Genomic DNA, 72,089 nt, shown 5'->3' with positions numbered 1-72,089 from the left:
AATATTTTTTGTTTACAGCAAATCAAGGACCACTTATTAAATTAAACCAAACATATTTTGAAGTATATAGAAATAAACCTTTTTACCTTAATGCCAGTGGCTTTGATATTGATGGGAACATAACACACTTTATAGTGTTAGCAAATGTAAATTATACTGAAACACAACATGAGCAAAGCACTGCAATACATAATGCAACATCCAGCTTTAGATTTATAGTTACAGATCTTATTCCAGTAACAATAGGGTATGTGAGTTTTCTTAATTCGAACCTATTAACATATTGAAAAAAATATCCACTTGCAATATTTTTGAAAATGAATTTCAATAAAAAAAATTTCATAGGGTGATCTTTTAATAAATTTAAAAAAAAAACAAACACTTTTACGTCATTTTTCTTACGAATTGTTTCCTTGTTATAACATAAATATTAAATATTTTCAATTTAAATTATTGCAGTATGATAACACAACATTTTTAAAAAATTGGTAATAAAATATATTCAATTTTATACCACAGAATAACAGCTGTTGATGATAAAAACCTGCAGTCAGAAGTTTTCCCGTTGTCTCTTACTCTCTGTACTGGTTGCAGTAATCAGGGATCATGTAACTTTTCTGTTACCAGACCTACCTCATCTCCTTATTTCTCATATGCAACCTGCAACTGTAACTCTGGTCATAGAGGCATGTTGATATTTGATACTATTCTTTTTTCAATTCAATTCAAAACAATTTTTACATTTTCTATCTTTAAAAATAACTATTCAATATGTAATAATGTAAAAGCCATTTACTTTTAAAAATTGAAGTTTAAGACTAGAGAGATTTTTCTTAAATAATATTAACTTTCAATAGGAGCTGAATGTGCAGAAGTTAGTGATGGCTGTGCTTTGAATTCTTGCCCATTAGGATGTGTAAATATTACAAATAATTTAGAACAGGAAAATGGAATATTTTATAACTGTGTAAAATGCCCTGTTGGATTTAATCTTAGCATTGCTAAAACCAAGTGTGAGGGTATGTTTTCTTATATATTGTTTTGTTTATCAATTATAGAAGTACATTATTAGTATTAGATGTAATATAATAGAAATCAGGGTGAATAATACTAATTACAAATAGTAACTTTTCATTTTATATTTACAAATGCAATAAAGTGTTTGAATAGGTAACACTTCTAAAAATCTGGACATTTTAATGACTAGACAATAATAAACTGCAAAGATTACTTGAAAGAATGCCTCTTTTCTCTTTTTCAAGCTTGATAACCAATTTTATAAAATAAATAAAATAGCAATAAAATTGAAGTTGAAATTATTTAGAATAAACATGTAATGTAAAATATAAAAGTTCTATTACAATTACAATTACAATTGTATAGCATTTTTAAAATAATTGTTAAATTTAATATTTATTAAGTCTGAAAAAAGTATTATATCAACAGACTTAGATGAATGTCAAACATCACCATGTGATTCTTTTGCTGACTGTGAAAATACATTTGGTAGCTTTGTATGCCACTGTCCTAGAGGTTACCAAAATATAAACAACACTTGTGTAGGTAAGTAGTTTTATATTTTCTAATTCCTTTTCTTTTTTCCTTTATTCTATTTAGGCATGAAATAGCTGTATTGCAAAAAGAACACACTACAAATGTATTATTTACAAAGAGCATCTATCAATTATGTATAAGTACATAATAGGGAAACATAATTATCTATGTCAATATTTAGTGTAAAAATGTTAGTATTAACCTATGAACAATTCACATCTAAAATTAAATAATATTCTCTACATTTTAATTCAGGATTCGATATAATAATTTATTCTTGCTATTATATGCATTGTACAGTGTTGTTTACTTCTAGACATTGATGAGTGTGCTAACAAGTTAGATAACTGTGATCAAATATGTATCAACATGCCAGGGAAATTTAATTGTCCATGTTTTTCTGGTTATAAACGTGCAAATAATACATGTGTTGGCATAAAAACAGGTGAGAATATTTTGATAATTCATTTCATTCTAAAGTTTGGTATTATTCACTGATAAAAATAATAAAAACAAATGTGAATGGTTACATTTTATATCTTCAATTAATTATATTTTAAAGATACAAATCAGTGTAAATCACTAAATAAAACATGTGAGCATGGCTGCAATGGCACTCAAGGCTGTTTTTGCAAACGCGGATATAATCTTACACAAGATGGCATCCACTGTGAAGGTAATTAAAATTAGTTAAACAGTAATATAGTCAGATTTTATGTTTTTTTATTGTTTTTTTTGTTTGTTATTTTACTACCTGTTAAATAAATCAACTTTCAAAGAAAGCGAAATTCAATTTATTAACTGTTATGTCATTTTAAACATTTGTAAAGAGTTAATTTGTTAATGGTCATTTATATTACAAGTAGTTTTAAGTAAGTCGGTTTTAAGGATAGTCAGTTAGTGAATACATATTAGCTTTAATTTATGTACATATAATTGAACTTGCGTGAATGATGGGGAGGGTTGATCTAGTTAGAATACTAGGGGAAATTGAAGCCAAGAGTTGTGGAGGCAAGGAAGACAAAAATAGTCAAAACTAGGTGTAGTTTTGTTATTTATACTTCTTAAAATCTACTAATAACATTTAGTATATTAATTTTTTTGTTTATTAAAAAATAATGCAAAGATTTTTGTTTTTTCAGATATTGATGAATGCAAGGAAAATATTTGTGCACATAACTGTAGTAACAGTGTTGGAAGCTTTACCTGTAGTTGTCAACTTGGTTACAAGATAAACAGCAAAGATGCTCACAAGTGTGATTGTAAGTTTAAAAACATTCACAATTAGTAGGCCTACTACTAGAATCTCTGGAAAAAATATTAGTAAATTTTATTTTTCACTAGTTTTTAAATAAATACAAACAATAACATGAATTTAAATTACATTTCAATAAAGGATTTTAAATATATTGCACAATATAATTTCTGTTTAGAAAAAAAAGCTAAACAAATTGTTTTATGAATATCTTTTTACCAATTCTATTTCTTCAGTATTTTCATAGCTTGAACTTAACTAGGCTCCAGAATCTTAACACTCACAACAGTGCATGTCCTAAAGTTACATTTGTTTTATTTGTTTTTCTAATAGCCTGCCCTGATAATATGTATGGGTTAAACTGTGCCTCACAATGTGAATGTAAGGGCCATGCTGTACGATGTGACAGTATCAAGGGCTGTATCTGCCAAGACAATTGGAAGGGAACAAACTGTGACATTGAAGTTAATGAGTGTGTAGAAACTCCAGACATTTGTCCAGCTGATCACTACTGTACAAACACCCAGGGATCCTACACATGTGACTGTCCTACAGGATTTGAAGATATCAATGGGACTTGCATCAGTAAGATATATTTGCTAAGTTAATTAAATGTACAATTTTAGCCTGATTTTTAGTGCATGTTTTTAAACAAAACACTCGTACTGCAATAAATATTTAATGAATATTTTACTATACATGTCTGTAATAGGATAATTGCCAAATCTAATGGATTTTTATTGGTAAGAATTATTTTCTAAGTTAGATATAAGCGAATTGGCCGTTTTTTTTAGATTATATGTATCATACGAATATGGACTGACAGTAAACATTAGCTGAATATTTTACAATGCAGGTCTATTATGTGTAATTGCAATAACTGAGAATTTGCTTATTTAGACTTTTAAGCTTAGCTTAATGTGCTATTTTCTAAGGTAGGAGGGTGTTTCACAAAACAATTCATTATAATTTTGGTAGTTAATTTTAATATTATCATTGATTTTTAAATTTTTAAAATTATGAAATACAATTTTCGGTTACCATTAAATACCAAAAGCATTGACAAGTTTTACAAATTTAAAAGGTTAATAATTATCTGTTTTTGTCATATTTTCTGTCAATTCAATTTGTGATATAATTATCTCAATTTAACATATTAAAGCAAATACATATATTAATCCAATTGACAAGATGTCATTTCTTATGAGGAATAATTGACAATTATTTACTTTAAAATTTATTAATGCTTATTTCTAATTTTTATCTTATACATTATTTTATGAACATTTTATGATTTATTCTTAAGTTTTTGTATAGACCTATAGCTTAATTGTTTTTTCAGACGTCAATGAATGCAACAACATATTACTAAACAAGTGTTCACAAAACTGCATTGATATGCCAGGCTACTACATTTGTGATTGCTTTAATGGTTTTACCAAGCTATCAAATGGGACATGTAATGGTAATATCTAAAAACAATGCAGAATTTATTGTTAAATATAAGTAAAGTGTTAAGTTCGAATATTATAAATTTAACTTAAACATTGTCCTAAATTTTTGATACATCAAATCGAAAAAATAAATTTCATGAATACATAAATGTTGTATTTATTTTATGCCTGCAGATATCAACGAATGTGATAATGGCCAATCTGGCTGTGAGCAGATCTGTTTGAATGTTCCAGGGAGTAGCTACTGTGGTTGTTATCCTGGTTATAGATTAAAGGATGACAGAAAGACATGTGAAAAAGATGGTAATTTTAAAAATTCAATTTATAAATACAGTGATACTTTGAGATAGGAATTCATTTCTTAACCTTGCTCATATGTCAATTAACTCAAAGATAAGCGCTGTTTTGTCTATTATAATTAATTGAAATTTTATGAATCTATTACCCCCTTCCCCCTTCCCCCCTTATGCAAGTTGTTTTAAAGTGTTTTTTTTATTTTAAAATTGTGTTTATAAATGATCAATTAAAAAAAAATCATAATTAAAGAAAATGCAAAGAAATAAAATTGTTTTAAAAAGTGCATTTACATTGTATATAATCAGTTTTACAGTATATTGAGGTACCACTGTAATTAAAATAACATAAAAAATAGTTTTGATAAAATTAAATTAAATATTCTTAATAATGTATTTTTTAAAAATATAATAATTATTAATTATATAGTATAGTACCAATTATGTCTCACATTATGCATCTATATTAAAGTTACTGAATAGAAAGGTTTACAATTTTAGGATAAAACTAAAGTCAATCTAGTCATTAATTATTATTGTTTAATTTGACAATTTTTATAAATCAAACTAGAGACTAATAGTCAATGAATCTGAAATATTTAGAATTTAGGTCAAAATATTATTCAAATCTTTGATCATTACATTTAAGACTAGAAATTTACTATATGATCTATTTTTTGACAAATATATATTTTATATTTTTTAGCAGTGGATCCATGCATCAATTCTAATTTAAGCTGCAGCCATGGATGTACAGTTATTAATGGAACAGCCCAGTGTTTTTGTAACATTGGCTTTATACTTAGCACTAATAATTTTGAATGCATTGGTGAGCTAGTCTCTTTTTTTATCTGTCATTTTTCAATTATTTCAGTTATATATATATATATATATATATATATATATATATATATATATATATATATATATATATATATATATATATATATATATATATATATATATATATATATATATATATATGTATGAATTTAGCATATTTAAATGAGGGCTTTAAGTATTTTATCAACACCTTTATGTTACTACTAGCAAAACATTTTCTTAACATATCTATTAACAAAATAACATTTAGTTAATGTGCAGACACAAACATGCAGATACAAATGATTGAACAAGTCCAAAATAATCAGTTAGTAACTATTGTGAACAATACTAATCATAAACAAATTTTAACACCTTTTGTTTTATAAATTAAACCATAACAGCAACGACAAATACATCAAGGAATGATTGTATCAATTACATTAAAAACTATCAAGAGTATGTGGAATGCCTAATGTGAGTATTGTCTATTACATTATTTATTGAATTTAAATTATTTTTAAAAAAATGTAAATTTGTTTCATCAAAATGCAGTACTAGATTTCAGGTAGTGAATTAAAATTAGCTTGGACTTAACTGACCTAAAAGACAGCACCAACCGTGACAATATGCCTGTGTTAAATAGTCTCAAAAAACATCACTGATAAAACTTATCAAAATAGCTATCAACAATAAATCTGACACTAAGCCATGTATGCTTAAAACAGCCAAAATGCTGCAGCATATGCCAACGGTAGGTTAATGCATGATATGAAATTGACTAACTAAAATTGACTAAACTAAAACGACCTTTTTTCCGATAATAATCTACTTTACATACATATATACATATATATATATATATATATATATATATATATATATATATATATATATATATATATATATATATTACACTTTAAGTGCTTCTTTGTTGACTAGTTTTTTTACATGCTAATAGTATAAATATTATTATTGCTTTCTCACTAAGTTACTTTTTTTTGTCAACCACAGTATTAAAGGCAAGACAACGGCAACAATGCAGACAACAACTACAGTCAAACCAACTACAACCACAACAAAATCATCTACAACAATACCAACTACAATAGCAACTAAACTAACAACAACTACGACCATACCAACTACAATGAAAGCAACAACAACTACAATGAAACCAACAACAACTGCAGTCAAACCAACTACAACCACAACAAAACCAACTACAACAATACCAACTACAACAGCAACTAAACTAACAACATCTACAATAAAACCAACAACAACTACATTCAAACCAAGTAAAATCACAACTAAAAAACCATCTACAACAGTACCAACTACAACTACAACAACAAGTAAACTAACAACAACTACAACCATACCAACTACATCCAAAACAACATCTATAACTAAACCAACAACAACTACAGTCAAATCAACTATAACCACAACAAAACCATCAACAGCAATACCAACTACAACAGCAACTAAACTAACAACTCCAACCAAACCAACTACAACAAAACCAACAACAACTACAACAAAACCAAGAACAACTACAACAAAACCATCTTCAACAATACCAACTACAACAACAACTACAATGAAACCACCAACAACTACAGTCAAACCAACTACAACCATAACAAAACCAACTACAACAATAACTAAACTAACAACATCTACAACCACACCAACTACAACCAAACCAACAACAACTACAATGAAATCAACTGCAACAACAATAAAACCAACTACAATGACAAATAAATCGACAACAACTTTAGCCAAACCAAACACAACTGCAACTAAACTAACAACAACTACAATCATACCAACTACAACCAAAACAACAACTACAACAAAACAAACAACAACTTCAGTCAAACCAACTACAACCACAAGAAAACCAGCTACTACAATTCCAACTACAACTACAGCTAAACTAACAACAGCTAGAACCATACCAACTACAACCAAACCAACAACAACTACAATGAAGCCAACAACAACTACAGTCAAACCAACTACAACCACAACAAAACCAACTACAGCAATACCAACCACAACTACAGCATCAACTAAACTAACAACAACTACAACCATACTAATTACAACAAAACCAACAACAACTACAATAAAACCAACAACAACTACAGTCAAACCAACTACAACCAAAACAAAACCATCTACAACAATACCAACTACAACAATAACTACAATGAAACCACCAACAACTACAGTCAAACCAACTACAACCACAACAAAACCAACTACAACAATAACTAAACTAACAACAACTACACCACCACCAACTACAACCAAACCAACAACAACTAGAATGAAATCAACTACAACAACAATAAAACCAACTACAATGACAACTAAATCGACAACAACTTTAGCCAAACCAAACACAACAACCACAACTAAACTAACAAAGACTACAACCATACCAACTACAACCAAACCAAAAACAACTACAATGAAGGCAACAACAACTACAGTCAAACCAACTACAACCAAAACAAAACCATCTACAACAATACCAACTACAACAATAACTACAATGAAACCACCAACAACTACAGTCAAACCAACTACAACCACAACAAAACCAACTACAACAATAACTAAACTAACAACAACTACACCACCACCAACTACAACCAAACCAACAACAACTACAATGAAATCAACTACAACAACAATAAAACCAACTACAATGAAAACTAAATCGACAACAACTTTAGCCAAACCAAACACAACAACCACAACTAAACTAACAAAGACTACAACCATACCAAATACAACCAAACCAAAAACAACTACAATGAAGGCAACAACAACTACAGTCAAACCAACTACAACCACAACAAAACCAGTTACAGCAATACCAACTACAACAAAACCAACAACAACTACAACCAAAACAACAACAACTACAATGAAACCACCAACAACTACAGGCAAACCAACTACAACCACACAAAAAACTAAGTACAACAATAACTAAACTAACAACAACTACAACCACACCAACAAAAATTAAACCAACAACAACTACAATGAAATCAACTACAACAACTATAAAACCAACTACAATGACAACTAAATCGACAACAAATTTAGCCAAACCAAACACAACTACAACCAAACCAACAACAACCACAATGAAAGCAACAGCACTTACAACTCAAACTACAGCAACCACAACTAAACAAACCACTACTTCAACTACACCAATAAAAGCTATAGGGACAACAACTTCAGCTAAATCAACTACAGCTACAACCAGACCAACAATTACAACCAAACCAATGACAACTACAACTAAATCCATTTAAATAACCGAACTCTCTAAGAAGCTTACCAAGGTAAATCGAATAGGCTGGTATATTTTAAGCACTATTATTTAGTTTCAGGTGTGTTTAAATGCTAATATTAAAAATTGTTAACCAGTTTCAAATTAATAAACATTATTTAAAATATGTAATAAAAATGTAACCAAAAGCAAATCCCCTTAAAGTTCTAAATAAACTAAGAATGGCTTTTTTTTTCAGAAAAATATGCTGCATCAAATTTTGTTTTAAAATGTTGTCAAAAACTGTCACTGTAACTATGACTCAGGTAGCAATATCTTATAATACTTGGAGTCTAATTGAATAACTTTTAACATTACTTCTATTGGATTATAATGAAAAATTTCTAAAACATCGTTGTGTTTATTTTTATTAATTATATTTCAAATTTAATGCATACCGTATTAAATTAATTATACTTTATCTTCCACTTCTGTTGACCAATAAAGACATTACTTCATTTAATGCTAAGCAATTATCTAGTTAAAATATCATTCACCTTTGTATGTGTCATTTATAATCACGTACGCTGCTATTTTAAATTAAAGCACACGCAAATATTATTCCAACTAAAACCTTTTTTCCCTTTATTTGTTGTGTTGAAGGTTTCCATGTGCCATTGTATTTTGTACTGTAATGTAACGTTTTTATTGGTACTCTCACTTTAAGTAAAACCCCTTATCCCGCATGGACGTCATAAATTAATGTCCTAAAGATATTGGGCGGGAGTTAGGGACAAAGAACAGGGATTTATTTAGGGTTAAAAGACAATAATGGGTGGTTGCAATGGGATATTGGCTCCCGGTTTTAAAAAAAACCTGGATATAAACCCCTTGATATAAACCCCCTACTGAGGTTTATATAAGAAAATAATAAAGATTGTGAGAATAAAAAAAAAATTAAATAATAATAATAATAATGTAATTTTTAACGACTAACAAAAGAGTTTTTACATAAAAGCATGCTATTAGAATATCGAGAAATGACCTTAGTTGTATTTGATAAAAAATCGGGCACCGACAACACCTTAGATATCGGTCATCCATCTGTTGGAGCCGTGCGGATCAAAGCAACGCATTTTTAACAAAACAAAATATTCACCGGCGGAAGCTTGATTCATATCCACCTTGGCACACAGAAGCATGGTAGAAATATAACATCAAATTTATTTCTCCAAAAATCTTATAATTTCTATTATGATTTACCCTATTAAACAGGCAAAATCGCTTCGAGAGGTTTATTGTACACAGATGAATTCAGGACACTGGTTACCAAAACAGAAAAAAAATATTGTTAGCAACGCACGAATTTGAACAGCTGTTAAAATTTTTAATAAGCCCACTATTATTGAGTATTTGCGAGGCATCGCGACAATTTCTCTTTTTAAAGTTATAATAAAACACTGTTTTTTTCTAATGTTTGTTTTGTTTTTAATTATTAATTTTGTTTCTCGTCATATTTTTGGTTTTTCCTTATATAAACCTCGATTGTTTTGTTTTTTTTTATGTCCAGGGAATTTATATCGCCGGGGGTTTAAGTCGATTGATTAGGTCCAGGGGTTTATTGTCCAGCGGGTTTTTGAACGGACACCTGGGATATTGGATTATGGTCCAGTGCAGCAGATAGACCATTTGCGAGCTGGAAACTGGGTCGTCTAGTTTTTATCTTAAGCAGAAACTGCGTTTTATTTTATTTTGAGTGCTTTTAAAGATAGTTAATATAAAGGTTTTTTTAATTACCTTTGAGAGGAAGGAAAATCGTTCTACTTAAACACGCAGATACGGAGAAAAAGCAGCCCAAAGTTCAAGCACATCCGTAAAATAGTTTAAATATGACGGACTGGTTGGCGCAAAGAATAGATATAAATATTTTATCACTTCCTGTAAAGGAAAAAAAAACGTATTTAACTACAGCAAACCGATTTTGTTATATGATGTTGCTGCTAGGGAAATGTATCTTAAGGAATATTATTAGCTTATAGAAAATAAATTCGACTCCCCCCCCCCATTTTTATTAGCATGTTTAAATCAGGTTTCTGTTAGAATAGGATTTAGTAAGAGTTACATCGGGTTATTCTAGATTTAAATGTGACTAATACATTCACAAACGGTGAAGAATTCTAGAGCAAGATTTCGTTACGGTATATTAAATTAATATTACCGAGTTAAATAAAGTCTGGGTTTCTTTTAGATATTTTGTCAAGGGAAAGGGGAAGGGAAGTAATAGAAACTTCTAGGGGGCGGACACTGGTTGAATTATATGTTTTCTTTTGTTTTCCGTGAGACGGTGGACATGCTTGTGAGGAGGGTGGGGGTCAATGTTCCACTTGAGAGATATTTAAAAGAAAAAAAACTGAATAAAACGTCGAAGTCAAAGATTCTCTATTTACGGACCCCCATTCTCTCTCCCCCCCCCCCCCCCCCCAATAACAAACATATCTGAGTGTAAGATAAAATAGTACCGTTTTTCATCAGTGCTTTTAAAAAAACACCCATTAAAAATAAGTTTAGAAATTTCCAACCTCTACGTCGACAATAAGTCTGCTAAATTTAGACTTGATGACCGAGATAAGTTTCCCTGGGCATCGACGCATGACATAACAACCCCAGTCATTAAAATGTAGGGCGGCAGGTTGAACATAAAGTATCATGGGGAAAGGTGTTGGCAAGGCGGACGTGGAATATTTTATTTTAGTTTATGGTTAACACGATAAATACACGTCAGTAGTGTAGCGATGGGCGGGGGGGTGGGGGTGGTCATATGTCCCCGGGCGCCAACCTTAGGGGGTTGGAAAAATAAATTGAAAGGTTGAGGGGGGGGGGTGCAAATCAAAAAATTAAGGGGGGGGGGGTGCAAATCGAAATCTTGAGGGGGGATGCAAATCAAAAGTTTGAGGGGGGGGGGGGTGCCAATTGAAATCTTGAGGGGGTGGAGGTACAAATCGAAAAATTTGTCCCCGGGCGCCGGGAAGGGTCGCTACGCCTCTGATACACGTGTATCGATACATTTAGCTAACTCATTTAAATAATATACAAATTTAAATAAAAAGTGATGGGAATACAGTACTAATTTATTTTCTTGAAAATATCTGAAATATTTATTAATGTGTATAATGAGTTTTTTTTGTAGTTTATAGTAAACTTGTTAAATACATGTGTATCGATAGATTTAGCTAAGGTATTGACATAATATACACATTTAAATTGGAAGAGATAGCAATACAGTACTAATTTAGTTTCTTGAAAATATCTGAAATATTTACTTTAAAATGTGTGTTTATATTTATAAAATCAGTACACCTTTATAAAGCTTAATGACCCTTCCCCAATAACGACATGATTCTATATTTCATAGTATGTGTTATAGCCTACTATACTATTAAATCTTTATATATAAACAAAAGGCGCTGTAATTATACACCTTTTAATTTGATTTTTTTTGTTAATGTTCTGATTTAAACATGTTTTACTCAGTACATAGGTACAACAAAATAAATTATTTTTAAAAAAAAGTCAAGTTTTATTCTAGTATTTTCAAATGTATATTAAATTATGCTTGTTAGGTTGTCATTTAATGGTGTAAATTAAACTGGTGTTTTAATACTTTAGTAGTTCCTACATATGTATTAGTATCATCAATGCGCTGATCACATCAAACGAGAAAATACCAGCTCTTAATAAGCTTTACTTACTTGAACCGCTTGAATGGTCGAATGAGAGATCGTTCGACTGCTAACCCAAACATCACAAGTTCGGGTCCCTGGCTAAAGTCATAGTACGTGTTTGAGTCCACCCAACTCTAATGGGGACCTGACTTACGCTAGCCAAAGTAAAGGCGGCTGGTCATAGTGCTGGCCCACTATCTCTTCGAATACCGAATTCACGGTAACAGGTTAACTATACTTCACGTGCCTCGATTATTAATATTTATTAACATTAATATGATAAGCCATTGGTTTATAGTTTGATAATTAGATTATTTACATATAAACATTTTTGTATTATACCCAACGAAATAATCAGAGTTTCTTCCAGGCATCTCATCTCTACCGCCCCCCCCCCCCCCCGAACGAAATGGAATTTATATATAGAAACCGAAGAAACTCTACCGCCCCCCCCCCCCCCCCGAAAATTTCCAGTGCCTCCCCCCCCCCCCCCGGAGAAAAAAGTCTGGAAGAAACACATGAAATAATGCCATGTATGTAATTGATATCTTCCTGGTGTCTGGCACATGATCAAGTGACACAGAGACACGCTTGGCTAACTATCCGTATCGAATGTATTTTAACGCTCTAGATATATCGGCTTAAAAAGTACATAATTCTATAATTAGGCTAATCATGTATATCAACTTACGTATTTGTTTTATAGCCAACCCTTATATAACTTCTTAAGTGAATTTACGATTAGGCAATTTTTTTAACACCAAAAGATCAGTTTTATATAAGCTTCAATCTTGCTGGTAAGATTAAAAGAAACAACTGCAATTTATTTACTTTAATGAACATTAAATTAATTAAAAGAAGCGGGTATTTAGTTAAATTGTGTATGCCAATACAAGGAAATAAGGAGCCTAAACTTATTTCTGTGAAAATATTACTATCAATTTTGTTCACTAATTCTCACATCGGGTATAACGAGTAACGACTTCTAGCATATATTCGCTTCCTACGTCATGTTCGAAATATTAATTATTGCAATTGATTATATGATTATTTCTTATCAGACGTGTAGGGGTTCGGCGTGGTCGAGTCGGTAAAGCTCATGAGAAGTCTCGAGTTCGAACCCTCGGGCAGATGAGGCTCGTTAGCTGGGGACAGCCACTCTTCTAGGAGAGACAACTCCAAAATTAAACAACTGCTGCCTTGTAGTTTGTTCTTGGTTGGACAAAGGCTATGGAAGCAAATCCAAAAAGAAAAGCAGGCTGAAATCGGAGTCAATGGCCTCAATGGCGCATAACCAGTTGACACGTAACGCTTAATTGTGTTGGAGGCGTGGTCGAGTCGGCAAAAAGCTCATGGTCGATAAATTCGAACAAAGTCTCGTGTTCAAACCCACTGGCAGATAAATCTCGATCCCCTTCAACACTAGTAATTAAGAACGAAGAAGAAGAAGAAGAAGAGAGGTGTAGCGACCCATTCTGGCGCCCTGGGGGAGGGGGGTGAACTATCAATTTTATATATAGTTATTCACGTAAGCGAAAAAGTCTCATCCTCCCATCCCTCTACCAATTGGAGAGGTGAGAGCTTTTTATCAATCACATTTTTATTTGGTGTCGTACAATCACTATTGATAACATTTTAATCGTTCTGTAAAGCCATGTAGCAGCCCATTTGTTTTAACTTAAACCAGTGGCTCTTAACCCTTTTGGAGGTACCGAACCCCACTAGTTTCATATGCGCATTCACCGAATCCTTCTTAATAGTTTATTTTCCGCATTGACAAAATCCGATCATGAATCATATAAGTAGGGTGTGTTTTGACCTCCGCGAATCCCTGAGATTGACCCACTGAACCGCTGGGATTCGATCGATATCATATTCAGGTAAAAACCATTGATTTAGACCAGGGGTCTCCAAACTTTTCAGTTCGAGGGCCGTATTAACTATCAAATTTCAGTTCGGGGGCCAGTTTCTTCCAGGCATGTCTTTGATTTTTCTGGGCAAACTTCCTCAGCCATCGCCAACAAATGATTTTTCATTGGACAAAAAGATCTCCGCGGGCCGGATGAGAGGACTTCGCGGGCCGCATCCGGCCCGCGGGCCGTAGTTTGGAGACCCCTGATTTAGACTGTACAATTACGTTAAGCTGCTCAGAATGAGCTTTTTTCAGCCCCTTATGGCACTGACATGTGGACGGAGTGGTCTAGCGGTAGAGAGCTGGACTGCTAACCCTTATGTCTCGAGTTCGGATCCGGGTTCAAGTCAATAGACCGTCCACGAATCCACCCAACTATATTTATATTTATTTATTTAATAAACTCTCGTAAGGCATAGTGCTGACCACACTACCCCTTCATATGCCGAGGTCACAGAAACAAGTGAACTCTACTTCACTTGCCCCATAAACCGTCATGTTTGAAAGGGAAACTTAACTTTACTTTTATAGCACTGACAGTCTACGCCTCTACTTATTGTGTCACATGCTTCATATCACTTATGGTAATAGAGTTTCTTCTCGTTCCGGTCGCTTACTGTCTCAAAAGCTAAAACATTATTTTCGTTTCATTTTATGCAATAAAATAATCTCTAAACGTTACTACAAGTAATATTTATCATTAAAAAAGATATAAGCGATGAAAAACGTGGGGCGCCGAAGTAAAAGTTTTGTATCGGTCATTGTTAATATAAGATGTAAAAGTTATATTACTATTGATTAGATAATACTATTGAGTTTTATTAGGGAGCTTGTAGAGAGTCAACATTATTAGAAACTGTAAGAAAATCACGACGCCCCACGTTTTTCATCGCTTATAGTAGAGTGATCGCTTGCATTATTGTGATGTATAGAATTTATTTTCTACTTTTTAGTTCAATCAGAAAACGTGTTTTTTTTAAAACTTTTTTAATGATAATTATTTTCTACTTGTTAGTCTTTGTCCGTTTGTTTGCATTCAAATCTTGCTATCGATTTTATCTTCTCGCATTCACTTTTTTTTGGGTAAACGAAGACAACTCGTAAAAAACACGTGCCTTTAGTTATTCACGAAGCGTTGTTTTTACAAGGGGCGGGTTATGGCTTTGTTGTGTGAATACGTTACTGACTAGAACACATAGATTTGAACCCGTGTCGAGTGGGTTAGCAATCGAGTGCCCAACCACTCGACCATATCGTCTCCCCCATATTGGCCACCAGTTGTTACGTTCCGGTTGTTTGTACACAAACACCGCGTGACCACTACTCAGTAAGCCAAAAGAGGGAGAGTACCGAACCTTGTTTTCATCAAATTACAATTACTAGGCTATGTCCCTTTTTTCCCACGTTTTTTGTACAAAATATATAGGGATCTAAAATGATCAATAAAATGTTTCCATGGATCAATTTAGTAATAATAACAATTGAATATTCTATTGTCATCGGAAACAAAGCTTCCATGAAAATTTTAGCGCGCTAGCTAACTGGGAAAAGCCCGAAATTTCGATCGCAAGATTTGATTGGAGAACCAAACAAACAAACAAACAAACAGACGCGAAAGCAAGTTAAAGAAAACGTGGGAAAAACATCCGGCAATGACATAAGCTTCCTTTATGATAAAACTTGATCTACTTCCCTGTTGCCTCCCCTTTACAAACTGTTGAATACGTTAGTTCCGACTGGCTGGGCTTCAGTTATCTTGTGGGCAACCCAATGTTTATAAATAGGGTGTTTGTTATGTGCTTACCGTTGACGCTTGAACAAGATTTGTGCGCGGTTCGTGGGAAATATTTTTGTTTTGTAATTGCGGTAGTAGTTTATAAAAGTCTTTCACTGGAGTAATAGGCAGTGTATACATTTTTATTGATTTAAAGGTAAATTATAATGAGATTTATAGGGGTTACATATGTTGGCTAATGTATGTTATATTAATTTAACGATACATCTAATATATTCAAAATAATATGTTTTAGTTGAAGAAAGTAGAGACCTGAAATATTGTGTTAAAACTTAATTTTTTCAACACTAGATGCTGGTAGCATAAATAGTTCTCCTGGATATAAAAAAAAATGAAGTTTACAGCCATTCTAAGTGTTCCTATATGTATATTTGGAGTGTTATTTGCTTTGGAAAGCAACGAAACTAATAGTGGTAAGGATTATTTACAAATATAGGCATATTATATATATATATATATATATATATATATATATATATATATATATATATTATATAAGCCTATATATATATGTATATATATATATATATATATATATATATATATATATATATATATATATATATTGCGTGTGTGTGTGTTGGTTTGTTTTTGTATGTATTTTGTTAGAAATAGTGTACATATATGTGTATGTTGGTTTCTCGTCTTACTTTCAAATGACAATTGTATAAAAACGTGCTATTAATATATACATTTTACGACACATCTTAAAAATACAATGATGTGCGTTTCTGGCCATTTTGCTTACTAGAATATAATAATGAATTCGACGACAAGAATATTTCAGCAAGTAATGTTGAAGAGCTAAAGGATCTTCTAGTGAGAGATATAGTAGAAGAATTTAAAGACGATTTCTTAATTGAAACACATACAGACATCAGTGACACGATTGAAGAAGATGACTGGGACATGGAAATGGGTGAATCAACTGTCAATGCTACAGGTGATTTAAAAAAACTGCTTTAGTTTAAACCATTTCTTTTGCTACAGTGTATTTGGTAAACTGAACACACACACACACACAAACACACACACAGAGACACACACACACACAACCACACTTACTCACGGAAGCATAAATGTTTTTATATAGACTAAATATTCTTTGTTTTCAGATTTTATGCTGAATAAAAGTGTTAGCAACACAAGCACAGAACTGGGTAACCAACACCCACTCTACGGAAACTTGTCAGTATCTATAGAAGAGGCAACGAGCACCATAGAAGAGAAATCAGGTTCAGTTAAAAGTTGTTCTTTTTTATATGTATTAAATTTAAACTCCGTCAGTATCCTTTCCAGAGATATTTATTTTTCACAAGAATTGGAATCATCGATGTGGCTATAACACAATGTCAAATGACTCTATCTGAATTACGAGCATGATTCCCTACACATGTACCTAAATTTATATTTTTTTTTATTCAATCAAAATTAATAAGAATATGACTGTTTCATATGTAGTTATAAACGCGAATGAAAGCAAGAGCGATGAAAGTACAGATATTGGTAACCAGCAACTGCATGAGAATTTTACACAAGCAGCCTTTGAAACAATGGACATCGCATTAAACAATACAGGTGAGATCGATGTGGCTATAGCACAATAAATTTGTGTTAAGTTAGATTGATATTTTGTTTTGAAAAGTGCACCACTAAAATATAAACATTTTTAAAAGTGTGATTCTTATATTCACACTTTTATTATCACACTATTAATCACACACTATTTCTATTACTGACATTTAAAAAGAAAAACATTAAAAACTGAGATGTTTCATTCTAAAATTTAAAAACAACTTGAGTCTTTTTTTTTTTATGAAACCTGCCAAGCAAAAGACAAACACAAACTACGTTTTTAAGAATAAATAGGTGACCTAGAGAAAAACCATTGTGCTGGAACCGTGTTCTTATCGTCATGCACCAGATACCGTGCTTCTAGTATTATATGTCGTTACGCGCGGCGGCTTGGGACATAACTGTGTTCCTATTTCACCTTTAAGTTCTAAATAACATTAACAATATCAAGTTCTGCCAGGGTGCAATAAAAGAAAAAATACAAACAGCTTTAGATTAAAATATCAAAACGTTTGTGCTTTCTTGAATTCACCTAGTAAAGAATGCAGTATTGGCTTTGACCCTGAAGTTCAATTAGGCAGGCAAAGTAGAGCTAACCTTTCTTTTTTATGTCGACACACAAGAATAATAGTGTATGATCTAAATTGTGATCAATTTCCATTGCATTTACATAAAACTTTAGTCAGGCTTCCGTTTGAGTTAAGAGGACTATTAGGCAACCTACATACTCGAGTAAGGTAAACCGAGTCGAGTTGTTTAGGTAAGCCTTCGTAACGCTGTAATATTTTCCATTTATTATTGTGTATTTATAGTTGATTTAAGTACGTAAAGCTGTGAGCTAGCACATGTAGACAAATCCTAAAACAGCATGCCCCTATGAAGTTTAAATTACTGCTGCTCCTTCATGTATACCTAAAAGCTTTGTATTAATTAACCTAATTGTAAATCTTATTATCGACCATTTTGCTGCATAAGAGCTATTTGACATACACACACATACATCCATTAATATATAGGGACATAAAAATAACGCTAACATTTCTATATAAAGGAAAGAATGCATTTATTATGTGTGTAAAGGTTTGTTTCGATTAAAAGTCACCTAACATAAACATATAAAAATCTTTAAGGTTATTATACTATTGTAACACAATGACATATGAAAGGTGTAACCATCTAAGAGGCATAATCATGATCTATTTGGATTGCGGGCCTTGTTGGTCCGCTTGTTCTCATGTGTGTTGTTTGCTCTTGCAACCGAATTGTACCGGTATTCTGTGGAGTCGTGTGGCCTCCTGGATATCGGGCTGGAGTGAATGAGTCTTTGACCTGTCATGTCCTGATGTTCCGGTACAAGAAACTTAAATGGAAGTATATAGAACTAATGAACAGCGATAGGACATCAAGCTAGTCATCATATATTTTCACGTCTATCATTATATCTCTTAGTATGTCATCATTTCCTCAATACGTAACTATAAGTCTAATATGTCACGTTAATCATATTAAACCTCGACTAAGCGGTAGTGGTTTGTGTGACGAGTGGCTACGCTTAGCTGCACAATAAAGTGTGTCTCACTAGCGTGCTCTTTGTTTTCTCTGAGGGTCAGCAATTAACTCCAATGTTTGACTATCACCTATATCACATCTGAGGCTGTGTTAAATGGTAATAAATAATAAAAGGATTGTTAGATTTATAACATTTAATCACTTTTGCAGGGATCAGCAGGAATAATTCCGATACCTCAAGTGTAGAGAAAGTAGATGTAACCACAAGGAAGCCATTATGGTCAGAGTTGTTAGATGACGTCACTGTCGAGGAAATATTTATAGAAATTACAGGTTAGTTAAAGGGTATTTGAGGGGTATTTTTTAATGGAAATAAACCATTGCCTGTTGTTGGGTTCTTCTGTCTAGGTGTGTATATATATAACAGACAAATACAACGTATACAACAGTAGATAACACTAACACTCTATAACAACAATAATAATAAGATATTTAATAATATATACAGTACTAAAATAATAACAAGATCAAAGGGGTCTACAACATGAATAACAATACTCAACACCACGTTCCACGTCCACAGCCACACTACAACTAACTGCTTCACACACTAGCACACGCTTTGACACCCGTCACCTGACACACCTCACGTGAACACCTCTCGCTCCATGTAAACACACTCAACCAAGGGATACAGCTATACACCAAAGGGAGGGTACCTGTTGTTCCAGCACACAACACACACACACACACACAAGCAGGGGACATGTAAGGGACGTAACACCTGTTTTTTTTAATCAAATAGCATTTTTGTTTATATGACCATACAAGTTGATAAAAATTACCTTCGGGAGTCGATTTTTATTTTGGCTATACATCAGTACGAATTGGTAGTTTTAAATCAAATCGAAATGCTTGTACCAAGTTAGGCTTTTAAAGGATAGAAAAATAAATTGATTACCTGTGATGAAAACATATGTTGTAAAAACGATCTATTCAAGATTATAAATGTAGGTCTCATTCTCAAAATATTTAGAAACGCGAAGTATGCAATATATTTTTACACATTTTATGATGTGTGTCATTAGAAAAACAAGTGGAAATTTGTCGCGTTCAGTACATAGATTACATTTTATCAAAACGACAGCATGAAAGTGCTGTAACTAGTCACGTGTTTAATTTTAAGTTTTCTCTTGTAAGCACCCGTGTTTTTTCTTGGCAACGTATAAGCTACAATCTATTTATTAACAGCTAAGCCAGAACATGCCAGCAAAACTTCAACCACTACAGAAACAAACCAGAGAGTAACAGAAATGGATGAAGACTTAAAACATTACATCAAAGGTTGGTTACGCTTTATTAGCGTAGAATACCTTCTTAACACTCAAGATTAGTAATTCATTTATTAATGACTCTTAATATACTTTATAGTCGTACTCCAAGGTATAGTAGTGTATAGGGGTCCGTGTGGTAGCTGCTGTCTGGAAGACAAAATTGTTTTCAGCAAAACATTGTCTACAAAATATTCTATAGTTGAATGTATGTATATATATATATATATCGATGGTCTCGGTCGCAAACCGTCTAACTCAAAAAAATTCGATTTTCTTTTTTTTACATAAATCAAAAGCCAATATGATTCCCCATAATGCCTGAAAATATTAGAGAAATCTGTAGAATGATTATTGAGATATAATCATTTGAACAAACCGCCTATTATTTCTAGCGCTAAAAATCTCGGCGCAAAACGAATATCGCTATATTTGTCAGTACACTTTTGATCGGGAACGCAGTCGCACGCCGTAATCACACAATTTTACAGCACAGCCGTCACAGTACTTATAGGTAAGGATATTTGATTAAGTATGTTCAACTATTCTATTACATTTTATCATTTTAAAGAATAATAAACAAATAGTATTTGTTTAATATAGCCTATTTCCAGATTTTCAATAACCAAACTGATTTGTTTACAATTTTTAGGCTAACACAATGCTTTGAAACTAGATCTTCATTCTATAATCTAAATATCAATCAAAACAATATAATTCGAATTATATTTCCACACTAATGTGCAATAAATTTAATAATTGTTAATTCACTACTAGCTTTAGATTGAGGGTTTAGATACGTGATAAGAAATGTTTATATGGTAGGTTACAAAGTGTTTGGCGTACATGTTGAACGACATGGTTAGTTGTCTTTAGTAGATGCTTTTATGATTAATTTTTCAACAGACAAGCCTATCTCAACACACCACGCTCTCTCAACATACCAGCCTCTCTCAACATACCAGCCTCTCTCAGCATACCAGCCTCTCACAACAGACCAGTCTTACCACATAACAGACCAGCCTCTCTCAACAGACCAGCCTCTCTCAACAGACCAGCCTCTCTCAACACAACAGAATAGCCTCTCTCAACACAACAGACCAGCCTCTCTCAACAGACCAGCCTCTCAAAATATCAGCCTCTCTCAACAGACCAGCTTCTCTCAACACAACAGACCAGCTTCTCTAAACACAACAGACCAGCCTCTCTCAACAGCCCAGCCTCTCAACATACCAGCCTCTCTCAACAGACCAGCCTCTCTCAACAGACCAGCCTCTCTCAACAGACCAGCCTCTCTCAACAGACCAGCCTCTCTCAACACAACAGACCAGCCTCTCTAAACACAACAGACCAGCCTCTCTCAACAGACCAGCCTCTCTCAACAGACCAGCCTCTCAACATATCAGCCTCTCTGAACAGACCAGCCTCTCTCAACAGACAGCCTCTCTTGACATATCAGCCTCTCTCAACAGACCAGCCTCTCTCAACATACCAGCCTCTCTCAACAGACCAGCTTCTCTCAACAGATCAGCCTCTCTTAACAGATCAGCCTCTCTCAACAGACCAGCCTCTCTCAACAGACCAGCCTCTCTCAACAGACCAGCCTCTCTCAACAGACCAGCCTCTCTCAACAGACGAGTTTCAATCAACAGACCAGCCTCTCTCAACAGACCAGCCTCTCTCAACAGATCAGTCTCTCTCAACAGACAGCCTCTCTTGACATATCAGCCTCTCTCAACAGACCAGCCTCTCTCAACACAACAGACCAGCCTCTCTCAACGAAACAGACCAGCCTCTCTCAACACAACAGACCAGCCTCTCTCAACAGACCAGCCTCTCAACATATCAGCCTCTCTCAACAGACCAGCCTCTCAACATACCAGCCTCTCTCAACATACCAGCCACACTCGACAGACCAGCCTCTCTCAACAGACCAGCCTCTCTTAACAGATCAGCCTATCTCGACAGACCAGCCTCTCTCAACAGACCAGCCTCTCTTAACAGATCAGCCTCTCTTAACAGACCAGCCTCTCTCAACATACTAGCCTCTCTCAACATACCAGCCACACTCGACAGAACAGCCTCTCTCAACATACCAGCTTCTCTCAACAGACCAGCCTCTCTTAACAGATCAGCCTCTCTCAACATACCAGCCTCTCTCAACAGACCAGCCTCTCTCAACAGACCAGCCTCTCTCAACAGACCAACCTCTCTCAACAGACCAGCCTCTCTCAACAGACGAGTTTCTATCAACAGACCAGCCTCTCTCAACAGATCAGCCTCTCTCAACAGACAGCCTCTCTTGACATATCAGCCTCTCTCAACAGACCAGCCTCTCTCAACATACCAGCCTCTCTCAACAGACCAGCCTCTCTCAACAGACGAGTTTCAATCAACAGACCAGCCTCTCTCAACAGACAGCCTCTCTTGACATATCAGCCTCTCTCATATGGTCATAATATATCTGACAATACAGTTTCTGTTTTTACTATTATCATCCTACAAACCCAGCACCCACCAGATTTAGTAAAATAAACTGTGAGAATAGAAAGATAAATAAAGCATAAGCTTCAACAGTTAACAAGTCTATTTCTAAATACAGACATAATGAATACACTTGAAAGCGATAAAGCCATACTAAAACATCTCTATTAAAAATTAAACTGACCCCATAATGCAGAATAAACTCAAATAATTAAAACATGAGCCCAAAACTATCATCTAAATATTATGAAGTGTTAATTATAACTTAAAAACATAAAAATAACTAAATCACGTTCATCGGACAAAACGAACGAACGCGGCTGAGACCGAAATTCTCGGCTCAAAACAGCTAAGTCTGCGCGCGCAAAGATAGACGGCTTGCACCGAGAATTTTAGACCGAGCAAACCGTCTATCTTTTTAAACCTGCTATATTGTTGGAAATATCAACAAAACCCATTTTAAAACGCTACAGTATAGTCGGTAGAGAGTTTCTTCGGAGATATCTTTAAAAAATATTTGTATTAGAGCGATCGAGAAGGAAATAATCAGTTTTTTGTCTCTCCTGTAAAATTTACATTTTCGGAGTTAGACGGTTTGCGACCGAGACCATCGATATATATATATATATATATATATATATATATATATATATATATATATATATATATATATATATAAATATATATATATATATATATATATATATATACATATATATGTGTGTGTGTGTGTGTGTGGATACTAAAAGCTTTAAATTGATGTATTTGACATTAAAAATTATTGCAGACAACTCAAAACAGGGACATTATGTTTCTCATACAACAATTAAACCAAGCAACGACCAAAGCTATATAACAGAGTACTTTAAAGGCGGGCTCCAATCAACCACTGCATATCCTAGACCAAGCAATCCTTGGGAAGATAAATTACAATTTGTTCCTGTAGCTAAAGAGTTAACAACACAGAACCCAAAAGCACGTACCAAATCCGATAAACATCAAAATATCAAGGGAGGTAAAGCAAGATCAAGAAACGTTTATGTCTACGAGACAGACAAAGACGATGATTTGATGGTGGCTAACAAGGAAGAAGATGAATATATTCTTGTGAAGTATAACAGTGGGACGGTACGGGTGAAACGGTCACTTGAGGATTACAGTGGAGGTTCACCGTCGGCATTAGCAGGTACATGTATGATTAACTTATTTTGTGGGGTCTGTGGTTTATTGACAAAGACTACAAACGAGTTTGTTCTTTGTTTAATTGGCTTAGGTTGTATGTTTGTTTCTAATCAGAGGCGTAGCGAGGGGTGGGATGCGGACCGCACCGGATGACACCATTTAGGGGGTGACACAAGGCTAAAAATAGTAAAAATATATAGAGAAAAATTTGAGGGGGGGGGGGAGGTGCAAATTAAAAGTTTGATGGGGGTTGCAAATCGAAAGTTCGATGGGGGGGGGGGGGGGTTGCAAATCGAAAGTTAGAGGGGGTGCAAATCGAAAATTGAAAGTTTGTCCCGGGAAGAGTCGCTACGCCACTGTTTCTATTGTCAAGGTTTTATTTAATATTAATCCTTTTATTCTGAGTTTGCATTAATTAATTAATTTATGAACATTTATTGATAGTTAATAAATCTTAAAATTGTTTCTTAAACAGAAAAAAAACAGAAGTTCAAACTATTCCTTTTAAGTGTGTGTTTTAACTAAATATAAATTAATTAGTTTTTAAAATTGTAAATCTGTTTGTCTTGCACACACTATAACTTAAAATTACTTAATAATTTTATGCGTTATCATTGAGACGCTATGGTCGTGTATTAGAACACTATGCTAACCAACAAGACTGGGGTATAGAAGTTAATCCACCTCTGACGGGTACCTAGCTCAAGATAAGGAAAGTCAGTTAGGCACTCTCTGGCTGATGAACTCCATTCTGCCTTATCGACCCTAACTTACCCCATATTTATTTCAATGAGTTTACAAAGTTATAAATAAAATAATCATAAAAATTAAAAATTTCGAAAAAATGCTGACAACACCTTCATAAACCAAGTCCAAGAAACATCAACTCTTCATCATCTGCCAAATAAATCGCTAGGATTCTTTTCTATTATTACATCAAGATATCTTTATAAACCGCATATGTTTAAAAATACACACGCAGTGTATATCGGTTTAATTATAATTGTAAACAATTGTGTCATTACTAAAAACAGTAAGAGGTGAAGTGTGGATTTCCCCTGCTGTTAGTGGGAATAAGTCGATTAACGGAACAGACGAGAACAATATATTAAAAAGACGTTTTGCTGTATCAGTAAGTAGCATTTATAATTTTTGTAGCAATCACCTTTGTTTCTAAAAACACTTGATTTAAAATTATGATGCATTCACTTTGACACGGTGTGTAATAATGATACTAATAAGGAGACAATCTGTCGGATCGGTAGAGCTCTCGACTACTGAGCCCAAAGTTTCGAGTTTGGATTCCAGGATCGAGTCCGCAGGAGGTTCCTAAGTTCTATAAGCCTTGATGGATACCTGACTCACGTATGGCGAAAAAGGCGGCTATATATAGTGCTAACCACGCAATATGTTTATATGCCAAAATCACAGTAACAGGTGAACTATACTCTATTTACCCGAAGACTACCAGATTAATAAGAAAAATTTAAAAAAAAATATTACACTGAAACCAAAAAATATAGGCAACATATATATAAAAGCCTATAAATATATATATATATATATATATATATATATATATTTGTATCTATAAATATATATATATAATATATATATATATATATATATATATATATATATATATATATATATATATATATATATATAATTCAGTTATCTAAAAAGTATTTAAATATGTATGCAGTTGAAGAAGTACTTGGCTAAATACATTAACAAGACGTCATATGCCTCTTTAAATTCTACGTATATTGCCGTTAGTATGCTTCGGTAAGTATGGTTAGTAATAGCCAATTAAGAAAACAGATTAAAGCATTAACGCACAAACAGTATATTTGTAATTATATGTGGCATAATAGTTAGAAATCATATATATATATATATATATATATATATATATATATATATATATATATATATATATATATATATATATATGTATATAATATCTGTGTGTTTCTGCGTGTTTGTATGTGTATTTATATTTGTGTGTGTTTGTATTATCTATACATTTATTTTATCTCCTCACCAGGCCTAGTAGTAGCTACACTATAGTTGAATTTGAACTTTTTATATATTATTTTGTTCTCGAATACGACACTGCATTCGACATTGAAGTACGTTTGGTGGTGGCTAACGCCTTGATCAACATGAATGATTTAGAGACAAATTATCATGTGTTTATGTCGATGTTAGAAAATGTCACGGATGTACTGCGTGAGTATTCATTGTATATATATATATATATATATATATATATATATATATATATATATATATATATATATATATATATATATATATATATGTGTGTGTGTGTGTGTGTGTGTGTATTCAAATTTCAAATTTATTCAAATTTATTCAAACAACGGTTACAATTGTAGGCACAAAGGCCTTTTTTCACATTGGCCGTTTAAACAAATAAAGCAATTCAATAACACATAGCAGTAACACATAGCACTGAAAATGTGGAATAAAGAAACAATGGTACATAGATATCATACATAATGAGATAAAAAAGAGAATATAATAGATGAATGAGAAATGTTACAATGAGTCAGTTAGGTCATTAAATAATTTTAGTTTTAGTTTAGATTTGAATATATTTTCAGATCTAGATAGCTTTATTTTATTAGGAAGATTGTTCCACAAACTAGAACCAGAGTAGGCGAAGCTATGTTTTTGGAAAAAGGTTGAATAAGGGAATGGTAAATTAAGACGACGATTTAATTTTATGTTAAAAGAAAACAGATCTGATAAGTAAGAGGGGGCTGTTTCGTGGAATATTTTATATAAGAAAATTGATTTAGTATATATTATCTTTTTATTTAATGGAAGTATTTTAGTAGAGAGAAAAGAATCCAGACTACTAGACAAGCCAGTAACCAGTTTTATAGCCCTTTTTTGTAAAGAAAGAAGAGGACGCTGCTTAGATATAAAGCTGCCGCTCCACACTACAGAAGCATAATCCAACCTAGATTGAATGAAAGCTTCATAAAAAACCAGCCTGCTCCTATAGTTGAGAAAGTTCTTTATCCTAGCTAATTGAAAGGTTGTCTTTAATAAGGACATTCTTAGAAAATGTATATGGTCAGACCAAGTGAGGTTGTGATCTATAAACAATCCTAGGCATTTGTAACTGTCTACCTGTTCAATGTTTGAATTGTCTATAGTAATGTTTAATGCGGTGGATGGAAGACGAAGGCGTTTCTGATGAGTTGTAATAAACATTGACTTGGTTTTATCGGGGTGAAGTTTCATTTTGTTAAATTTTGTCCAAGTAGCAAGCTGATTGGCACATGTTTGAAGTTTGTAACTGAGTGACTCAGCACTGTCTGCAAAGACATGCAAAGAAGTATCATCAGCGAACATCTCGCACTGACCAGCGTCAATATGTAATGGAAGATCATTAATGTATAAAGAAAAAAGTAAAGGACCTAAGATTGAGCCCTGTGGAACCCCTATATTAACATATTTCTGTGAAGAGATGGTATTAAGGTGAAACACGCGTTGAGATCGGTTAGATAAAAAGGAGTGAAGTAACCTAACTGTAAAGTCGTGGAATTTGTATGGAATTAGTTTTTTAAGAAGTATGGTGTGATCAATAGAATCAAAGGCTTTTCTGAAATCGACAAACAGCGAGCCACAGAGTAGGTTTTTGTTAATATTTATAAGCCAGTTTTCATTCATCTTAATCAGAGCAGTGTGACAAGAATGAAACTTTCTAAACCCAGACTGATTACTATGGAAAAGCTTGAGCTTTTCTAGGTAATTTGAAATGCATTTGTTTATATGTATTTCTAGTGGCTTGGAGATCGAAGAAAGTATAGAAATTGGCCTGTAGTTATTAGCATCTTGGATGTTACCTTTTTTGTGTAGTGGTATAACCTTAGCATGCTTAAAATGTGTCGGGTAATAATGCTTGGCAATACAGAGGTTATAGACATAGGTTAAAACTTCGGAAATTATTGGAGCTGAAATCTTCAATACATTATTAGAAATATCATCAAACGAAGTTGTTGAAGACGGTTTAAGAGATCTTAGGCTAACATATACTTCATGAACAGTGAGAAGCGGAATGATCAGCTCTGTCCTACCACGGTGAGCAGAATTACAAAAATTTTTAAGCTCCTCACTGATTGTGTAATCAGCATCTGTGTTGAGCGCTGCAGATGATATAAAATGATTGTTAAAGTCATCAGCAGATATCTGGCAATGTCCAGCTGTATTACATGTGCGTTTTTTTTCTAATTATTTGATTTATAGCAGTCCAGATAGATTTGGAATTAGGTTTGCCTGACAGCAGCTTATTAAAATACTCCTTCTTCGACCTACGCACGAGCAGTTTGACATAATTTCGCTGCCCACAAAAGTCCTCAGAAGTTCCATAACGTTTAAGCCAGTCTCTTTTATTAATTGCAGATTCGATATTGTTGTTAAACCAAGAAGGTTTGTATGTAGTCTTAACTCTTTTAGAGATTTTAGGAATATGTTTGTCATATATAGTATAGAAAATACGCAGCCATTCAGAAATGGCAAGATCGGGACAATTATAATTGTATACATTGCAGAAGGGGGCAGCCAATAAATCCGAAAGAAAAAGATTTTCATTAAATTTTCTAAAAGAGCGATAACTTATAGTTATGTGTTGCCGCGAAGGTACACATAATCTTTTTGTCGAAAAAGTACAACAAACAGGGAAGTGGTCACTAACACCACAAGAGGGGACACAGACCTCTATTAGGTTGCAGTCAGGTGATGCGTATATGTGGTCAATTATTGTACTTGATTTATCATTTACCCTGGTAGCCGTGTGCACACATTGTTTTAGATTCAAAGAATCAATAATATCTTGCCAATATCCTTGAGGTTTTAATAAATTTATATTAAAATCTCCCAATATGATATATTCATTGTTAGTAGATAAAACGGTATCCATCATGGAGCAAAAACGATCATACCAATCCATGTTTTCACAGGGATTTCTATAAAGGAAGCAAATTAAAATTGCCGGATGGTGTTTGCTTTTTTCGAGTTCAATCCAAATACATTCTATATTGTCCGTTGACAGATCCTTCCTGTACTTGAAACGAATTGAGGAGTGGACATAGACACAAAGGCCAGTTTCTTTGTGTAAGGATGGGTCTCGGCGTATTAGGTTATAATCAGAGACGGATATCTCAACATCATTTATAAAAGATTGTAATCGAGTTTCAGAGAAACCAAAGATATGAAAAGGATTGTTGGAATTGTTTAAAATTTTTAGAACTTCATGGTGTTTATTAAATATGTGGAAAATATTTAAATGGCCCAATTTTAGCCCACTTTGTGAGGGCCAGGATGATGAAAATAGACAATGCATAAAGATAATAAAATATCAATGAAAAAGAGATGTTATAAACAAAAAATCAATATAATGAACTAATTAAACAGAATCAATATAATTGTCTTACAATTACACGCTTTGTCATCCAATAAACAAACACTCGCTGCTCTTCACACTGCCTTCACTATAATTAAAATAATACAGTGAGCTAAACTAGTAAATAGTAAGTGAAAAAAGTTAGGTTCCAGGAAGGCGCTTAAGCGACAACATTAGAGCTTGATGAAGCAACAAAGGGCTAAAGCCCATTAAGTGATGTAAGCCTGGGCTAGAGTTCAATTGATCTGAAGATATTGTTGGAAGCAAATCAACAGTCGAAACCAAATCAGACGTTGTATAGCCTATGTATATATTGTATATATACGAACATATGTTTATATTATATTTTTAACATTGATCTTGTACAGACATATAGACAGTGATCTAACACAGATAATAATTTTACAATATGATTTTGTTCTCTCTTACAAATTGAAGGATCATATTACCATTTAAAAAGTTATAAACATGTGACTTAATTTTTTAAAAGTAATTAACATCCATGCACAAATTATCTATGCAGAAGCAGCAAAATGCATTACATGTGAGGCGTACGAATTCTGTGAGCCAGTCAACAACAATATGACCGAGTGGCACTGCAAGTAAGTTCTTTAAAGAAACAAAAAAAATGCGCATGCTAAATTTGTCATGTTTTTCATTTTGTTAGTGGATGTTTGGATTGGTGATTGTGATAACTGCATTAGATTATAAGATTAGCTACCACATGATCTAGAAGATCTGCTCAAGGGACACTACTCTTATTATAATACTAAAGATGTTAAACTAGTTCTTTCCCTTGCATGTTTTCAATACAAAACACGGGTAAACATCATTAGAAGGTAGACACCAAGGTAAAACATTGCAAACATATAGAAGTGACATGTTTTTGCTTGTTCACTTACGGTTAATTAGATTTAAATGTACACATTGATGATCCTGACAAGGGGAGGGCGGGGTGACACAACGATGTAATATTGCTAACTTAAGAGAAAACTGTGCTACATACAGCTACATTTATAATCTTTTGTTATAGATAAACATCGTCACTTTTTATTGTGCACACTTTAATTTTTAAAGCTATCACTTTCTTGTTATTTGCATTGAAAACAATATATATGGTGGTCGCAATTGAGTTTTAAAGAAATACATTAACGTTTATAGACGTCTATGTTATTAATTTATTTTTTTTCCCAAATTTCTTTTCTCTGCAGGCCATCAGAACCACGTATGTTCAAATAAAATATTTAAAATTAACCATGTTTTATAATCATAAAATGATGCCCACAATTTTCTAGCATTTGTTTTAGAATTTAAATAAATACAATGTCATTATTTGATGTTCAAAAAAATGTCTGTTTATAAATAATTAAATTTAGAATATTTAAGAAAATTAAAACTCGGATACCTACACTAACACAGGTATGTTTGCTACTTACGTTGATGAGCGTTCCACTCTTATCATTGTTTTCTTCACAATCAGAATTTTCTGGTTTTGTGAACTTTTTTATAAGCAGCATTTAAGTTTTCCATTAATAATTATTTAACAAATGCAAAAGTCTAATATTCAACTAGGATAAGTAATAACATTTGCGAATGATGAAAACTTGAATACGTTTGACTAATATAATAAACCAACAAAATTGACAATCAATGACATATATGTTCACAATTAAAAATAAACATTAACTTGTTTACTTTGGGAATTAATTTCCATCCATTATTTTAATATTGATATCTGAAATAAAGTACTTATTTTTCTTTAGCACATCGTGATTTCAAAGTTATCTAAATTAATTACAGAATTGAAAATTAAAAGTCTTTTTAGCCGTATAAACACTTTAATAAGCCAAGAATAGTGCGAACCAGGATAAATAGTTATTATCAAATTAATTCGTTGCTCGAAGGTCGTACAAGCAAAGCACGTTTATAATTGTAGCCTTTGAAGATATTTTATGACGAAGAGCCAAAAAATATTTTTGAGAAACATTACACAAATTAAAAATAAGAGCACATTTTACCCAATATATCTTTTTAATTGTCTCTATTTGTTTCTCAACACATCGTGAGTCATATAGTAATATATTTTCTAATATAAAAGATTTGTAAAATGTCATAAATATGCATACAAACAATGGACGCATTTATAAATGTGCATGTCTATAAAAAGTTTTATTGTCAGAAAAAGTTTATCTTGACACGTTTTATTAATATATTCTAGGTGCATATCCATATGGAGTTCTGTCAATGGATGAAACATTACCAAGGAATAGGGAATTCGCCTCTGCAAAAATTTATGTAGAAGATTTTATACCATATGAAAACACACTATTTCAATACCTGTGGGTAAGTTTACAAAGTGATTTAATTTAAAATGTATAGTTAGGATTATCTTAATTATAGGCTATAATTGCTTTGGTAAATTATATTAATGCTTCAGCAAATATTTAAAAACACTACGTAACTAACAGATATCCGTGAATGGATTGATAAGTTTTGGCGAGGAGTTTTCCAGCTTCACGCCCCAGCGACTGCCAGTGTTAGATAAAAAAGGAAATCCTCGACCTCTGTTGGCTCCGTACTGGACAGACCTTGAGCTCACAGATGGCGATGAGGGACAGGTTTATTATCATGTATGTTTTCTTTGAGTTTTCATGCATTATTTTGAATTAAAAAGTAAGATGGTCATCGTTTTTTTTTTAAATTACAACATTAAATAATTATGAAATAGCTCTCCGCACTTTACTTATATATTTTTTTTTTAAATGCAAAATTACGAAAAAGCATCATAGATGTGTGTGCAATTTTTTTCTCATTAAACAAGTTCGAATAAAGCAAAATAAAACCATGGGTCTTGCGGAGTCAAAAGAGGTTTAAAAGAAATTCATATAGGTCCTAGTAATTAGAATATTTAGTTTTAGAAATATTTACAAATATCTGTCGTAAATTAGATTTGTTTAAATATAATAGATTAAAGTATGTGCTTAATATACACGTTTAAAAATAATAAACTATTTTTAGGTAAGGTAATGTCCACGTATAATTTTATTTTTTCTTCAAATATGTTAAAATAATATATTTAACATTATGCTGATGATGTCTTTAAAAAAATCTTTAGGTTTACAAGTGCTGGCTAGAAAAATCCTCTAAAGCATGTGAAAGGGCGAACAGCGACATTGTTAGATATGCTAGCTCTTCAACCTACACTTCCACCGTCGTTATTGTAGTCACATGGGTTAAAGTGCCCGTTGCAGGAAATCATAGAAACGAGGTACAGTTTTATGAACTTTTGTTTTTTAATTCATACATGTTCTATTTTATTCTACTGGATCGACATGGTGAATAGACCGAAATGGTGAGGTGAACAACCAATGTAGATTTTTTACATTTTTGTAAAATAAAATAAACCTACACTGAATTCTACTCCAACTTTTAGTGTTGGGATTTATTATTTTAAAAAAAAATAATATCGCCATTAAAGCTATTTCTATCACTTCTGGTAGAATTTGCAAACATTGCTATCTACTATGAAACAAAACATCAAAAAACCACATAAATATTGCATTGTGCTCTGTGCTTTATCTGATTCAGCAGCACCTGTGTCCAATTAGATATTAAAACTTGTGTGAGGTATTTTGACAGGAGACAATTTTTTTTTTTACTTTTTTTTTTTTGCCCTGAGCATTATATAAATGAAGAAACAGAGAATTAGGCCTCGTAGTTAACAATAGGTTTGTTATATTTTTGAAATAAAAAATGATACATTATTTTTTTTTAATTATAATAAAAAAATTATACAAATTCAATATTTGGGAATTATAGTTCGTTTAATTAAATAGATTTAAGGTTTGTGTTTTTGGACGATATAAGTATGCCTATAATTTAAGAATCCAGTTACGGTTAGAATCATGCTCAATTTAGTGATAAAATTCGATTAGGAGAGAGCTATGTCCAGCGATTAAATGAAATAAATGTTGGCTCCGAATCATCATGTTTGATATGTTTCTAATTATATTCCTTATGTTTGTAATTTTCTTGCTACTATTTGTGTTAATTGTAATTTAATTTAATTTTTCTGGCTTCGTGTTGTAGTTATTTCATTTGTTTATTTCAGTTTTTGTGTTTTTCGACTTCCAATAGAACTAAATTTCCAACCTTCAGTATCACCAAACATATATACAAAAATTTAACTTAACATATAGCGTATACAAATATTAAATTTGTATATGCAACTATTAGCCAATATTAAATATGCTTGCTTAAAACTAAAACAAACACAACATTTTAAACAAACATTATTTCGCAATGCTTATAAAACATTTCCATTTTTTTTTCAGCGTGTGTCATTCCAGTGCGTTATTGCGACCGATGGCTACACAACCTATGCTATTTATCTATATATGCAAGGAGCTATGCAATTCAAGCTATTGTCGGCAAGGAACGTTGAGATTGGGTGGGGAAAACAAAACTTCAGCACATCCAGATTGTCGTATTATATGTTTGACCGAGTTCTGGGAAATACAGGTAGGTTAAAAATTATCTTCCTACGTTAAAAAATGGGTCAGCGTGGTTGCAAACCCTTAGAGTTTCGATTTTTAACCACCGGTAAGATAAGAATGAATTGCTGGGGAAACCAACCCATGTAGGAGAGAAAACTCCTAAATCATACAGCCCATTTGGATTACCAAATGTAAGCTTACTAAGCTGGTGTCATGTTGTATAGTAATGCATGTCCGTTGTTGTCATAAATTTGCACGAATAAAGAGAGAGAGAGAGAGAGAGAGAGAGAGAGAGAGAGAGAGAGAGAGAGAGAGAGGAACTGATACATGGGCAACACCTGGCTCTTCTAAACTTCTGTCCAGGCTTTGCGCCTTGATTTTCAAGACTACTAAACCATTTAGCTTAGTTTAAATTTAAAAACTAATTTATAAGGATTATTAAATGTTATAGTTTATGGTGTTATTATATTTGTTTTACTATTAGCAAAATAATACATATTGAAAAATATTTTTACATATTATGGGCATATAGATTAAAGGCTAAAAAATATACAAACTTGTAAATTGTGCTGTCTTTTAAGTTTAAATGCAAACAGTAAACATACAGATAGTGAAAGCATTATTATGAATTAATATAACCATACTCTCTCGGTTGTAAATTGTCAGGAGCACCTGGCCAATGGTTTATCAAAGTTGGAGAAAAAGACAACTATAAAATGATGTGTAGATCATGGTATCGATCAGCCTCTGTTGCTGAATTGATTGGTAAATGACATTAATTATTATATTTTTTAAAAATTTAAATATAATGAGCTATAAATAACGTTGCATTAGCAAATTATGGTTTTGCTTGGTAAGCAAAATCGTGTGTAGTGTATTTGAATCATAGTTTTTGTTATATGTTACACATGAATCAGACATCATTATGATATTTGATATGATAATAAAGTTGTATTCTCTAAAGGCGCAACCTTAAAATGGCAGATAACTAAGCCTGCTAAAGATATATATTTTTTTTTTAAATTGTGTTTTCTTGAAAGATAAAGAGTTCTGCAATAAACACACGATAATTACTTAAAAGTGCTAGTATGTGTAGAGACAAGCAACAACAAATGTATGAATTTGTTTTTAAAAAGTGCATCTATATATTTGTTTTTATTTGTCAATATTTTTCTCTATGCACTTTCTCTCTTTATATATATTTTTATTAAGCCTATATATATATATATATATATATATATATATATATATATATATATATATATATATATATATATATATATATATATATATATATATATATATATATATATATATATATATATAGCCTATATTGTTATATTAATATTTAGCCTATATATATATATATATATATATATATATATATATATATATATATATATATATATATATATATATATATATATATATATATATATATTATTAATTAAAATTGGAGAACTAAATTATCAAAAGAGATTTTTAATTTACTTACATTTTTAATAACAATTTTTTTAAATTAAAAAACATTTTTAGTCTGTTACTTTTTCACATTTTCTAGCTATCAATAATAAGAATATAGAAATGCCAGCATGTCCATGTAATGAATTGGTGGCCTACAATAGTCCACTTTGGGTGCAAACCACACATGTCCAGAATCAAAGTCACTGTTTTGATTTACTGCCATATTATGGTGAATTTGGAAGGGTGAGAAATTCTTATAGTATGTGTTTATGTTTAAATATATTATATATATATATATATATATATATATATATATATATATATATATATATATATATATATATATATATATATATATATATATGTATATATTTATATATTTATATATTTATATAAGCCATATATATAGCATCAAATTACATTTTTAGCAATTTGATAAAATTGAGATTAATATTATTAAATTAAAAATGTTAAGTATGCAATTTATTGACTTTTTTTACAGTTTAATGTTGATACTGTTTTGAATCAATTGTCTTTCTAATATGCCAACTGCATATTATGGTCTAAAAGGTTTTGAAAGAGGAAATTAAAATAAAGAGAACAATGTTTCACATACTCCTGGACCAGCAATTAATAATATGATTACAAGTTTAATAGTTTAGTATCATAGTGAAAGCGCATCAGTTATTGTTTACTTCTGAAACTGAGAAAGTAACTGATAAACTAGTCTTTATAAACTTCTGGATATCTATTGGTTTGAAACGTGTTTTTAATTACCAGAAATTTAGATTTTATCAGAGTCAAAATTAATATAGTTTTAATTCCTTAGGATTGAAACACTTAAAACAGCTTAAGAATATTACAAGCTTTCTCCTTACTATCTGTAACAGTACTTAATATGAATAATAAGATTACTTTAATTAATTACTGGCGGGAGTATTGTTGCATTTAAAATATATTTTTAAAGTCTCAGATGCTGACATTTAAACTTTTGCTTTTAGCGATGCTGCTATCGTATGGATGGGAGTTTCAGTCTTGAAAGCAGAAAGCCACAAGCAGGCAGCCTTCAACGCAACAATGCTTTCAATTCTTTAATACACAATTCTAGAGATCACCAACTGAATGATATTGAACCAAAAAATTGGTGCTGCTATCAATCTGATTTATGTGAACTATACTATGAATTAAGACCAACTGTACAATGTATTGCAAGTAGTTGGGTGAGGGGTAAGTTGTTAAATATAACTTTATGACTTAAATAAGATATTTATCTAACATTGAAATCTTACTTATATGAGTATCATCTAGTAAAAGTTTGTATTTTTATATTAAAAAATACATTATTTTATATAGGCCCTAATTGTTATATGCTTTAAAATCTTCAAAATTTTTCTCCAAGGATTTTTGTTTGGTGACCCTCATATTTTTACTTTCGATGAGCGATTTTATATTTTTAATGGCCTTGGAGAATATAAAATATTGGAGATAGATGGCATTGCAAAGGACAGAACTGACATCAATTTTATGATGCAGGTAAATTAATTAATTAACTACATTTCTAATGAAGTTAAGTACCTATTCCTTACAGATTTTTTTGAAAATATAATTGTAATACAAATCATTTACAAAGTTCATTACCTTCTTATATTTTTTTTTTAAATATAAAAAGGGTCGGACTTGCAGTGCATTAAGCAAAAATGGAACAAAAGCAAGAGCTGCAGTTTGGTGTGCTTTTGCTTTTAAAAATGGAGATGATATGATATTAACAGTACAAATAAGACCTGGGGATAGAAGTATGTTTTTTATTGTACATGATCTTTAATTATTTTATAACAATGCTTCAGTTTTCATCTTAATTTCACTTTTAGAAATGTGATCTTGTGAACAAAAAAATTTATTGCAATTATTGACACAAAAATAGGTTAAATCTATAAATCCTTGCTTGCGGTAAGAAAAAAAAACACAAAAAGTTACCAGATTAATTAATATTAACATCAAAATGCTTCCACTCTTTTCTAATTCTTAAAATCTATTAAAAAAGATTAAGTTTGTATAAAAGAACACAATATTTTCTTATCAAAATTTATAAAAGTACTAACTATTTCAGTGATGGTTATTTATGCAAACAATAGAGATTACTCTGCACCATTTAAAAATGAGCCAGAATTCTTTGCTGTTGAAAAGGGAATGGTCATCAGACAACAAAATGGATCCTTGAAAGTTTCATTTTCTGAAAGTAAGTTTTGACAATTTAGTAAATACTTTAAAATACCTTTTATAGATATATTTAATACTGTTTTTAATATGTTATATTTATATCGTATCAAATGTGTTAAAAATAATGCAATTTTTAAATCTCCAGGTGTTGGAGTCACAATTACCCTATCATATGGTTTTCTTGAAGCTTATGTAAGCTTAGATAAGAAATATCAGAATATGACACGAGGGCTCTTAGGCAATTTCAATTATATCAAGACAGATGATTTTATATTTCCTAATGGGACTACACTCACAGATAAATCGTCTGAAAGACAACTTCTTCATTTTGTCCAGAGCTGTGAGAAATATTTGAAAATCAGTTTAAAAAAATTAAATTATTATACATTGTATTTTGTTATTTAATTTAACAAATCAAATTGTATAGAACATTTGTAATTTTGTTTCTATTTTTATACTGAAATTGCTATTTACTTTTTCTTTGCAGGGGCAATTACTCAGTCTGAAAGCTTATTTCCATATGCTTATGGGCAAAGCACATCAACATTTTCCTATACAAATTTCACCCCTTTATTTTATGATGAGCTTAGTTATGCAATAACAAATTCTTCCAGCACATTTTGTAATGGAATGTTTCAAATACCTTGTATTTATGATTACATTGCTACTCAAAATGAAAGTTTAGCAAAACATTCACTAGAAGTAGCAGATCAGTTCATAATGGAGAATACCAATATGGGTAAGAGTTTTCTATAACTTTTTATTTAACAATTATAGAATGATGTAGTTAACAATATAGCACTACAGAAATGACAGTTGGCTAATGTGCATCAATCTATAAATATTCATTAAAGTTTACTTTGGGGGCAGTGTGGCTTAGTGCAAGCTGACCATTTAAATTGTTTTAAGTTTGATACTTGACTTTGACATACTAAAATGATTTGTTTTTAATGCTTTTATCTTCTAGAAAGTAAATACTGTTTTAACTACTGGAAATTATGCTTACTTAAATTCATTTCTTTTGTCTACAGCAAATCAAGCACCATTTATTAAGCTAAATCAAACAAACTTTGAAATAGATATAAATACTCCTTTTTTCATCAATGTTAGTGGTTATGATATTGATGGGAATGTAACACACTTCATAGTATTAACCAATGTAAATTACACTGAAAAGCAAAAAAATCAAGTTACTTCAACACATAATGCAACAACCGAATTTATGTTTATGGTTACAAATTTAACTGTAGTAACAATTGGGTAAGTAGGACTACTTCATTTACATTTTGTCTGTCTGTTTGTCTTTTATGCATTACTACACTTTTCATCTGATTGCCATGAAACTTTGTGAAGTTTATGTTAATACTCCTGAGAAGATTTATGTGGAAAACAAAAATTAAATTTGAGAGGGTCAGCGACCCATTATGGTAGGATTTTGCACAGTCAAACTGTACTAGGCATATTCTCACCAGCATTCAAGGGACCCTGTGCACCCTAGGCTCCCACATGAACTCTATGGTACCTACATTCGTTTTAAAGAGTACCATACAATAGGAACCCTGTGGGCCAAGAGATTTGATAACTTAAAAGAACCAGGAAGTGCACCTTATGCGATATGGTAAACAATGGAACCCAATGACTTACATGACATGTGTTCTACCTCATTATTATGGAGGTTGATTAATTTACTATCAAGACTTTCATATGCCCTTGGGTTTCTGGGCTGTATTGTGGACAAACTCGCATTCCAACAACTATGATCAAACACTTATAGTGCAGACATTATTTACATTTTTCTAACTTAGTTTTAGAAAAAATTGATAAGACATTGATGAAATTCTCTTCACAAGTTGCACTGTCCTTGTTTGGTTAAACTTGGTTACAGCTTTAATTAATATTAAGTTTTACCACAATGTTTATTTTTAAATTTCTGCTCTGGACATTAGTGTTTTCCAGTATTTCGCTAAACATCAGATGGATAATTCGTTTTTTTTGGAAAACTGTCTTTGAAAATATAAAAAATCTAACATTTTAGGGTCAAAATTAAAAAAAAATTTCTTTTGCTTTTTGTCATCTTTTGTTTGTATGCTGTTTTGTATATTTAAATTAGAATCCCTATTATCAAAATGTGTGAGTGTGTATGTATAATAGATTTTTTTGTCTAAAGTTTCGTTAGGGAATACTATTCCTTAAAGATTTTTGCAAAAGTAACACACTTTTACATATTATTATATATAAATATATATATATATATATATATATATATATTTATATATATAGGACTATGTATTTACAAATAGGGTCATCCATAAATGACGTCACGCTTTTTTGGACGATTTTTACCTCCCCCCTCCCCTCACATCATCACAAAAAGCCAGACCCCCTCCCTAAAATGACATCACACCTCAGCCTATGACCCCCCCCCCCCCTCAAAATTGCTGTTGAATGTTTCTGAAAACATCGATATTTTTCCAAACAACATGTAGTATTTTGATCAATTCCCATTACAATTTATTAAAACAGTCTTCTAAATAACGGCTAAAACTAGTCTTCTAATATTGCTTTTTAATAATGCAAAAAAGTGACGTCACACCATCTGAACCTCCCCCCCCCTCCCCCTCATCACACATCATCACAAAATTACGAACCCCCCCTCCCCCCTACGAGTGTGACGTCATTTATGGATGACTCCAATGTAGCAATTAATTGTTTTCCTTAAATTGATTGAGTAAGCTAAAATATGATACATTTTCTCCCACAGAATAACAGCTGTTGATGATAAAAACCTGCAGTCTGAGGTTATCCCTTTGTCTCTTACTCTCTGTACTGGTTGCAATAATCAGGGATCATGTAACTTTTCTGTTACCAGACCTACTACATCTCCTTATTTTACCTATGCAACCTGCAACTGTAACTCTAGCCATAGAGGCATGTTGATAGTTTAATATTAAATTACATTTCAATTTTCTTTTTAAAGTTTTACTCCATTTTGAAATTTGAAAGCTAGAGTTTTTAAAATATATGGAAGTTGTGTAGTTTGGCAGTTGTTTTACTCTGATTTTTATTAAATAATAGTTTAATAGAATTTCTTCATAAGCCTAAATAACATTCTTTCTTTATAACATTTTTACAGCTAAATGTAAAAGTTTGAATGATATTATACAATAATCTGTTTGCTAAATTAGAGTATAAAGTAAACAGATCTCTCTGTATACACCCTCACAACTTTTTTTGTATAATTCTTAATAGGAGTTGATTGTGAAGAAGCTATTGATGGCTGTGCTGATAAGCCCTGCCCATTAGGCTGTACAAATCTTTCAAACAATATAAATCAGGCTACTGGAGTATTTTATAACTGTGAAAATTGCCCTGTTGGTTTTAATCTTAGCATTGCTAAAACCAAATGTGAAGGTATGATGTTTCCATATTTTGTATTAGTACATTTGTGGTTAATAGAACACAGTAATATTATAGGGTATATTGTAAACTCAGTGTGTTTACTGCATGTTTTTGAATAATCAATGGTAATATTTTAAACAATTTAAATGAACACTATAGCATTAAATATGGTAAGGTCTAAGAGCTACACAGTAAAAATGTTGAATGCATTTTAATCAAGACAGAAACTAACTACATCTCTTGACATAAGAGTATGATTATAATTTATCTGCTTTCTATTATAAATTATATAAAAAATAATGGTTACTGTTTTAAAAACAAGTTATTAGCTATGTAAAACTAATGAATAAAGAACCATAATTTTTACTAAGCCAACATTATTTATAGGGTTATATTAAGACTGTTATGAAATATATTGTATCAACAGACTTTGATGAATGTCAAACTTCACCATGTGATTCTCATGCTGACTGTGAAAATACTTATGGAAGTTTTTTGTGTCACTGTCAGGGTGGTTACCAAAATGTAAACAACAGTTGTCTGGGCGAGTACTTTTTGCATTCAAAAATCAAAATATAATTTTAAAAATATGAAAAAAATTGTTGAAATTTATAAAGAACAAATACTACACATTTGTCTATAAGCTATTATCTAGAGTAACACATGTTTGGTATCAATTTTTAAACAATTCACTATAAAGGTTCAATAAAGTGCAATATTTTATAATGTAATATTTGATAATATTTATATATTTGTATAATGTGCATTGTAAAATTTCTTTGATATTTAGACATAGATGAGTGTGCTGATAAACTAGATAACTGTGATCAGTTATGTACCAACACTCCAGGAAGTTTTAATTGTTCTTGTTATCCTGGATTTAATAGCTCCAAAAATACATGTATTAAAACAGAAACAGGTGAACATTATTTTTTTTTAAATTTATTTAAATCTTAACATTGATACTATTCATTTATGAAGATACTAAACAAGAGACGAATAATCAAATATTTTAATCTTTACTTTATTTTTAATTTAAAGGTATAAATCAATGTAAATCAGTAAACGCAACATGCAATTATGGCTGCAACAATGACACTCAAGGCTGTTTTTGTAAACATGGATTTATTCTGAAAGAAAATGGCATTGATTGTATAGGTAATTCAAGATTCATAATAATATAATTAGAATCAAGCTTAATGATGTTTTGCTTTTTATTTTGTAACATATTCATTATAATGAGCTTTATACATAACAAAATAATATTTATTTAATTGAATACAGTTTTATACATTCTTGAAGAATTCATTTTGAAATAAGTATTTTGAGGTTACTAATATGTATACTTAAATTTTTATTCATTATCTGTTAATGCAAAATATGTATGTGCAGATGTTGATGAATGTAAGAAAAACATTTGCTCACAAAACTGCAGTAATAGTGAAGGGAGCTTTACTTGTAGCTGTAAGGCTGGTTACAAGATGAACAGTGAACACGCTCACAAGTGTGATGGTAAGTTTGACATTTTTTTTCATAACATCTTTCTTTAAAATCTCTTAATAAAATCTAAACAAACTTTTTATTCAATATTGTTTCTAATGATAATGTAACCCTCACTCAGTGGGGATGCTTTTACCCACTGAGGTGTTGTGGTTAAGACGGGCTGACCCTGAGATTAAGTACACACCGACACCGACAGTTGTTGTCCAGTACTCGCTCTATTTACAGCATCGAGCCATGATGATAAAACCGTAGCCCTTCATTAGGTCTACATCTTGGTCACCGTGTCCACAGACAGCAGGCTTGCGTGTGCGACACACACGGCTAGGCATGAAACCCACAGTCCCATGTCACATGACATGGGACACAGGTAACATCGCTCACAAAAGCATGAAAAAACAACTACGTCCACAGAGCCACAGCCCCACAGGGGCCGCAACTCAATGAATTAAAACTTCATATTTTTATCCCCCTTGGCTGGTAACCATATGTGTTACAATAAATAAACATAATTATATGTATCTAAATTGAAATTTCATTTAAGGTTTTTTAATACTTTCCTAACTCTAAATTTATTTAAAAAAACGATACCATTTTTGTCTGTTCTAGCTGCACTTTATTTTTCTATAGCTTGAACCCATACATGTCTCATTACATATTAGAAACCAGTGCTAGTCCTAAAACACATTCAAGTTTTGCGTTGATAATTTTTTTTCTAATAGCATGTCCTGATAATATGTATGGGTTAAACTGTGCCTCACAATGTGAATGTAAGGGCCATGCTCTACGATGTGACAGTATCAAGGGCTGTATCTGCCAAGACAATTGGAAGGGAACAAACTGTGACATTGATGTTGATGAGTGTGCAGAAGCTCCAAACATTTGTCCACCAGATCATTACTGTAAAAATACTAAGGGATCCTACACATGTAACTGTCCTACAGGATTTGAAGATATCAATGGGACTTGCATCAGTAAGAATTATTCATTAATAGAGATAAGCAGTTTATAGACCAATAATTTGGTGTTTGTTTCAACAATATTTTGTACTACTATAAATCATAGGTGAACATTATACTATTCAGGTCTGTAAAATACAGCATTATTGCCATAAATAAGGTTTTTATTTAGTGGCTATAGGATTGTTGTTTAACTTGGTTCATAATTGATAACAGAACTCAAATGGCTACCAGACAAGATATTACAAATGTAATGTAGTTTGGCATTAATTTGGATAGCCATTTGACACCATTATCTGGCCAGTCATATTAAATTAAATGTACAGTAAACACCACATAAAAATATTAATGTCTATGACAACAAACATATATTTAAGATAAAACACAGATACTTATTACTACAAAAAAATTATGTTAGTAGTTTTAACATTTGATTTTATTTATTATTAAATTGGGAATGACAATTTATTTATTGTATATAAAATTTCATCAGCATTAAATATTTTCATTAAATTAACTTTTAAAAATATGCTAATTACTTCAAATGCATTGATAATTAATTATTTCTAATTTCATTTTTAAACACTACTGACTAGAATAGTTCAGTAGATGTTATTTAAATTTTGTATAATCATTTGTTTTTCAGACATTGATGAATGCAACAATATTCTGCTAAATAATTGCTCCCAAAACTGCATTGATGCACCAGGCTCTTTCATTTGTGAATGCTTCAGAGGTTTTACAAAACTTTCTAATGGGACTTGCTTAGGTAATATAAAAAAAACATTGATTTTAAATCGAAGCCCACATTGTAAATCTAGCTATAGTTAAAACACTATAAAATATAAACAAAAACATTTAAAGCTGTAATAAGCCTAAATAAAAAAAAATAACTTCTGAAAAATTGTATCCATCACATTGAAAGTAAATGTTATCAATCTATTAATTAAGAATCTACAATATCTCTACAGATATAGATGAATGTGATAATGGCCAATCTGGCTGTGAGCAGATCTGTTTGAATGTTCCAGGGAGTAGCTACTGCGGTTGTTATCCTGGTTATAGATTAAAGGATGACAGAAAGACATGTGAAAAAGATGGTAATTTTAAAATATAATAAACAAATACTTAGTAAAAAAATCAGCATGTGCAGATACAATAGTATTTATTTTTAAAAAGTTGCTTTAAAAACACTTAAAATAGAAATATTTTTGAAAAAAAAAATATGTACTCATTAATTTACTTACAGATTATTAAGATAATATTTTAATGTGTGCATCAGCAATAAAAAACTATGTTTTAACTTTATAAACTTTTAAAAGAGAAATTACATTTTAATTTTAGTATGCCATAACTTGTGACCCAACAATTTTATTTTTTCAGCTGTGGATCCTTGCATCAATTTTTACCTTAACTGCAGCCAAGGCTGTACAGATGTAAATGGAACACCTCAATGTTTCTGTCATACTGGCTTCACTCTTAGCACTAATAACTTTGATTGCATTGGTGAGTTTGTACATTATTTAAAATTGACAGTTTTTTAACTATATTGGAGTTTTAAAGAATTAAATAATAAAATATTAATAGGTTTAAGTAACCCTTTTTTATTAACTTTAGTAAAACATTTCTCTGCCTCAACTTGAAATAATTTGAAATATTTGTATCAAAAACAACAAAAAGAATAATCATTTTATTGTTATAATGAAATTTACGCATTATTTAAAGAATAAAAATAACTATAAACAACATTTTCCTAGAAAATATCCAACCATTCTGTATAAATTAAAAATAAATCACTACTCAAATTTAACGTCTTTTTTTTTAGATGTAAATGAATGCAAATCAGAAAATAACAAGTGTGATGGAAACTGTGTCAATACTATGGGCTCTTACAACTGCTCATGCCCTGTAGGCTATAAACTGCAAAATGATAAATTAAGCTGTCGAGGTAAAATAACTTATATTTAAATGAGAAGTAATTTATGACTGCATAGTGTTTGTTCTCTTTACATGTACTATTCATAGCAGCACAATTATCATAAATGCAGATACTGCATGTTTCCAGCTTTTGCTATTTAAGATTGTAAATATTTTTTCTTACACTGCTATGGTTAATAGTTCTATTTTTATTTTGTCTCTCTTATTTATTTGGAATACATTTTGTTTCTGAAAATATTATATTTAAAGCAATAATATAGTCTAGTATAAGTTTATAATTGTCTATAATTTAAGTAATTTTAGTTGCAAATGATGTTTTCCAAAAAAATTATAATTTTGTAATGTTTAATTTCATCTAGCATGTGATGCTTATCATTGGGGAGATAACTGTGCAACTACATGTAACTGTAGTATACAAGGCACATCAAGTTGTGATGCTGAAATTGGATGTCAGTGTAAAGCAGGCTGGGCTGGGACATGGTGTGAGATTGATCAAGATGAATGTTCTAGTGAAATTTTTCCTTGTCTGCCATTGTCTTCATGTATTAACACACCTGGATCATTTGAATGTCAGTGTAAAGAAGGATATATTGACTTAACTAACCATACATGTACAGGTAATGTGAACATCCTTTTTAACTTTGTATTTCTTTTAAAGGCACATACACATTATTATTAATCACTAATTCTTGAACGTATTTTAATACACCATTTAAGTAAAATTATTAAAATATTTAACCATTTAATTATATTTTAATGAAAAATGCTTCTGAAAAAATTATTTTTGTTTTGTTTATTAAAGATAAAAACATAATTTCTAAGCAATTTAAACACAAATAACTCCCTTGAAATGGTAATAATAATGACTTATTATCAAACTAATTATTCATTCAAGTGTACCGATAGAGTCATAGAAATCTACATTGCTACCATGTGTTTTCAGAATGTTATTATGGAACTAACGGGTACAGTTGTAATCAAAATTGCTCATGTAATGTAACAAAGGGTATTTGCTTTGCTGAGAATGGAACATGTGAGTGTCTAAAGGGATGGAAGGACACAGACTGTAATACTGATATAAATGAATGTAACTACCAAATCAATCCATGTCAGAACAATTCAATCTGTGTTAACACATTGGGATCATATAGATGTGTCTGTGATAAAGGCTTCTTTAAATCAAACCATGGTTGCACTCGTAAGTATTTTACATTTTTATTTTATTTTATTTTTTTATTTTTTTTATTTTGCCCAAATAATATATTAATATTAGAAGCTATTATAAAGAAAGAAAAAAATTGACATTTTTGAGCAAACATTTATTGACACAGCTAACTGAAAAGCCTTAAGACTTATTGTTTTGTAAATTAAAAATTGAAAATGAAAGTTTTAAAAATTAATTTTAATTATTTTACAATATTTGTTTTAGCTTGTGGTAAAATGAAATTTGGTCAAGACTGCAGTGAAAAGTGTAATTGTGTTCAGCTTCACACTGAGAAATGCAACAATATCAATGGATCTTGTGCATGTAAGCCAGGCTGGACTGGAGTTCATTGTGAGACAGATATTGATGAATGTTTAAACACTAGCTACTGCCCAGATGCACATGATCATTGTTTTAATATAAATGGATCGGCCGAATGTAGATGTGATGAAGGATATGGAAAATCAATTGGCCCACTTTGTGAAGGTGAGATAAGTAATTTTATAATTTTTATTTATCTTACACATCAACTCATGCTTAAGTTAATATTTCTTTTCACACTTTAGTTAATACTTTTAGGCAGTTTAAATTTTTTTTTATCAAACTAAAATTACATCTTAATTCACTGTTTAATTTACACCTCAGTCACATTTTAATTGAAATAAAACCCACTCATTTGACATATGAAAAATCAGCCGACAAATGTTTAATTTCATCTAACTATCAAATTTAACATTAGTTGATTAACTAAAGTAGTTTTATTCAAACCAACCTGTGATTATAATATTTATTGTAAACATTTTACACTTACAGATATAGATGAGTGCCTTGATCCATCTAACCAGTGTGACCTGAAGACTACAACATGTAACAATGCAGAAGGATCATATGAATGTATTTGTAAACCTGGACATTTAACAAAAACAAATGACAAATTTGCTTGTACAGGTGACTTTTTATATCAGCTGATAATTTGATTTTGTACTTTTTAGAAAGTAGGTTGGCATAGCTGAATTCTAGCGAACTTAGACATCAAGATTCCCTGTTTATGTCCAAGACACATGGGGCAAATAAAGTAGAGTTCATCTGTTTCAGTGACCTCTTTATTTTCCTTAATGAGAGTTAGGTACCTATCAGAACTGGGTGAACTCAGGGACATTCTACTGATTTGAAACCGGATTTGGGTTTAGCAGTCTAGTGCTCTACTTCAGTTCAGTTCTAGGGCTTGAGTTAGTAGGCATTTCTGAGTGTACACAGCTCATGGGAGTACCTGACTCAAGTGGAAAGTAAATGTGGCTATACATGTGCAGACCACACAACTCCACACTTTGCTGATATTAAAATTCAGATACCATCAACCCTAAAAAAGAACTACATAATTTTGAGAAAAGCTCTTACACTACTAAAACTATTATATGAATATAATAATTTAAACATTAAATTATTCTATAAACAATAATAGTATTTGTCTAAAATTGTAACCTTTGTTTTTGTAATTATCTTACAAGATGTCTAAATACATTTATTAACATCTAAACTACAAAGTTATATAATCAACTGATTTAACCAATGATGTTTCCATACAGTGAACTACATTTCATTCCCTTTGACTGTTCAACTTCAGTACCCCAAAGAGAAAATAAACCTGTTCTTGTTTATTTCAACGACGATAGAATCAAAAGCATTATCAAGTAAAATTGCAGATAGTGTAAGTTTTATTTATACAAAACATTTATAGACTAAAAAGTTAATAAGGTTTAACATTATGCTTTATTTAAATAGTTTATTTAATTTAAGTTTGAATAAAATAATCTTTTAAGCTATTAAAACTTCAAATATCTCTAAGCTCTTGCTATATTTATGGGTTACAATATAGTTTTCAGAATTAGTAGCAATTTTGTTGCAATTTTGTGAATCTTTCAAAAGGCATATAATCAATGTTAAATTATAAATAATTTATTTATGGGTTTAAAACCGCCTAAAATGATCTATAAACATTTATTTCAGTTAACTAAATTTGGTAAAGAAAAACTTGGGCAAGCTATTTTGCCTTTCATTATAAATAAACTTGTGTAAGTATTACACAAAATTTGAATTTGTGGTGTAAATACTGTAACATTATATCTTCATTAAAATAAAATATTGTTTTCATTTATAATGTTGACTTATGCCAATACATTATGATCAGTTAAAATGCTATTTTTTAAGACAACTTACACCTGTTAAAAATTACTTTTTTCTAAAGAAATGGATCCATTATTGCCTATACAGAACTACAGGTTGATCAATTGTATAGTAACAGTGACTCAGACCCTGCTTCAACGTTTGCTTATGAACTAAACAAAGCAGGAAATTTGACTATTGGTTATGAAGTAATTGAAGTACTGGATGTTTCTGTGTGTAACACTTCATGTAAGTCAATAAAATTTGTTCTAATTTATTTTTCTAATGCATTTCAATGAACTCAAGTATATAATTTAATTGAAACACATTTCATTATAAAAAAGGAATCTTTTAAAAACCACCTTATTTTCAGTAATTTGTATAGGTTTAGTGTGTGAGCATAAGAATAGTAAAAATAAATTTTATTGCACACAGTTTTTTAAACATTTGAGTTAATAATTAAGGTATTCATGATGATTTGATCCTCCTAAACATGAAAAAATACAAAATATTACAATAATTTAAGACAAAGTTTACAGCTAATGAGCATACATAGTTTTTTTTTATTAGTGAAAACGCTACCAAGTTCACGTGAGGTGTACTCTGTCTTGAAGAACTGTTCATCTAGTCCATCATACAAAGAGAACACAGTAGCATCTTGTAAAATCATAGGTAATTCTTTTAAAATCAATGTAAAAACTTTATCCAGTATGAATTTGCAAATTTATTTTATACAACATTGTTCTGTTAACAGCTATAAGCAGTCTTTTTGGTTTGTATACTGTGTGCTTGTTTTGAATTTTTATATATTTGAAATGATATATAATTTGAATAGATTATATTGCTAGTCCATTTATAAAATATATATGGGGAAATATTTAAAATGTACTTATATTGTTAATGGGATGGTGTGTTTTAATGGTAACATATACTACTGCTAAATCAAAAGTCCCAAGTACAGATCTCATGCTAGTGTCTTACAGATGTCCCTGAGAACTCCCAACACTGATGAGTACCTGACTCACATCAGGTAAAGGCAGAGGCGTAGAGAGGGGGGGGCCGGGGGTGCGGACCGCACCGGGAGACACCATTTAGGGGGGTGACACCAAGGCAAAAAATAGAAAATATATAGAGAAAAACTTGAGGGTGGGTGCAAATCGAAAACTTGAGGGGGGGATGCAAATCAAAAGTTTTGGGGGGGGGGGGCAAATCGAAAATTTGAAACTTTGTCCCCGGGAAGCGTCGCTACGCCTCTGGGGGGTGACACCATTGAGTGCCGCATCTGGTGACACCCGACCTCGCTACACCACTGGGTAGAGGTATTTCTTCAAATGCTAAGGTCAAAGAAATAGGTGAATTTATGTACCTCATTGACCCCCAGTATGAAAGGAAACTATTCTTATACTGCTAATATAGTCTATAAGTAGCAAAATACTGTATAATTACGACTGTCTTAGTAATACTCATTATTTCAAATACAAAATAAAATCTCAAATATTTTAAGATGCTGAAAACAATACTGCATTAAAAATTGGACTGTCTGTTGGACTTAGCCTGCTGGTCATCATCACAATAGCTATTGTGGTGCTTGTTATCTTGCGATACAGAAAGAGAAGACAAAAACAGGATGAAGAGGAATATATTGAAATTAATCCGTAAGTTTTTGAAAAGAATGTGTTTTAATAACTTCATAGTAAAAATTAAGTCAAGATAGCATATTTTGATTTATTTAAAAAAAAATATTTATCAAAGAGCTCAGTCAACACATGACTTGTAGTGATTATGAAAAGGACTTAATGTTTGTCTGCAACGATTGTATAATAATAACATAGGTGTATAACTTTGTAATAATAATGCTGTGAATAAATATATCTTTATAATGTCTGTCATGAAATCACATTCAAGATGAAGTGCTCTAATTTTTGTCTTAAATATTTTTCTTAGACAGCTACCATCCCCATTACCACATGATACTGAGGACAAAAAAACTGAGTATGAACATGATTACAATAAACCTGAGATGCAAGATACAGATCCTGTTCCACAATATCAAATGATATCAACCACATCAGAGGAACATGGAGCTAATCCATATTATGAAATTGTCAAAGATGCAGATAATAAAACAGCCTCATTTAGAGAAATTGCTACTAATTCAAACAATGACATTACTCCCAACATTCCAGTAAGAAAGAAGAAGTCTAATAATAAACCAGCTGAAGATTCAGAAATAACTAACAGTACATACAATGAAATACAGAATAATCAAAATAGTTTAATTGTTATTAATTCAGATATAACTAATAGTACATACAATGAAATACAAAATAATCAAAATAGTGCAAATGATATGAATGCAGAAATAGACAACACTCCATACAATGAAATCCCCATCAATCAAGACCATGAAGTTGTCAACAGCCTAGAAGAGGATAACAGTCCTTATAATGAAATTAATCCTGACGAAGATAGAGGTCACAATCCATACCATCAATTAAATGAATCTGGAACAAATGACTTGGACATGGAACATGTGAGTAGTACAAATTTGGAAACATACATTTTTTAAAGTAGGATCACAATGACTGGTTCAGATTAAGTAGAAGTATTTTTTAAAATAAATGTTCAATGTTTAATCTTTACCTCTACTTTAATGACAAGTTATTTTCATTTTTTCCCCTCACAGGTTTATGAAAAGATCCATAAGTGAACAGTCGAATCTAATCTAGGCTTAACCACATTAGTAATCATTAGTATGATATAATTAACAATATTTGTTTGTAAATCATGTTGCCTGTTTCATTCACACATTAAAATTTACATGGATATTGTTTCCAATACCCCTATTTGAATATGTTACCAGAATGTATAAAACCCCAGCATGTATAAAATATCTTGGCAATTTAGCAATTCCTGTTGTTCTTTGAATCACAGAATGAAAGTCCCTGATTTTCATAAGATGGGTGAGTCAAAGTCTTTCAATCCAGTGGTCAGTTTTCTAATTTGATGTCTGCCTTAGCTCTTTCAAGCATAATTATATTCTACACTATGTCTGTGGTTGTTTAGGTAAATGTATGACCCATTTCCTAAATGGAAATATTTCATTATTCTTGTATTTTTTAAAGCAGTATTAAATCAATTTACTCAAGGTGTTCAAATGAGTTTGAATTTAAATTCATGTTTGAGTTATGTTTGCCATTGTAGTTTGCTACAAGTTAAATTATGCATTTGATTGTCATTTTAACTTCCCATGTCCAAAAGTGTAAATAGTTCACAATGGTTTAGTCTTTTATATGGTGCCTTTTTTACATGATTCATTCATGGAAAATAGATATTGGCTAAATCCTTTTGTTGGAGTTACTAAATGCTTCATTCTAGAACTGTCTTGTGATTCAATTTCTTGTTCTGTGTGAGGTGAGAGAACATTTGTAAACCTACATTGTCAAGCCAACGTATTGAAAGAAAACTCACATTAAATATATATTCATAACTTTTAGCATATGCCTGGTTATTTTTTTTTTCATTCTATTTATTGCAATATAATCAGTATATTCAACTAATGTCATGTTGTATTCAATATTTTGTGTTTTTTAAAATTAAAATGCACATAAAGTTTTTGTGAAAATTCCCAAGGTACTTGTTCAATGTTGGTAACAAAACCACTTTCTAATTATATAAGATTTAATTAACTGAACTAAAAAATAAAGATATATCAGACATATACTATTAACATTTTTACTTATTAAGTGTGTACTATTTAGCCTAGTAGTAAAAATGGAATTTTTTTTTTTAATTTCCCTCTTTCTTTGCATAAATTAAATTCCAGTATCTTTCTACAAATATTGAAGTTAGTGTAACTTAAATAACAAAATTGACTGGTGTATTTACTTGATAAACACAGTGAATTAGTAGGCTATTTATTTAGTTGCAGAAATCTTAGATGAAAATATGATTGTCTTGCCAGTATCAGCAAAAATAATAATTTGCATTAGTTTGTATCAACATGAAAATAACTGTGCATAAACCAATAGATTAAATTATCTTTACACTTATAATAAGTAGTGAAGGGGGATGAATGGGGGTAAATGTTGTTGTTACTTGGTACCCTATCCCATTCGTCCTTGTTCAGTTCTCGTGCTGTGAGTTGTAATAGTCCGGTTTGTACTAGTTTATGAAAGGATATATAAGGTGTATGAAAACATGTGTGATTGCCTCAGTTTCGTCCAGATCTCCAATGTTAGTACCGGTTAGGTTTATACTAGTTTTTTAGCCACTGTATCTTAGTTTACTGGCTTGTGTATTTTGTGTTTAGACTAGACTGTGTTAAGTGTAAATAGTGTATATACTATTAAATTCTTTTAGTTTTCAATGAGCCTTTGTTTCATTCAGTCTTATTTTGTAACCGTTTGTGGTTGTTTGTCTTATGTGTTGCGCTACGCATCGGATCACCCGGAAGGCGTGTCCGTGTGTTCACAATATAATATATTACGTTTGTTTTGCACAAAAATGTCATTTATATTGAATTTATAAGTGAGAGTGTAAGATTGTGCTTGATATAATTACATAATTGTGGTTTTATTAAAACTGTAATATCAGATGTGTAATATAGAACAGAGATGTAATTATATGGAAATAAATATATTCTAATAACATTCTATTATGTACTTAAATAATTCTGGTACATTATTTTTCCATACATTATTTTTTTAGTTAGAGATCAGAAATTCATTATTTTCCTCAATACTGAAAAGGAAACGCCAGTGCAATTTTTATTTCAAATGTAATGATAGCAGCAGTCTGAGCACCAATATATTCTGAATTTTTTTATGCTTGTTAGCATGAGACTAGATGACATGGTCAAATGATAGAGGATTTGTCTGTTAACATAAATGTCTAGAGTTCAAGTGCTTGGCTAGAGTCCCTGACACCACCATACTCTGATGTGTACCTTATTTATGTTAGAAAAAGTAAAGGCGGACAGGCCTAGTACTAAGCAGACTATCCCTTCATATGCTGAGGTCACAGAAATTGTTGAACTCTACTTTACTTGCTATTTTATTATATATACTCTAGTTATACTCTAGTTAAATGCTACTTCCTACATATTTTCTGTTACTGGTATAATTACATGACAACACTCAATTATTATGCTAGTAGGCAGGCCTATGTTTTTAATTCCATTTCACAAGAGACAAAATCAAATACAAAACATTTAAATCGATTCACAAAACACATTCACTAAGTAATGGCACAAATGCACTTTACTCAGAGAAATGAAAAATGCATAGGCCTATTATAACTATACTAGCCTACTTATCAAGTTGTGAACTAAAGTGTTAACACAAAGGCTACCATGTATCAGTTTTGTGATGCAATTTTTTTAATATCTTTTTTCCTAAACTGTTGTATATTGCAATATGTAGACAACAATTGTAATAATAGTGTGCAGATATTAAAATAAATACTAAAATTAAATATATTTTAAAAACTTTGTGAACAATTTATTGCTAAATATTATTACATATAATATTTACATAAAGTATACTCAATTACTAACCAACAATAATTACAATTTACAAGTTATTAAAATTTATATATTAATTCTAAACATATTATTAACATTGAACCTAACCCAAAATATAAGATAATCATAAGGTTCGGTTAATGAAAGGAAATGGCAAAGGCTATAATGTGGTTAGTAAAACATTTGTTGCAACTATTAATCTAATTTTAACATGGATATTTCACATCATCTATATAAGGAGATATTAATTTTCACTGAATAATAATAAAATTAAATTGATTATACAATTTATTTTTCTAAGATTTAGGATTTATTATGTGCCAAAAGAGTTGTGATAATATTTAAAGTTTTTAAAAATCGTCAGGAAATGGTTTGCCGATATGTCAGTACATCAAGTTTTCATTGTATATAGCTTCACTAAAAGGAGAAAGGACTTGATTAAACTTTAAACATTTAGCAGCTGGATCACTTGCCATCACAGGGGGTAGTTCCATGGACTCATAACTTGAGTCTTCCCTTGCACGCTTTTTATTACTAAAAAAAGAACATATTATTTTAAATGTTAAAAAATACACCAGGCAAAGTATATTAACATACATACATTTTCAGTGAATGTAAGTACTAGTCAATGTAGATTAAAAAAGCACTTCTAAAAATAAAACAATTTTTTACCTTTAAAATTTTAAGCTCTAACTAAAATATATATTTATTTTAAAAAGCCACGATAGTTAAATAAAATTAATAAACAAAATTGTGAATTTTTATTGAAATAATTTTCTTAGGTTTGATTAGGTTGGCCTGTCACCACTCATGGGAATGATGCCACTGACAAGAGATTGCCAGGCATCTCTGTCCTGTGCTAGTCTTTAGCCTAGTAATTTTTTGACTGAATGATCCCGATTATTTTATAATTACTTACAGGATTTAATAATAAAAAGTAAATGTAAGTACATGATTTACATAAGGCCTATATACTTACTCATTAATAGGCTTTGAATATAGATGGTATTTAGTTAACTCCTTTTGATGAACAATAACATAAACAGCAATAACCACAACAATGATGATAAACACATCCTAGAAGTCCTAGAATTAAGGCCAACCTGTCTGTTAATAAAGAAATTACATCAACTGTAAAATGAGCATGTTTTGATTTTCACAAAGACAAATGTAGCTAAATAAAGTTATTTTAATAAAAAAAAATATTGTCAATTTTTAAAATACCTGTATCCTTTATAATTGTCTTACACTGTGTAAGATTCTGAGTATTTTCGTAACAATTTTCATTGGATGAACATGATTGAGATAACTGAGTGTACAGGTCACAAGTATTTTCTGGAACTAATAATTAACATGAGAATTAGCAGATATTGAAGAAAATAAACAGCTGATAAAACATTTGTTTGCTAGGTAGATCTGCAATTGAAAATATGTTTAGGAATGATTAAGATTGGTTACTTTGTGAAGTGGGGGACTGCATAAAGCGCTAGGTTGTTAACCCATAAGTTTCAAGTTTGAATCAGGTCCAAGGCAATAGAATGTCTCTGTAACCCATGTTAAGGAAAGTAAAGGTGGGCCGGTAAATGGCTGACCTCACCTTCTTTCACATTCCAGATCAAGAAACAAATGAACTCTACTTCATTAGCCCAATGGATCACTAGGTTTATAGAGAATTCTTTACTTTTTTTTAATATGAACTATGTGAATAATGCAAATATTTTAAAGTGTATATATTGCGAAAGGTAGATGAAATAAACACAGCCTTATGCTAATAGAAAAAAAAATTGTTGTAAAATATTTAATTCATTAAACTTAAACTTAAACTTAAACTTGAACTTGAACTTGAACTTGAACTTGAACTCCAGTCGTTTGTCAAGTAGTCTTTCTCAACTGACAATGGAGAATATTACATATCAAATAACCTTGTCTTTCGTCGTTTTCTATCATCTACGGTTTCACCTGCTGAACCATGGTTGGAGAAAAAACAACTATGGGTACTGTTATAACTGGGTTCTATTGTGTCCCGCAGATATGCAGTGAGAGGTTTAAACTACTTGATACAATAGAATATCCAGATACCACTACCATTTTATTATATCTTGCCATACAGTAGTTAATTTAGAAAAAGTTTACTTTAACGTATCGTATATAAATGATTCGACAGGACGACCTTATTTAGTGTTTCTATTTATTGCACTATAATATATACATCAAACGACTTGAATAAACTATACTAGACTGGACCACATTACAACATCCCCCTAACATCAATACGAACAAGACTACTTGAAGCTTCTTCCTGGGCAACAACGAACTCACACTAAAACGTCACTTTATTGCGTACCCCGTCACACTTTCACTCGTTCAATATTATAGCTTCGCACCAGCATTCATGCGCACCAATTTGCCTAGTCAAACATGCATCATAACATTACCCCCTCTCCCTTCAAGCTAATCATATTAGCTTTATTAATTACATCAATAATCCAATATTCTGTTTTACCTAACAATAGCAACTATGGTAGCATTCACCTATAGACCTTAAAGTCTAAACAATTTTAATCAATTCTTGAAGTTTCTGTTTAGTTCATCTCTCCACTCACACCAACATATTTTGACAATTCTGCAAAGTATACGTCTCAGATCACCAGTTGGGTATACATCCTACAAACACACTTCACGTTGATTCATCATATAAAAGCCAGGATTCCATACAGTGTCACTCACATCGTAGACCTTAAACATCACATCAGTTCCACTGAAAAGAAATTATTCCTAGGGGAAAACAACATGTCACTACTAATCGGTTATCATTATCTAACATAGTATCTCTAACCTAATGTATTAGACTTATCTAATGTAGTACCTCTTCTGTTAATTACGCTACATTATTTATACAATAAATCACATCTTACGTAATACTTTGGTGCCAAGTAATTAAGTAACCCGTTCAATTTCATAATTCATTAAATCACCTGCGTATATTCATCTCATGTTATAATGACAAGTACCAATAATAATTCTCAGCATCTTCAGTAACCAAATACAATATCCCATAAAGGATTATTTTCCCCAGAACCCTTAAATCCATAACCAGGTACCCGATACATCCTCGAGCTACCCACACAAAAAAAAATCTGACTGCATCTTCAGTCTTGAAATCAACTAACTACCGATGAAGCAACCGACCAACGAACTATTCTCCAGCTGGCCGGGTGATGACACCAAATTATCATGAAACAGCAATATCCTAATCTTCTTTGTTCCTTATTCGCTAAGAAAACAAACCTCATGGATAACATATCATCACATATCATAGATTGAAAATCTTATCATTATAACAAATCAAATCCAGATCATAGTGACATTATCATCTTGTCAACAATATAACACCGCCCTCAAACCGGCGTGTCCCCATTAACTATAACAATAGCAATTATCACTAATATTGATGTCTTACTTATCATACTGCGACCACCATCAGCATAACACAGCAATAGGCTCATAACGCCTACAGCCCCTGCTTAATCACTACAATTTTTTGTTCCACTAAGACGTAATAGAAAAAAAATGTATTTGCCAACTACTGAAAAGATAATTGAAGAGGTACTACTTATCTAGCTTGTAGAACTTGCGTATCATCATCGGCTTTATCACACATTTGTAGTTTGTTCTTGGGCGGATAAAGGCTATAGAAGCAAACACATAAAGAAAAGCAGGCTGAAATTGGAGTCAATGGCCTCAACGGCGCATAACAAGTTGACTAGTATCCTTAATTGTGATGGAGGCGTAGTCGAGACGGTTAAAGCTAATGATTGATAAATTCGAAAAAGTCTCGAGTTCAAACCCTCTGGCAGATATGGCTAGATCCCCTACAACACTAAAAATTAAAAACGTAGAAGAAGAACACAATACACACTTCCCACACACATCCACTTGTCCTTCACAACACGGGTCCTCCCAGCACGGTCTTCACGTCAAGGTCCTTACAGCACAGGTCATCAAAGTACATGTTCTCCCAACAGGGTACCTCAAAGCACAGGTCATCAGAGTAAATGTTCTCACCACACGGTTCCTCGCAGCACAGGTCATCAGAGTAAATGTTCTCACCACACGGTTCCTCACAGCACAGGTCGTCAGAGTAAATGTTCTCACCACACGGTTCCTCACAGCACAGGTCGTCAGAGTAAATGTTCTCACCACACGGTTCCTCACAGCACAGGTCGTCAGAGTAAATGTTCTCATCACACGGTTCCTAACAGCACTGGTCATCAGAGTAAATGTTCTCACCACACGGTTCCTCACAGCACAGGTCATCAGAGTAAATGTTCTCACCACACGGTTCCTGACAGCACAGGTCGTCAGAGTAAATGTTCTCACCACACGGTTCCTCACAGCACAGGTCATCAGAGTAAATGTTCTCACCACACGGTTCCTCACAGCACAGGTCATCAGAGTAAATGTTCTCACCACACGGTTCCTCACAGCACAGGTCATCAGAGTAAATGTTCTCACCACACGGTTCCTCACAGCACAGGTCATCAGAGTAAATGTTCTCACCACACGGTTCCTCACAGCACAGTTCGTCAGAGTAAATGTTCTCACCACACGGTTCCTCACAGCACAGGTCATCAGAGTAAAGGTTCTCACCACACGGTTCCTCACAGCACAGGTCATCAGAGTAAATGTTCTCATCACACGGTTCCTAACAGCACTGGTCATCAGAGTAAATGTTCTCACCACACGGTTCCTCACAGCACAGGTCATCAGAGTAAAGGTTCTCACCACACGGTTCCTCACAGCACAGGTCATCAGAGTAAATGTTCTCATCACACGGTTCCTAACAGCACTGGTCATCAGAGTAAATGTTCTCACCACACGGTTCCTCACAGCACAGGTCATCAGAGTAAATGTTCTCACCACAAGGTTCTTCATGACACGGTTTCTCACATCAAGGGTCATAACGGCACAGGTCTTCAGAGCACGGGTCTTTATAGAACTGGTCTTCATACATAAGTCTCCAAACACAGGTCTACTTACACGGTTTTTACAACAACAGTCCATATATCACGAAGACATAGTCCATACGGAAATTATATCAATTAAACTTGACTGGTTAGATAGTTATAGCGTTTGCTGTCTAGACTTTGAATATCCTCCAAATGGCTGCTTCACCTTGCTATACTGTTGTTATAGCTGGTTCGCGTTGTTGTGCTGCACTACCATATTATTTTGAGTGAGTGGTTTGGGTTGTCTGATTCGATACCATTCTAATTTCCACTACCATGTGGAGGTTTTGTACCCACAGGCATGCTTCATAACATTTGTTCACCAAGACGACATAGACGACCACTAATCAATAAGATGAAAGCTGGCTTTTTGTTCTTATCTTTATTCTCATACTCCCTTTCACCAAGGCCAAAAAAATCATACTAACTCACACACAGTACCCAGCAACCAGTCTCTACACCAGAACGTCACTGTCGCACTATACGCGTCATCATTCCATGCGCACCATTTTGCCTAGTCAAACATATATCATAACTTGTACCACCACCATATCACCAAGAAATCCTTACGTTAGCACATGAAAACCCGATGTCTGCACATCCAGGGCTAAAGAAGACATTAGCGAAGATCAGAGAACAGATCTTCTGGTGAAAGATGCGGAATGACGAGTCCTGCTACTGCAAAACATGCATGAACTGTCAACTTGCCGGAAAGCCTAACTAAAATATCCCCAAGGCCCCGTTGAAACCAATTTCTGTGTTGGAAGAACCATTCGATGGATTGCGTCAGACCTTTGCCTAAGACAAAGGCGGATAATGAGTTCTTACTCACCATCATGTGCTCGAGCATCCGTTTTCCTGAAGCGTTCCCTCTGAGAAACAAAAAGGCAAAGACAGTAGTCAAAGCCATGACTAGATTCTTTACTACATTCGGTTTACCCAGAATCATTCATACCGACCAAGGTAGTAACTTTATCAGCCTTCACTTCCAGGAAGCGTTGCAAAGCTAGGCATCACTCATGTCACAAGCTCAGCTTATCACCCACAATCTCAAGGTGCATTTTAAAGATTTCACCAGACCCTGAAGACTATGCTGAGAACTTTTGTTAGAAGTAACGCCCAGTGGGATGAAACTGTTCTATGGGTTATCTTCGCCGCTAGAGACTGTGTTCAAGAATCTGTAAGATACTCACCCTTTCAGCTTGTGTTCGGTCATTCTGTCCGTGATCCTCTAAAACTGATCCAAGAGCGTTTGACAGGAGCCAAAACCCACCCAGTGGAAAACTTTTACCATTTTCATGTCCGTTTGAAAGCAGTATGTGAATTAGCTCATAAGAACTTAAGAAATGCACAAGAGGTAATGAAAGAACGCTACGGCAAGATAACTCAAAATCCAAAATTCAATCCAGTCGAGAAAGTCGTTGTTCTCGTTCCTACCATTATAAAAGCATTATTTTTAAGATACTGTGGACCCTTTACGGTTCATGCAAGATTTAATATTTTTGAACTATGTCATCAACACTCCAGACCGGAGGAAGAAACAACAGATTTACCATGTTAACAGATTAAAATAAACCGGGAGTGATCTCCCCTAAACTTTCTCGAATATTCATATGCGTGGGATGGCAACTCGAAATAAATATAGACATGGTTTTTAATTACTTAATTTTTTTGATAAATCATAAATAGCTTAAATTACTAATTTCGGTAAACGGAAATTACTCAAAATTTGACAGAAGGTAGAGAATTAAATCTTCTACTTAATTGTAAAATTTCAATTATCTATCTGAAATACTACTCAAGTTATAGGCTTTTGAAAAATTCAAAGTAAAAAAGTACCACTTACGGTTATCGGAAATCGCTCAAACGTTGATACGGATCTACGATTTCGATAAAATACTTATATATGAAATTTCATCAACCTAGCTGTTACGGTACTCAAGTTATCGTGTTTTACAGACACACGGACAAGATTGCAAAATTATGTTTTTCCGTATTAGTGAGGAGTAAAAAGTCGAGATTTGCAAAAATCTAGATTTTTTTCTGCACGATTACAAGACTTTCTTTATACTTCGTATATACGAGAAAGTAAAAGTATTATGATCCTAATACATGTTCTGTTTCCACAGATAACGTTATTCTTCCAGTATGAACTTCTGATATAACGGATGATGTAATTCATAATAAACTTAAACCAATAAGATTGTTAAACTCATTATTTTTGTTTAAACCTAGATGAGAGGTTTATACATTTACCCACATATGATAATCAGAAATTGTCTCAATTGATTAATGCCTTTCCTTCAATTTTTGGTGATATTTCAAAAGAGGCCAATGTTTCCCCTCATAATGTTGACGTAGGAGATGCCAAACCAGTGAAATAGCATCCTTCCCGCGTTAATTGTTGTGTATTTAGATTCTTTTGATTTAATTGATTTTTTTATTGTGATAGCAATTTTCAGGTTTTTAGCGCAATTTCCATTCTGGAGAATTGCGTTTATTAACCCGTCATTTCTGGATGGATAGATGAATGGATGGATGAATGTTTGTCCGTAGCTTTAAGTCGTATCTCCTCCTCAACGAAGCAATATCGATGACTAGTTCCAAAAGCAATTATGTTAAGCAAGTTACGAGGATAAACATAGGCAATAAAAATTCCGGGTTTCTTTCATGGATTTCCCGGAAAAGCCAAAAAACCTCGAAAAAATGCAGTTTTTGACCTATATCTCGGCAACCAAACCACTTAGCGACTTGAAACATGTACCAGTCGATTCCTGCCATAATTTAAAACAATATTGCCGAAAATAGTTTTCAAAAATATCCTTTCGTTCGGTCACAAAATATTTTTTTTGAATTAATTAAAATTTGGACCGAATTAGTAGGTATTTTTTCCAACCACACCACACGCATCATCACGTTCAATAGCTGCGCCATCACGTTCAATGGCTGCGTCATCACGTTCAGTAGCTAGGCGCGCAATGGTTTTTAGTCATGTAACTCTATTGTAAATAAAACATGTATTTTAACCAATGGTTTTACTAACCCTGCTCTTGATTTACGCTACGACAGAGCTATTTTTAGATAACATAAGGAAATTGCGCTAAAATTGTCACTAGACTTTTTAATTACCTTGTTTACTTAAGCAATTTTCCCTGAATCAAGAATGTGAATTGTTTAGCATTCTGCTGATTCTTTAATGTCATATTGTTGAAATTGCTTGTTATTTTCAATTATAAACCTTTTTAATGTATTTTTCATTATTTGTATTGTTATAGTAATATATACCATAGTTCAGCTGATGCTATAGCTGACTTGAAAACAAGTAGATTACCCTATTGGTTTTCTTACATATATTAATCACACACACACACACACATATATATATATATATATATATATATATATATATATATATATATATATATATATATATATATATATATATATATATATATATATATATAGATATATATAGATATATAGATAGATATTAAAACCCTTAACTAAAGGACTTTGATGTTTTTTACCTCAAATAAGGATTATTCCCCTTTGACTAATTGTAAAATGCAGAATTGTTTTCCTTGGATTTTTCTAAGGATTTTTTCATGCACAGAATCATTTTGCTACTTAATTTAACATTCTTGTCATATTTGTATTGATGTATTGTTTTGTATAACAAATCTGCCACTTGAAAAGGAGGGGGATGTGTCTACTTAGGTCTTTCTTTTGTTATAGTTTAATTTTATTAATGTTAAAATGGCCTTGAACTATCTTTCGTGTAGACTAAGAAATGTTCCATCAAACTCAAGTGATAGCATTCACAACTGTGTTCTTGTTTACCCGTGTTTTGGCTCCATCCCCTAATGGCCTTGACCTTTTTGTCAAAATCCAATAATTTTAGGGTGATATAGAAAGGAGAAATTTTCCAGACACGAGGCGCGCGATACACCCAGAGAGAACCCATAGCTCATAGCATCTATGTTGTGTTAGGCCGTAAATAACTTATGTTTCAATGGAACTCAGTATTTAATTTTTCACAGTGTAGGTTGTGTTAGTTAGATATTTTATCCAGTGTAATTGTTGAAAGAAATGTTTTTGATTTCCATGATATTGTAAGTTGGGTTTAAAATTATTGTATAGTTTTTTTCATTTTTTATTATTATTTAAACTTGTTTGCTTTTTAGATGGTTTTAGATTGATTAAAGTTATATTAGTTTTTAAAGGTCTTTGTATTTATAGTTAACCCTAGACATTAGATTGCGAGTCTACAAAGAGTCTTTGTTTCTACCAGTCTTTTATAATTTCGTATAATTCAACAGACTAGAACCATCCCAAAACAATAAGGGTGTTGCGTAATATTATCAGTTGTAGAGTTACGTAACAATATATATACACATATATATATATATATATATATATATATATATATATATATATATATATATATATATATATATATATATATATATATATATATGGTTTCATAACAAATGATCTTAGGACAAATGATCTCAGGACAAATGATCTCAGACAAAATTTCATGGACAAAATATCTCAAGGATAATCTCAGGACAAATGATTTCAAGGACAAAAGATCTCACGGACAAAAGATACCATATATATATATATATATATATATATATATATATATATATATATATATATATATATATATATATATATATATATGGCTGTTTATCCCTTTAAATCATGCGGTCACTGTTCAGTCAATAATTTACCTTGGCATTTTTAAGCTTATCTTAAATCATGACAGCTATCTTTTTAATAGTTGAGGACTACAATATAGCTACTAAACCGAGCGATCCAGGTGTTAAAAATCAATACAGATTATCGGATATAAACGATATTCCAAATATATAAGATGAAAATCCTGCCGCTGCACTAGAGTTAGGTATTTATACGGTGAACGGAAAAAAGTCACAGTTTTTGCTAGGAAAAAAGTCACAGAAAAGAAGTCACAGTGGAACATTTTTATCGGAAAAAAAGTCACAGAAATAAAGTCACAGAAAAAAAGTCACAAAAGGATAAGGATAAGGATAAGGATAAGCAGTGGCGTAGGCAGGGGGGGGGGGGTTAGGGGGGGTCATAACCCCCCCCCCCCCATAGACCCCTCGGTATATATAAAAAGTATGAGGGGGGGGGGGGTGCAAATCGAAAGTTTAAAGCGGGGGGGGGGGGTGCAAATCGAAAGTTTGAGGGGGGGGGGTGCAAATCGAAAGTTTGAGGGGGGGTGCAAATCGAAAGTTTGAGGGGGGGGGGGTGCAAATCGAAAGTTTGTCCCCGGGTAAAAATTGGAACCCCCCCCCCTTGAGACGATCCTGGCTACGCCACTGAGGATAAGGATAAGGATAAGGATAAGGATAAGGATAAGGATAAGGATAAGGATAAGGATAAGGATAAGGATAAGGATAAGGATAAGGATAAGGATAAGGATAAGGATAAGGATAAGGATAAGGATAAGGATAAGGATAAGGATAAGGATAAGGATAAGGATAAGGATAAGGATAAGGATAAGGATAAGGATAAGGATAAGGATAAGGATAAGGATAAGGATAAGGATAAGGATAAGGATAAGGATAAGGATAAGGATAAGGATAAGGATAAGGATAAGGATAAGGATAAGGATAAGGATAAGGATAAGGATAAGGATAAGGATAAGGATAAGGATAAGGATAAGGATAAGGATAAGGATAAGGATAAGGATAAGGATAAGGATAAGGATAAGGATAAGGATAAGGATAAGGATAAGGATAAGGATAAGGATAAGGATAAGGATAAGGATAAGGATAAGGATAAGGATAAGGATAAGGATAAGGATAAGGATAAGGATAAGGATAAGGATAAGGATAAGGATAAGGATAAGGATAAGGATAAGGATAAGGATAAGGATAAGGATAAGGATAAGGATAAGGATAAGGATAAGGATAAGGATAAGGATAAGGATAAGGATAAGGATAAGGATAAGGATAAGGATAAGGATAAGGATAAGGATAAGGATAAGGATAAGGATAAGGATAAGGATAAGGATAAGGATAAGGATAAGGATAAGGATAAGGATAAGGATAAGGATAAGGATAAGGATAAGGATAAGGATAAGGATAAGGATAAGGATAAGGATAAGGATAAGGACAAGGACAAGGACAAGGACAAGGACAAGGACAAGGACAAGGACAAGGACAAGGACAAGGACAAGGACAAGGACAAGGACAAGGACAAGGACAAGGACAAGGACAAGGACAAGGACAAGGACAAGGACAAGGACAAGGACAAGGACAAGGACATGGACAAGGACAAGGACATGGACATGGACAAGGACAAGGACAAGGACAAGGACAAGGACAAGGACAAGGACAAGGACAAGGACAAGGACAAGGACAAGGACAAGGACACGGACACGGACACGGATCACGACAAGGGCTAGGGCTAGGGCTAGGGCTAGTGCTAGGGCTAGGGCTAGGGCTAGGGCTAGGGCTAGGGCTAGGGCTAGGGCTAGGGCTAGGGCTAAGGCTAGGGCTAGGGTTAGGGCTAGGGCTAGGGCTAGGGCTGGGGCTAGGGCTAGGGCTAGGGCTAGGGCTAGGGCTAGGGCTAGGGCTAGGGCTAGGGCTAGGGCTAGGGCTAAGGCTAGGGCTAGGGTTAGGGCTAGGGCTAGGGCTAGGGCTAGGGCTAGGGCTAGGGCTAGGGCTAGGGCTAGGGCTAGGGCTAGGGCTAGGGCTAGGGCTTGGGCTAGGGCTAGGGCTAGGGCTAGGGCTAGGGCTAGGGCTAGGGCTAGGGCTAGGGCTAGGGCTAGGGCTAGGGCTAAGGCTAGGGCTAGGGTTAGGGCTAGGGCTAGGGGCTAGGGCTAGGGCTAGGGCTAGGGCTTGGGCTAGGGCTAGGGCTAGGGCTAGGGCTAGGGCTAGGGCTAGGGCTAGGGCTAGGGCTAGGGCTAGGGCTAGGGCTAGGGCTAGGGCTAGGGCTAGGGCTAGGGCTAGGGCTAGGGCTAGGGCTAGGGCTAGGGCTAGGGCTAGGGCTAGGGCTAGGGCTAGGGCTAGGGCTAGGGCTAGGGCTAGGGCTAGGGCTAGGGCTAGGGCTAGGGCTAGGGCTAGGGCTAGGGCTAGGGCTAGGGCTAGGGCTAGGGCTAGGGCTAGGGCTAGGGCTAGGGCTAGGGCTAGAATATGTGTGTGTATCTGTCTTTTATGCATTTTTATTCTAACGCCATGAAACTATTTTTTATGATGAAATTTATTAAATTCAGCAATCATTTCGATGGAATTTCGCCATGCCAAATTTTGCAAATTCTAAACAAAATATTTCTAGATTGTTTTCTGTTACAAAAACTAGCCAGCTTAATCTATTATTTGAGCGAAACGTACTAAATTCTATTAATTTGTAACTTTTTTTAATGAAGGTGATCACATATTATAAAAAAATTTTTTAGTAACCATTCTAACATTTTACTTTCTCGTATACGAAGTAAGGATATACACCTATATCCACCGTTTTGTTATATTTGAAGTGTGCCTGTAAACGTGACTTCGAGACGTAAATATATCAAAATAACATCTGCTGCGTATGAGTTTTATCCCCTTTACTTAGATGAATACATTTTATCTCTAAAGTAAATCTAAATCTTTTAAGCCGTATTTAATTTTTAAGATGTGCATACAGATGTCATAAAAATAAAATGAGGTATTTGAAACACTTGCAAATTGTTAAACCCTCTTACTAGACGTTTTTTTTTCGCACTAAGTGCGAATTTAAACAAGACAGTAAATTATTTGTTCTGAAGGATTCTCAACTTAATAAACCGGGAGTGCTCTCCCCTAAACTTTCTCGAATATTCTTATATAAAACAACAGGGGATGGCAACTCGAAAATAACCATGATTTTTTATCCATTTTTAATTACTAAACTTTTTAAAATAGTATAGAATCTCGTAGAAAAAAGAATTGCACACCAAGAGAACGCAAATCAAAAAGGGTATAATGGTTCGGAATATTATTAATACTTAATAAATTCTCAAACGTTTTTGAGAAATCGGAAGCAGCGAAAGTTACTACTTCCGGTCGACTGAAATTACTCAAAATTTTACAAAAGGCAGAAACTTATATCTTTTAATTACATTTGAAATTTATGTATCTGAAACAGTACTTAAGTTATATGCTTTTAAAGAATTAAAAGTACAAAATGTTCCACTTTTGATTTTCGGAAATCACCCAAAAGTTTATACGGATCTACGATTTTGATATAATACTTATACATAAAATTTCATCAACTTAGCTGTAACTGTACTCAAGTTATCGTGTTTACAGACACACACAGACACACACAGACACACATACACACATACACACACACAGACATACGGAAAGATTGCAAAAGTGTTTTTTCCAAACTCAGGGAGGTGTAAAACGTCGAGATTTGAAAAAATCTCGATTTTTTTTCACGATTACAAGACTTTCCCTATACTACGTATCCACAAGAAAGTAAAAATGTGTTATGTGATCCTACCTTACAACAAAAATTTAAAAATACTTAGTCCTAGTGAACAATAGCACATTCGAACATATATGTGTGTAAGTAGGTTGGTAGGGAGGCAGACAGGCGTGGTGGAAGAAAAGCAGTTTGGCAGGATTAATTGTAGGTAGGAAAGTAGGTAGGCTGGTGGTTAAACATCTTTAGGCATATGAAGACATTAGTTTTTTAATTTAGTGTACTGAAAACTGAACACCAGAAAGCTTTATGCCGCCTTAAAAACCCAATCCCATGTTACGCAAGGCGTCAATAGTGAAAGAATAAGGCTTTGAGTCAGAACACGCAAGAGCTTAGATAACTGCCAAAATGCCTAATCTGTAGACCTTACGAGTCTAGAAGATATATCCGATTACCATAAAGCTTTGGGGAGAATTTAAGCATAGGCCCTACTCCTGTGGGGATTCATGCGAAATTTTTTTTTTATTTCGGAAGGGCGATGCCCTAGAAGGAAGCAATTCGTAGCGAGGGGAGGTACATATGTCCCCAGGCGCCAACCCTAAGAGCTTCAGAATGGGTTCAAACAATTAAAAGCTCATCTTAGCTGCAGTTTTGCATAATATATATATATATATATATATATATATATATATATATATATATATATATATATATATATATATATATATATATATATATATATATATATATATATATATATATATATATATGTGGGGGGGGGGGGAGAGGCGCAAAATTGAAAGTTTGTCTCCGGGTGCCAGGAAGGTTCGCTACGCCTCTGACTTATTCCGGCGCCGAAACGAACTATGAATGTTGTGCCAACCCTATTCAAACGTTGGCAAAAAAGCGCTTCTCCCTACATAAACTCTCATACATATATATCAATTAAATAAGTCATGTATAAATCTATTTTCTTAAATTTGACTGTGAGCATAAGGTTGTTTTTGTTTAAATTTGTCTACTCCTTTTTGTGTCCCCTTTGGATCGGTGCCTGGGGCGGCCGCCTTTCCCGTCCTCCCCTATCTACGTCTCTGGCAGGAAGCAATTTTTCTCTATAAGTCAGGTGCGATTTGACATTTCTCGTACGAGTGCCATAATATTGTAGGGAGTTGGTGAAAATGATTTCGAAAAAAAAACCAATAATTTCTTAAAGGGCGGCATCTTTGGAGGGTGCAATTTTTCTTATTATAAGATTTGGCGCCTTTAATCCAGAGCGGCTGTCTCATCAATTAGTTTTTGCAAATTTTTTGTCTGTATGTTTGTGTGTCTTTAAAGGTAAAGTAATGTTTCAGCTTTTTTGATGAAATTTCATATACACGTATTATACAATTTAGTTCTGAATTAAGTTTTAATTGATTTCCCGTAAACGGAAATGATTTACACTCTTCTCATGTTTTATTAAAACTTAAAAAACCAGAACGCCATTTAGGTTAGGTAGACAAAAGTTCTTAGAATTCTGTCACGATTTCAGCAATTTCCGGTATCCGGATGTATAACTCTATTACTGATTGGCCTGGCAAAACATAACATTAAAATAACATTTAAGAAATTAACATTTTCACCAAAAGCTATCGCTCATAAAGTTTATGCATGCTGATGAAGTATAATGCAAATTGTTTTTTATGTTTCAAGTCAATTCTGTAGAGAAACCATTTACTTTTATAAGCAAAACAATTAATTGTAGATGATAATTTCTTGTGAATATATTACATTTTGAATGAGTTTTATAAATGACAAATTGAATTTTATCAATTTTTACCTATTCTACGCATTATTTCCAATAACTCTAAACGCAAAATTGCCCAATAAATATTCCGAAAAACGCTGACAAGTTATTTACATATCTCTGAAATGTAATAAAGTAGAGAATCAATATATCAGTAACACGTTTTAGTTTTTTGATCTCCTGACACAAAAGCATTTAACATATGAAAATATGAGTCTCAAACAGTGAATATGTTATTAGAAATAGATTAGTAATATATTAATACATAGAAGAATGTTTATTCAAAATGAAATAAAGATATTTAAGATAAGATTTAACCGATTATATTTTTCAATAGATGAGATTATCCTCAGATGTATGGACATCTTAATTTAAATAATATTTGCATGCGAATAGTAGTAACTCAAGTTTATATCCTATAAAAGATAGTGTTTTCATTCTAAGAGTATTTAGTTTGATGCATACTTTCCAAGTAAGATTGCATTAGATTCCAACAATGTGTACTGTATAGGTAAGTATTGTATAATATATGTATACTTTTATATCAAATAGATCTGCTTTATATTTTCAATTTTTAATTTTCCCTTTTACTAAAAAATATTTAACAATACTTTTTATTGATAAAACATGGTAAATAATATACCAGATGGTAATATATATTTAATACTACTTTACAAGATATTTTTAAAAAAAAAAACGAAATGCTTAAGAATGACTTTTTCTTGAAATCGTATATTGTATTTAAATCTAGAAAGTGCTATAGTAGCCAGGGGAAAATCGCACCCTGCCGGTGTGCGGGCGGGCGCGCATGATTCAAATTACTGATCGACTATAACACTACATCTTACCAATATTATATCACGCTCTTTAAAACAAATGAATGCGCCATAGCTCAAGGGATAGCCCTTGGCGCCAAATCGCACCTTACCGTGGCGTTGGTGAACGCGGCTAATTCAGTTTAGTGAAAGACTATAACGCCCCATTGAATTAATAGTCTATGGCGCTGTTTTAGAATAACGTAGGCACCATAGCGCCCACCGTTTAGCCCGAGACGCAAGTCTTTTACCCTGCCGGGGCGCCGCCGGTAAGAAAATGAAATATATTTTTCGCAGGAACCTCCCAAGTATATTTCTCAAAAACTTCGAAAAGTTTTATTGCGATCGGATGAAAATTGTAGTAATGCATAAAAGACAAATAAAGTCTGACGAAATATATTAGAAGACTTTCATCAATGCTCTACTAATCCTATGTTCTTAGACGCGTGACCTTAATTTCTAAAAACAGAGTTATTTAAATGTAAAAAAAATGTCTTGGTTTAGATCATAATTATCGGGGCATGGGTTTACCTACAATACCACCCAGCATGCCATGGGGGGTGCTATATGAAAGTCGCCCGTGTACGTTAATCACTCACCGCATATGTGTTGGGACATAGAGGGGTGCACCGTAAGCCCCTAAGTACACTACCGCAGGGGAACAGCGTACGGCCCCTCGCTAGGTTTTCTTTGTCAATACTATAGGGTGCTTCTTAAAACTAACCGACGCAACAGAGTCCTCACATAATAGCACAGGGAGCCGAATCGCACCATGTCGGTGTGTTAGCAAACACGCCTGATTATGTTTAGTGAGCTAATATAACGCCCCATCTTATCCATTGCCTATCGCACTGTTTCGAAAGAACATAGGCGCCATTGCGATCTGAGAAAAGCCGAGGACGGCTAATCAAACCCTGATTCCATTTAGTCAACAGTTATTGTTGCCCATTGTGTTTTTAGTTAATAGCCTTTTTAAAACAACAGGGGATGGCAACTCGGGATATAGAAATGATTTTTAATCCATTATAAATACTTAAACTTTTTTTCAAATAGAGTAAAATATCGTAGAAAAAAAGAATTGTACACCAAGTGAACGCCAAATAAAATGTGCATAATAGTGCGGAATATTATTATAATTTATAAATTTACATTAGTTTTTTGAGAAATCGAAAATAGCGTAAATTACTACTTCCAATCACCGGAAATTACTCAAAATTTGACAGTTGGCGGATAATTATATCTGTTACTTACATGTGAAATTTCATTTTTCTATTTCAAAATGTAGCCAAGTTATAGGCTTTTAAAAAATTAAAAGTAGAAAAAGTTCCACTTTCGGTTATTGGAAATTGCTCAAAAGTTTAAATGGAACAAAAATGTTGATATAATAAGTATATATGAAATTTTATCAACCTACCTGTAATGGTACTTAAATTATCGTATTTACAGACACACACACACACACACACATACACATACACAGATGTACGGACATGATTGCAAACTATGTTTTTCCGACTCAAGGAGCTATAAAACGTCGAGATTTGTAAAAA

The 72,089-nt window shown here is 32.5% G+C and overlaps 4 protein-coding genes across 4 annotated transcripts in view; all 4 read left to right on the top strand.

Annotated features, from left to right (window-relative positions):
• Positions 1-2,238, top strand: part of LOC131930669 (fibrillin-2-like) — a 2,637-nt gene extending 399 nt beyond the window's left edge. The window contains exons 2-7 of the mRNA XM_059287255.1: positions 19-247; positions 520-686; positions 858-1,019; positions 1,447-1,563; positions 1,871-1,999; positions 2,117-2,238. Of these exons, the coding sequence (XP_059143238.1) occupies positions 19-247; positions 520-686; positions 858-1,019; positions 1,447-1,563; positions 1,871-1,999; positions 2,117-2,238 (926 nt within the window). The remainder of the gene's footprint in view (positions 1-18; positions 248-519; positions 687-857; positions 1,020-1,446; positions 1,564-1,870; positions 2,000-2,116) is intronic.
• Positions 2,239-4,186: 1,948 nt separating this feature from the next.
• On the top strand, positions 4,187-9,050 carry LOC131930668 (mucin-2). The gene is made up of 6 exons (XM_059287254.1): positions 4,187-4,274; positions 4,438-4,566; positions 5,263-5,385; positions 5,783-5,855; positions 6,393-8,265; positions 9,012-9,050. The coding sequence occupies exons 1-6, from the start codon at positions 4,208-4,210 to the stop codon at positions 9,048-9,050; spliced, it is 2,304 nt and encodes a 767-aa protein (XP_059143237.1). The 5' UTR covers positions 4,187-4,207.
• Positions 9,051-16,127: 7,077 nt separating this feature from the next.
• On the top strand, positions 16,128-40,757 carry LOC131930667 (mucin-like protein). Its single transcript, XM_059287253.1, has 27 exons — positions 16,128-16,250; positions 16,406-16,527; positions 16,866-17,057; positions 17,230-17,349; positions 17,576-17,692; positions 19,409-19,531; positions 20,450-20,542; positions 23,801-24,199; positions 25,230-25,327; positions 25,901-25,983; positions 26,246-26,430; positions 30,159-30,237; positions 30,847-30,860; positions 31,854-31,978; positions 32,104-32,265; positions 32,751-32,903; positions 33,970-34,156; positions 34,798-34,896; positions 35,693-35,838; positions 36,597-36,822; positions 36,995-37,128; positions 37,265-37,388; positions 37,703-37,831; positions 37,958-38,152; positions 38,300-38,551; positions 38,844-39,072; positions 40,574-40,757. Exons 2-27 carry the CDS (start codon positions 16,446-16,448, stop codon positions 40,755-40,757), a joined length of 3,930 nt encoding a protein of 1,309 aa, XP_059143236.1. The 5' UTR covers positions 16,128-16,250; positions 16,406-16,445.
• A 1,249-nt stretch (positions 40,758-42,006) lies between these two features.
• Positions 42,007-52,739, top strand: LOC131930666 (latent-transforming growth factor beta-binding protein 4-like). The gene is made up of 19 exons (XM_059287252.1): positions 42,007-42,130; positions 42,253-42,369; positions 42,604-42,723; positions 43,434-43,685; positions 44,317-44,439; positions 44,642-44,770; positions 45,054-45,176; positions 45,496-45,618; positions 45,968-46,225; positions 46,552-46,806; positions 47,038-47,298; positions 47,626-47,760; positions 48,399-48,520; positions 48,820-48,884; positions 49,058-49,224; positions 49,546-49,647; positions 50,480-50,630; positions 50,920-51,508; positions 51,662-52,739. Exons 3-19 carry the CDS (start codon positions 42,693-42,695, stop codon positions 51,683-51,685), a joined length of 2,910 nt encoding a protein of 969 aa, XP_059143235.1. The 5' UTR covers positions 42,007-42,130; positions 42,253-42,369; positions 42,604-42,692; the 3' UTR covers positions 51,686-52,739.
• Positions 52,740-72,089: the final 19,350 nt, after the last annotated feature.

The sequence above is a fragment of the Physella acuta genome, unplaced genomic scaffold (genome assembly GCF_028476545.2).
Source record: "Physella acuta isolate Inbredline_101_S28 unplaced genomic scaffold, ASM2847654v3 ptg001816l, whole genome shotgun sequence".
Lineage (NCBI taxonomy): Eukaryota > Metazoa > Mollusca > Gastropoda > Physidae > Physella > Physella acuta.
The sequence above is the reverse complement of the archived record's forward strand: the minus strand, read 5'-3'. Positions and strand labels throughout refer to the sequence as shown.

Excerpts from the sequence above, each read along its gene's own strand:
- LOC131930667 (XM_059287253.1), top strand. The coding sequence starts at position 16,446 with ATGAAGTTTACAGCCATTCTAAGTGTTCCTATATGTATATTTGGAGTG. Across the intron at positions 24,200-25,229 it reads TTCACCGTCGGCATTAGCAG|TAAGAGGTGAAGTGTGGATT; the intron begins GTACATGTATGA and ends TACTAAAAACAG. Across the intron at positions 37,129-37,264 it reads ACATCAATTTTATGATGCAG|GGTCGGACTTGCAGTGCATT; the intron begins GTAAATTAATTA and ends AAATATAAAAAG.
- LOC131930666 (XM_059287252.1), top strand. The coding sequence starts at position 42,693 with ATGAACAGTGAACACGCTCACAAGTGTGATG. Across the intron at positions 47,299-47,625 it reads AATTGGCCCACTTTGTGAAG|ATATAGATGAGTGCCTTGAT; the intron begins GTGAGATAAGTA and ends TTACACTTACAG. Across the intron at positions 51,509-51,661 it reads ATGACTTGGACATGGAACAT|GTTTATGAAAAGATCCATAA; the intron begins GTGAGTAGTACA and ends TTCCCCTCACAG.
- LOC131930668 (XM_059287254.1), top strand. The coding sequence starts at position 4,208 with ATGCCAGGCTACTACATTTGTGATTGCTTTAATGGTTTTACCAAGCTA. Across the intron at positions 4,275-4,437 it reads ATCAAATGGGACATGTAATG|ATATCAACGAATGTGATAAT; the intron begins GTAATATCTAAA and ends TTATGCCTGCAG. Across the intron at positions 5,386-5,782 it reads TAATAATTTTGAATGCATTG|CAACGACAAATACATCAAGG; the intron begins GTGAGCTAGTCT and ends AAACCATAACAG.